The 71,910-nt window shown below is 46.6% G+C and overlaps 2 protein-coding genes across 6 annotated transcripts; one reads left to right on the forward strand and one right to left on the reverse strand.

The window, feature by feature from the left end:
* Positions 1-27,985: 27,985 nt before the first annotated feature.
* Positions 27,986-30,963, forward strand: LOC136489206 (histone-lysine N-methyltransferase ATXR4-like). 3 transcript variants are annotated; one of them, XR_010767414.1, is made up of 9 exons: positions 27,986-28,230; positions 28,304-28,399; positions 28,823-28,878; positions 28,958-29,084; positions 29,217-29,286; positions 29,420-29,599; positions 29,678-29,732; positions 30,254-30,325; positions 30,451-30,514. XR_010767414.1 is itself a non-coding variant. In XM_066485917.1 (8 exons), exons 1-8 carry the CDS (start codon positions 28,039-28,041, stop codon positions 30,567-30,569), a joined length of 906 nt encoding a protein of 301 aa, XP_066342014.1. In that variant the 5' UTR covers positions 27,986-28,038; the 3' UTR covers positions 30,570-30,963. The 3 variants fall into 3 exon arrangements, 2 of the variants coding, with proteins under 2 accessions (XP_066342014.1, XP_066342010.1); XM_066485917.1 differs by lacking the exon at positions 29,678-29,732 and having other exon boundaries at positions 27,986-28,235; positions 28,315-28,399; positions 30,451-30,963; XM_066485913.1 differs by lacking the exon at positions 29,678-29,732 and having other exon boundaries at positions 30,451-30,962.
* Positions 30,964-34,178: 3,215 nt separating this feature from the next.
* LOC136537364 (putative serine/threonine-protein phosphatase PP2A-4 catalytic subunit) lies at positions 34,179-50,619 on the reverse strand. Of its 3 annotated transcripts, none has more exons than XM_066529358.1 (11): positions 50,368-50,619; positions 49,883-49,939; positions 49,014-49,097; positions 48,834-48,905; positions 47,438-47,509; positions 47,101-47,141; positions 39,438-39,504; positions 38,718-38,909; positions 38,548-38,637; positions 38,355-38,462; positions 34,179-34,755 (listed from the first exon to the last, which is right to left on the reverse strand). In XM_066529358.1, the coding sequence occupies exons 1-11, from the start codon at positions 50,473-50,475 to the stop codon at positions 34,690-34,692; spliced, it is 957 nt and encodes a 318-aa protein (XP_066385455.1). In that variant the 5' UTR covers positions 50,476-50,619; the 3' UTR covers positions 34,179-34,689. The 3 variants fall into 3 exon arrangements, with proteins under 3 accessions (XP_066385455.1, XP_066385456.1, XP_066385463.1); XM_066529359.1 differs by having other exon boundaries at positions 34,179-35,437; XM_066529366.1 differs by having other exon boundaries at positions 34,179-36,244.
* Between the last annotated feature and the right edge of the window lie 21,291 nt (positions 50,620-71,910).

The following is a 71,910-nucleotide window of genomic DNA, read 5'->3' on the forward strand; positions in this document are numbered from 1 at the left end:
ATACTCGAACCCTCTCCCCTTTGGCGTCAAACACCAAAACCTAAGGGTCGATCGGCGGGGCTACAGCGGATGAGTCGGGCGCTGAAGTGTGTGGGGCAAGCTAGAACTGGGCACCATCATCATCTGACCCTGAGCTCTGAACTGACTGACCCTCTGTGGTAGGAAATGTCGCTGAAGCGGTCTGGGTCTGAGCTGGGGCTGGTGCTGCCTATGAAACTGCTAGTACGTCTGTTGTAGGATTAGAAGAGGCGACAGACGAGGGGAGCCTCTAAGTAGTCATTGTGACTGGAGCTACTATAGAAGGACCGGCAGTATGCATATGAGGCGGTGTAGGCATGCCGGTTAGCTCGCTGAAAGATGCTCCAAGACTCCTAGAGACTGATGTGTCAGGCACAAAAAGTGAGGGTGACTGCTCTGGCGAGAAGCCCGTGTGATATGGAGTGAACTACAGGGCAACCACCGGTGAGGACAACCACTAGGACACCTGAACTGTAGGTGAAGCAAACTAAGCTAGAGGCTGTCCCTGACTCTGAAGCCTGCTGGGCTGTATAGCTGGAGTCATCATGGTGGAGGCAGGCTGAGCAAGCTGGGGCAAAGGTTGTGGCAGTGGGGCCCCAAGTGCTGTTACTACATGCTGCATAAAGCCCATAAGCTACTGCTGCATGAGTATCTGCTGCTGATGCATCTGCTGCTGGAGAAGCTGCTGCTGCCTCTAGAACTCGTCCTAATGAGCCTGGAACTATGCGAAGTTGGCAGCGGTCTCCTATGCCTGATCCTGCTGCATCCGCTCAAGAATGGCAATCAATGCGGGGTCCGTCTGCGGTGCTGGTGGAGCTAAGCTAGAACTGCTAGCCTCTGCATCATGTCTGCATGGAGGCATCTGAGGAATCGGCAGATAGTCATCATCTGAGCTATCACTGGACTTGGTCATCCCCTGCTGTGCCTTAAGCTGCTCCTCCTCTGTGGTGGCAATGCCTCTAATGATCTCGTCCTGCTGAGCTACTGACTCTGGAATATCTGGACGACGACTGGGACGAGCTGGTGCCTATGGAGTGCTATGCCTGATCCTCTGTGCCATGTTATATGCGGAAAACTCTGTGGTGGCAGCCCTGTACTCTGCAACCAACTCAGGGGTCCTGATGTGCACACACTGTAGCATCAAGAATGTGACCCAATGTGCATAAGGAAGCTGTCAGCAACCCTTGAAGCCCTCAGCAATAGTATCCTCCATCTCTAATAGAAGGAGGTCCCAAATGTCGAACATGGTCTACTGCATTAGGGCATTAAGGAGCCAGAGCTGTAAGCGAGTCAGACCCTCCCTGTATCCCAACCTGGGAAGTAGTGTCCTCCTGATAATGGCCTCTAACACTCATGCTGTAGGAGTTAGGTCACTGGGGTTCCTGCTCGACCTCTCACCAAAGGGCTCCATGAAATGTCGCACCAGATCTGTAGGGGGCACCAACCCTCCATGTGGATGCCTGGGAGGCTCCTGCTATCCATAACATATCTCATGCAACTTGACAGGCTGATCTTGTAGCCTCAGTATCTCCCGGGCCCTGAAACTCATCACCCTGTAATCTCTGTCGTTGAATGCAAAGTGAATGAAGTTGTGATGCGGATCAACGTGGAGTGAAGCATAAAACTGCCGGACCCAAGATGGTACATATACTCCTGTCCGGCCAATCAGATCTATGAGCCCCGGCAAATATGACAAGTAGGGGTGGATGTGCTCTCCAGCTACTACCACAATAGACTCCAAACTGCAGACTCTTTGTGATCTAAACACTGCCCCACTGTTGAGATAGGCATTATAGAAATCCTCCTAGAGCGGCGTGTAGAACCCCTCTGCTGCTCTCTCATCCCTCCTCGAAGGAAACCACACATCGAACTCAACAAATCTCAACTAGCGAACCTGTCTGGCTGTGGCGGCCCTCAAGTCGAGATGTACCACTGGAGGCGGACCCTATGGTCTGGGCGGTGGGCGTGAACCCCTGCGCTGTGTAGCTGGCCTCGGTGGAACTGTGGCACTGGTATGACCAGAGCGGCGTAGCTAGGGTGCCGGCACGGTCTCCTCGGCCTGCTGACCCTCCTGAGTGTCCTGAGCTGGCTGAGGCTCTACGGGTGGGGGCTGCTGCTGTGCCTCGTGCTGGGACTCCCCATGAGGTCGAGCCTCCTCAATAGCCAGTCGACGTCCTGCCATCATGACAGTCCCAGGTGGACCACCATGATGACGCTCAGCCTCCTCAACTGCTGCCCTCTGTGCTGGTGTGAGCTATGGATCTGCTATGACAACACCACTACGAGCGCCTCCTCTCTCCACACACTCTACGGCCTCTGCAACAGCTGCTGCTCTCGCTGTCTCTGCGTCGGGGTACTTGCGCTTCTTGGATGTCACCTGCTTCATTGCCTTGCCTTTCGATCCTGCAGGCTGGCGAGGCGGGGGCCTCCAATCGTCATCTCTCAGACCACCACCAACATTCTTGGTGCGAGCCATCTGCTCTAACAAGAGGATGAACTGCCGCTGATGAAGATCAACTATCAAACTGACACTCCCGAGGCTTGGCCTCGATCCTTACTCGCGAGCTTGGCTCCGAGTTGACTACCAACTGCCACACGAACCACAATGGCACCGACTCGCTGCACGATGGAATAGATGGATATACGAATAAATACGATATATCTAATAGATGTGAAAGACCTAGGAAGCAAGCAATGTAGGTGCGAAATTGATACGATGGGCAAGCTACCTGACGATCAATGAACCGGAGAAAGAAAAGACATCACGTGGGGAACCTTGGAACCGACTAGGGTTAGGGTTTTCGAAGCTCTACGAAGAATTGGCCGTGGATCGGTGATAACGATGAAGTTAGGGTTGCTGCACAAACGATGGGTAATCGGATGAATCGGTAGAAAAAGGGCCTTACCAAACAAGGAGGTAGGGTTAGGACTTGGATCAACGGCCTTGAGAGCCCCTCGATCTTGACTCAGGCATCACAGACACGCGAGAGGCACGCAGTGGCTTGGGCACGCGGCGAGGCTCAGCAGCGGGCTCCTTAGCGGCGGCGTCGTGGCGAGCGAGGCAGGGACGAGCGTAGGCAGGGGAGGCGCGGTGGCGTGCGTGGCTACGGTTAACTGGTGGCGCGTGGAGTAGGACGGCGGCGTTGGCGTAGGAGAGCAGCGGCGGCGACCTGGCGGTGGCTCAGGCTAGGGCAAGGCGAGATGTGGGGCAAAAAAGGGTACGGCGGTGGTTAAATAGATCCCCCAAACACGACAGATAAGGAAACGGAGAAAAGAGTCCTAAAGTCACGCGAAATCCACTGATCGGACGCTCCGGTGGTAGCGACCAGACGCTACCACCCAGCGTTCGGTCGATTCTAGAGAGGTCCAATTCCTCTGGAATCAGGACTGGACGCGTCCGGTAGTCCGTGACCAGACGCAGGCAGGGTCTGGTCAGTACAGCTTGTTCCTTCTCCAAACGACCGGACGCTAGATCCCTTCCTGACCGGACGCACAAACGCAACGTCTGGTCACTCCTTCACCAGCAGTTCACCTCCTGTGAGCAGCGTCCGGTGCAGCGTCCAGTGCACTTTTTCCAGCAAGTCTTCAAAGTTTCTTCGCGCTGCCTGTTCCCAATCAAGTCCCAACTTGAATAAGATCCAAATAAACACCAATTGAGACTGATGTGAGTGACCTCTCTCAAACCCTCATATTTTTCAAAATATTTTGCCTTAGACTATAATTCTTTTTTAGAAAATAGGCAATAAGAGGGCAAATGGAACAAAACAACAAAACAACATTCATGCATATGCAATACTTGTAAGTATGGATGAAAACGGTACGGATATTTTCCGACCGTATTCGAAACCGAATCCATTTAGAGGGGTTGAAATCTGTCCGTATCCGAGTCCGAATATCCAACATTCGATACTGTATTCGTATCCGAATACTCAAATCGCATATTTATGATGTCGATATCCAATCGTATCTTATCCGACATAGTTGACACTATCCGTATTCGAATCCGAATCCGAACAGAAATATGAAAACAAATGTAATATGGGTGATATCCATCCGTATCCGATCCGTTTTCATCCCTACTTGTAAGTAAATCTAGTTGCTTGTCAAGTTTGATCCAAGGTTAAGCTTCTTCACACGCTTTTCGGCGGTTATCTTAACCATGTTAGACAAGCCCTATATGCATTGCCAAACATTAAACATGTTGTATATTACAATGAATGCAAGGGACAACACAAGCTCAATTTTTAGTGAAGTTACTAAAATCAAGTACATTGAGCTCATTCCATAATCTACAAAATATAGCCTCATCTAGCGGTTTAGTGAAGATATCCGCTAATTGATCTTCGGTTCTTACACCTTCTAGTGATATATCATTTTTAGCAACATGATCTCTTAGAAAGTGATGGCGGATATCTATGTGCTTGGTGCGAGAGTGTTGAACCGGATTATTTGCAAGTTTTACCGCACTTTCATTGTCGCACAAAAGAGGTACTTTTTCTAGAACTATACCATAGTCTAGCAAAGTTTGTTTCATGTATAAAATTTGTGCACAACAAGCACCCGCGGCAATGTATTCCGCTTCGGCGGTGGACAAAGCCACACTATTTTGTTTCTTGGAGGACCAAGACACAAGTGATCTACCAAGCAAATGGCACCCTTCGGATGTGCTTTTTCTATCAACTTTGCATCCGGTGTAATCCGAATCGGAATAGCCAATTAATTCAAATATAGCTCCTTTGGGATACCAAAGGCCAATGCTTGGTGTGTGCTTAAGATACCTAAGGATTCTTTTTACGGCAATTAAATGTGTTTCCTTAGGACTAGCTTGAAATCTAGCACACATACACACACTAAACATGATATCGGCCTAGATGCGGTCAAATATAACAAGCTACCAATCATAGAATGGCAGAGAGTTTGATCAACCGGGTTACCTCCCTCATCTAGGTCGAGATGTCCATTGGTAGGCATTGGTGTCTTGATTGGCTTATATTCATCCATCTTGAATCTCTTGAGAAGATCTTTTGTGTATTTCTCTTGAGAGATGAAGATGCCTTCTTTCATTTGCTTGACTTGAAAACCAAGAAAGAATGTAAGCTCACCAATCATGGACATCTCAAACTCCTTTGACATCAATTCACCAAATTCTTTGCATGAGTCTTCATTTGATGATCCAAAGATGATATCATCAACATATACTTGACAAATGAAGATATGCCCATCAAGCTTCTTGGTGAATAGTGTGGTGTTGACCTTCCCAATAGTGAAGCCCTTCTCAATGAGGAAGTCCCGAAGGCGCTCATACCAAGCTCTTGGGGCTTGCTTAAGCCCATATAGTGCCTTGGACAACCTATAAACTTGATTGGGATATCTAGGGTCTTCAAACCTAGGAGGTTGATCAACATAGACTAGTTCATTAATAAAGCCATTTAAGAATGCACTTTTCACATCCATTTGATATAGTTTCATTTCATGATATGATGCATATGCAAGAAGGATACGGATGGCTTCTAATCTTGCAACCGGTGCAAAGGTCTCTCCAAAATCCAAACCTTCAACTTGAGAGAACCCCTTTGCAACTAATCTTGCCTTGTTCCTCACAACGACACCTTGATCATCTTGCTTGTTGCGGAACACCCACTTCGTTCCAATGACTCTTGCACCTTTTGGTCGCTCTTCAAGAGTCCAAGCTTCATTGCGAGTGAAGTTGTTCAACTCTTCATGCATGGCATTGATCCAATCTGGATCTTTTAGAGCTTCTTCTACCTTGGTAGGCTCATAGCAAGAGATAAAAGAGTGATGAGCACTAAATGAAGTAAGTTTTTGAGATCGGGTCATTACTCCCTTTGATGGACTCCCTATGATGAGATCTTGTGGATGATCTTGTAGGAGTGGTGTATTTCTTCTATTGACCACTTGGGGAGGAGGTTGTGGAGCATCAACATCTTATGCTTGTACCACCATTTGCTCATGGGAGATATGAGTATCTTCATTTTCTACTCTTTCATCTTTTTCACCATCTTGTGTCACACTTGATGAAGAGGGTTGGTTAATAACTTGTACATCATCTTTTGGCTTGATGTCTCCCACCAGAATATTCTTCATGGCCTCCCTCAATGGTTTATCACCTACATCATCAAGATTCTCATGTGCTCCTTGGGAGCCGTTAGATTCATCAAATTCCACATCATATATTTCTTCAACCAAGCCGGTGGCATGATTAAATACTCTATATGCTTTGGACTTCGATGAGTAACCAACAAGAAAACCAATATCACAACGTCTTTGGAACTTCCCTAGGTGTTGCCGCTTCTTGTAGATGTAGCATTTGCAACCAAACATCCTAAAGAAGGAGACGTCCGACTTCTTCCCATTGAGCAACTGATAAGGTGTCTTGCCAAGGAACTTTTGAAGAAATAGGCGGTTTGATGCATAGCATGCGGTGTTGATTGCTTCTGCCCATAGAGCTTCGGGGGTGTTGTACTCATCTAGCATTGTCCTTGCAAGAGTGATCAAAGTCCGATTCTTCCTCTCAACTACACCATTTTGTTGAGGAGTATAGGTTGCGGATACTTCATGCTTGATCCCAACTTCATCACAATAGGCTTCAATATTTGTGTTGTCAAATTCTTTCCCATTGTCACTTTTAATCTTCTTGAGCTTCACTTCAAATTCATTTTGAGCTCTCTTGGCAAACTTCTTGAAGCAAGATGCAACTTTGGATTTATCATGAAGGAAGAACACCCATGTATACCTTGAATAGTTGTCCACAATCACAAGACAATAGAGATTTCCTCCCAAACTCTTGTATGTTGTTGGTCCAAATAAATCCATGTGTAGGAGTTCTAGCACTCTTGTGGTTGACATGAATGCTTTGGTTGGATGAGTGTTTGCAACTTGCTTGCCGGCTTGACATGCACTACAAAGCTTGTCCTTCTCAAACTTCACATCCTTCAACCCTCTCACCAAATCATTCTTCATAAGCTTCTTGAGTGAGCTCATCTCAACATGAGCAAGTCTTCTATGCCATAGCCACCCAAGAGTTGTTTTGGTGAATAGGCAAGTCTTCAAATTTGTATCTTCGGAGGTGAAGTCAACTAGATATAAGTTGTTGTATCTAAATCCATTGAATATCACTTGATTGTCATCTACCTTGGATACAACAACCTCCTTCTCGGTGAACAAGCATTGGAAGCCAAGATCACACAATTGTCCAACGGATAGCAAGTTGAAGCTCAATGAAGCAACATATAGCACATTGGAGATGGAATGGTCATTTGATATTGCCACTTTGCCCAATCCTTTAACCTTGCCTTTTGAGTTATCTCCAAATGTTATTTTCTCTTGTCCATCTACCTCTTCATCTAGTGAGGTGAACATACGAGGATCACCGGTTATATGTTGAGTGCAACCACTATCAATAACCCAATGACTTCCACCGGTCTTGTAGTTCACCTACACACAAGAGATTCAAGCTTTAGGAATCCAAACTTGTTGAGGGCCCTTTACCTTCTCAACAAGTGACTTAGCCATCTAAATCTTCTTAGGCCTACTCTTGTTGGGGGTCCTAAGAACATGACTTTCATCTTTCCACTAGAATCTTTTCTAAGCATGTAGTGAGCATTGAAAGCAAATGGTCTAGCATGCTTGGGCAAGGGTTGTGGCGGTGAAGTTTGACACTCATGAGCAAAGTGGCCTTCTTGTCCACACTCAAAACATCTCTTTGGCTTTGGCTTTGGTTGTTGTTGTTGAGCTTGAGCCTTCTTCTTCTCTACACTTGCTACATGCCACTTCTATCCATCTTCATGACGGTATTCATAAGTAGCTCACTTTGGAGATGCTTGCCTCTAGCAAACTTGCTCAATCCAATCTTGAGATGCTCTTTCTCCAACTTGAGCTTCTTATTTTCTTCCTTTAGAGCATCATCTTTCTTCTCTTCCTTGAGCTTCTTATTTTCTTCTTTGAGCTTCTCATTCTCAAGAATCAACTCTTTGTCATGATCAAGAGTTTCTAGCATAATGATGTTGTGGCTTTTCATCTCTTCAAGATCTTTCATGAGCTTCTCATTATCACTCTTGAGCTTGACATACTCATCATAGTCATTGCACTCAACCACTTGCTTGCCTTTGCTACTAGATCCATGCTCAATGCTCTCATCAATTAAATCATCACATGAAGTAGCTATATCAATCTTGACAACATGGTTAGTAGCATCATGTGGCTCATTTGGTAAAAATTCTTGAGCAATAACAAGAGTATCATGATTAATCTTAAGAGTAGTGTATTCATCTTTTAACTTGTTGTGGCTAGTGATGAGTTCATTGTGCACCCACTCAAGTTTATCATGTTTATCTTTAAGCTCTTTCTTGGAAGATTTGATCTCCTTGAGTTTGGATGATATAGCATCATTAGTTTCTCTAAGCTCATCATTAGCCTTTTCCAATGTATCACACTTAGCTAAGAATGAATCATTTTTAGCATCAAGTTTTTCATTGGTAGCTCTACTCTTTCTAATGATCTTTGTGTATTTTCTTAGTATTTTGACAAGATCATCATATGTAGGTGAATCACCATCATCGCTATCGCTATCATCATCACTAGCATGCTCCTCATCACTACTATCATCACTCTTAGTTACCTTGCGTTCACCCTTGGCCATAAGGCATAGGTGTGTAGAGGATGATGGCGATGGTGGCGGTGAGGATGTAAGATCAATAGCAATGGTGGCCATCTTCTCATTGTCACTATCATCATCGGATGATCCACTTGATGAATCAATGTCCGTGAGCCAATCACCGACAATGTAGGCCTTTCCACTCTTCTTCTTCTTGTGGAAGTCCCTCTTCTTGCCATCTCTCTTCTTATATGGCTTGTTCTTTTTCTTCTCATCTTCATCTTCATTGCTTGAGTCATCTTTCTTGCCCTTGTTCTTGTTCTTGAACTTGTCTTTCTTGGGCTTTGTGCATTGATGAGCTAGATGACCAAGTTCGCCACAATTGTAGCAATCCATCTTGGAGATTGGCTTTCTTCTTGAGCTAGTGAAGAACTTCTTCTTGCCGTCAAACTTGATGCCACTCTTGTTTAGCTTCTTTAGCATCTTGGCGGTCTTCTTCACCATGAGAGCAAGACTTTCTTCATCATCTTCATCACTTGAGCTCTCATACTCAAGTCTTGCTTTGCCCTTATCTTGGCTAGCTTTGAATGCTAAATCCTTCTCTTTCTTCTTTGTAGAGGATGAGCCGTCTTGTGGTGTGATGTGCATGTACATCTCATGAGCATTGATCTTTCCTAAGATTTGTGTCGGTGTAGCGGCGGAAAGATCACCTTGATGTAGCACGGTCACAATATGCCCATATTTGTCAATGGGGAGGACACTTAAGATCTTTCTCACAACATCGGATGGTGACATTTGAGTAAGTCCAAGCCCATTGACTTCCTCTATAAGAACATTTAAACGAGAATATATTTCATTAGCACTTTCTTTGGGAAGCATCTCAAAAGAATTTAGCTTTTTAATCACAAGATGATAGTGTTCCTCACGCTCATTCTTGGTTCCCTCATGGAGCGCACAAATGTCTGACCATAGTGCATGGGCGTCTTTGTGGTTCCTTACACGATTGAACACATCTTTGCAAAGGCCTCTAAAGATGGTGTTGCGAGCCTTTGCATTCCATTTTTCATAATTAACCTCATCGCCTTATAGGTTAGTAGCATTTTGAGGTTTTGGGAAGCCTTGCGAGGCGGCTCTAAGAATACCAACATCTAGAGCTTCTAAGTATGCCTCCATGCGGATTTTCCAATATGGAAAGTCATCTCCCTCAAAGATAGGAGGAGGTCCATCCCCGTGAGACATCTTGCTCTAAGCGGTTAAGCTTAAAAACGTGAGCACAAGGCTCTGATACCAATTGAAAGGATCAAGATGCCCAAGAGGGGGGTGAATTGGGCTAATTCTAAATTTTCTTGCAATAATCAAATCCTACGGATAGCCCAATTAACCCCTTGTGCCTAGAAAAGTGTTTCTATCAAACTAACGCACAAAGGACTTGTAACCTATGTTCTAAACTTACTCTAGCATGGCAATTCTATGAATGTAGAGACAAGTATTGAATTGCACAAAGTAAATACTCAAAGTAAATGCTCAAAGTAAAGAGAGAGAGGAACGCGGTGATGTTTTGCCGAGGTATCGGAGAGTCGCCACTCCCCACTAGTCCTCGTTGGAGCACCCGCGCAAGGGTGTAGCTCCCCCTTGATCCGCGCAAGGATCAAGTGCTCTCTATGGGTTGATTCTTCGACACTCCGTCGTGGCGAATCACCCAAAGCCGCTCACAACTTGAGTTGGGTCACCCACAAGCTCCGCCGGGTGATCACCAAGCTCCCAACCACCACCAAACTGTCTAGGTGATGGCGATCACCAAGAGTAACAAGCACGAACTCTCACTTGACCATGCGAAGTCTAATGAGAAGATGGATGCACCCTTGACTACTCTTGATTCACTAATGAGGCTACTCTATTGGATTCTCAAATCTCAATCACCTCACTAGGACCTTACTCTTCTTAGCACTCACAAACGTGTTTCTTAGCTATTGGAATGAGCAAAAGTAACTCCACACACGAGTGGAGCTTCTATTTATAAGGCAGCCTGAAAAACGAACCGTTATGAGCTTCTACGGGTGACCGGACGCTCCGGTCATGTTGACCGGACGCTTCGGTCAGTTCAACCCGCGAACCAGTAAAAATGAGTTGACCGGACGCTGGCAGGGTCCGGTCAGCACTGACCGGACGCGTCCGGTCGCATAAAACCCTTACTGGAACCTTACTGGACTCGACCGGACGCTGAACCCTCAGGGTCCGGTCAGTACTGACCGGACGCATCCGGTCGTAGATTCCCTTCTCTGGAACCTTACTGGAGTCGGCCGGACGCTGCCTTTCAGTGTCCGGTCACTTGACCTCTCCAGCGTCCGGTTGCACCAAACGCAGACAGCTGATCAAATGAACTGACCGGACCCTGCGGCCAGTGTTCGGTCGCACCAGGGTAAGTGTCCGATCAGCATTTGACCCTCCATTCACTTCCAACTATCGATCATATGTGAATGAAGTTTGCTCCAAAGGATCTTAGGCATTCATAGGAGCTACCTAGAGCTAGTTTTAACAAGTGTGCACCACACCTAACTCACTAGACTCAACTAGGTCAAGCTACCCGTCCATACCCCCCTTAATAGTACGGCCAAAGAAAAAACAAAGTCCTCAACTACTCTAAGTATCACTCCAACTCCAATTGACACTTAGAACTAGTCATCCTTAACCTTGTCGTCCATCCTCTGAAAACCAAAACGATTTCCATCATAGGGGTATGACAACCTTGATTGCCCAATCGATCTCCATTACCATGACCTAACTTAATTGCATCTGCAAAACACACGTTAGTCATAGTAATCTTGTATTGTCATTAATCACCGAAACCCTACTAGGGGCCTAGATGCTTTCAAGATCCACCAAACCAAATCTTCAAGTTCGGCACCACATCACATCCATCACGTGGTTCATCAAGCGTACCTAAATGAGATGCAAGATGCATGTGTATGAATATGAAGAATGGTAATACAAGAGGCACCACATAAACATTCAAGACAAACACAAGATTATGCAAGACATAGACACCAATAGCTATTTAACTAACCTCACACAACTAACTATAGAGAGCAAGCTATTCACATCAAACCAAACATCGAGATAGCAAGTACAACAAGCATGGCATATTAGTTTACTTACGTTCTATTCATATTACTTTAACTTGCCAGGTTTAGACAACCTAATATACAATTGCTATCTTCAGTTAAGGCTTGGCACCTACAACTAACAAGTTATCTTAATTAGCCTAGCATCTAAATCATCACATCAACTCATATCAAGCAAACAAGTTATTCACGGCAATCACAGAGTCAAGGCTGCAAACAACAGCAGCTAATTTTACTCATAACAGGAGTTGTACTAATCCAAAAGACATGCAACAAGACAATCTGGAAAGCTTATGAAATTTTCTACAATTCATATTTAATCCTCTTAGCATGATTCTCAAGTTAACTAAGTCAATTATACCCATTTACAGAAACTGGTCCACAATTGATAGAAAGTAGCCATTTCTAAAACCCAACTTTAAACAGGCATAACTCACAAACCACAAGGCCAAATACCACCAAATGTTAACAGAAGCTAGATACATGAATTATCTACAACTTTGTTATTCTCATATTAAGATGATTTTACAGTTAGAAGGGTCAACTAATGCAATAATTGCATCTCTGTCCAAAACATAAACAGAAACTATCATGCCACTTTAAACAGCTATAAATGGAGTTATATATGTCCAATAAATGTGGTTCTAGACTTTTTAGAAAGATTAGCAAATTCTAAACAACTTTGTTGTAAACACCTAAACCTAATTCTACTACCAAGAAGGCCCAACAATAAGAACAAAGAAACCCTCTCTGGTTTTGGGCAGAAACAGCCACAGAGATTTAAGCAAGTATAACTCAAGATCTACTTAGCCAAAAATCATGATATTTAACTTTTTGGAAAGCTTAAGAAAAGTACCACAACTTATGTATTTTCACCAAGTCATGATTCATAACTTAACTAAGCCAATTAATTCAAACATGCAGAACTATTCAGAGTAGAAGCAAAGCAATATAGGGCATTTGTTATTTTTATAACTCTTAAACTATAAATCTTAAACTCCTAAAATTTTTACCAGACAACAACAATCACCTTAGTAGCACTCCACAAAAAGTTCACATTTATTTGAGCATAAAAACTGCAGTTATGAAAAAGACAAGACATGGCAAGTAACAGGAACCTAGCTGCATAGATCTATTTTTACAGCAAAATATTTAAACTAAAACATGCCCTATTATAGATCTAGTGCATAGAGAATTTCACAAGGATTCCAAAAAGTCCTCATTTACTATTTTACGATTTTTCTACAAATTACTACGGATTTTCAAAATGGAGCATTCAAATCTGCCAAAATCAAAAGAAAAGGAATCTAAATCTTGCACTGGGGTCCCTGAAGTTTCCACAAATAAAACCCGAACAAACAGATCCTTTACTGCACTATTCATATGAGTCTATAACATTGCAGATAGGACCCTCCCTTTCTCCTAATTGTTGCGCGAAGCCCTCCACGTGAATCAAAGCAGAGGAGTAGGGCGTTCAGCAGCGCGTGGCACGAGGTAGGACGCGCATCGGCCATGGCGGGACGCGCTCCGGTGCATGGCGTCCACGAAGACAAACTATCAAGCACGTGGCGCGCGCCAGAGTTGACATGGTGGGGAGCCGATTTGGGCCGGCTCGGGTGCGAATTAGACATTGGGCCTAAAACGAAGTTTGAAGCCCGCGAACTGCTCTTCATTTTTCATTTAGAGACCAAGGTCATTAGAGCTCTTCAACAGCGGGTAATTAAGCCACAAACTGCTAGTGTCAGCGTATTGACAGCGACAAGCAAACATTCAAATTGATGGTGAAAACGAGATCAAACTGGTGCCATCTTTTTACATGCCCTTCTCCATGAACTTAGCTCCAACTTCCATTTTGGGTTCAAGTCAAGTTACTTAACGAAATTTGGAGAACGCGAGACGTCAATGCTGATGTCGATGAATTTCTAGACTTAGAATATTTCTAAGTGTTGAAATCAGCAACAGGTTCCAACTTCGAGCCTCTGTTTGACTTATTTCCAAGTTGAACTAGCTCTTGGTCCAAAAACAAAGTTTGTTCTACATGATATGGACTACAACTTTCATTTAAGGTCCAACCTCAAAACTGGTATAGAACCTGCTGTTCTACTTTGACCAAAGTAGGATCACGATGAAGCTTAAATTATCCTTTTTGATCTATTGGAGCATTTTCTTGGCATTTGTCCAACATGAACCTTTCATGACTTTTGTTGTAGAGTTCATCTAGAGTCATTTGGGCATGGTTGCAAGATTTGGTTGACGATCGAGAATTCCCTTCACTTTATAAAATAATTCAAGTAAGGACATAACTCATCATTTCATGTGACTTCTTGATTCCAAACTTCACGAAACTTTTCCATGGATCAATATAGATGGGTATTGATATGAGACACATGAAGATATTCCAATAACACCAGCCAAGCATATATCTTGAAAAGGGCCTATATGTAAAGCAAGGGTGCAATATCCAAGTTTAGGTTGGGGCTCGTTTCTATAGGTTGGACCTTGACATCTTCATCATCACTTAATATGCCATGTTCGAGCTCAAACCCATTGCTTAACTGGTGGCAAACACCTGGGGTGTTACAGTCACACAAACCTATACCACTAGTACTTTAAGCAACAAGGGAGCTCCTACACATGCTAGTAACCAAAGCACAAAGCCAACTAAGCTCACTAGCAATGCTCAATAACAAGGCAACCAATGCTAAATTAGAGAGCGCAATTACTTAGCTACACAAACTAAGCAATGTGACTAACAAGGTTACACAAACCAAATTAGCCATGCAAGGGAGCTACTTCTATGCTACACAAGCAAGAAGGTAACTAGCAAGCTACACAAGCTAACTAATTACAAAAGCAACAACACAAGTTCAATGTATATGAAAGTAATTGCAAGCTTGTGTAACGGGGATACAAGCCAACGGGAAGAACAAGGTTGACATGATGATTTTTCTCCCGAGGTTCACATGTTTGCCAATATGCTAGTCCCCGTTGTGTCGACTGCTCACTTGGTGGTTCGGCGGCTAATTGGCATCACCCACCAAGCCCGCACATCGGGCGCCGCAAGAACCTACCCCAAAGGTGAGGGTAGCTCAATGACACGCTTTACTAAAGTTGCTCTTCGCGACTCCCGCGGGGCGAGCACAATGCCCCTCACAAGCTCTTCTCTGGAGCGCCGCACAAGCTTCTTGCGGGCTTTCATAGAGACCACAACCAAGCCATCTAGGAGGTGGCAACCTCCAAGAGTAACAAGCACCACCAGCTTGCAACTCGATCACCTAGTGCCACTTGATGCAACCTCACGATGCAATCGCACTAGAATCGCTCTCTCACACAATCGGATAATCACTATCAAGTATATGTGAGATGGAGGGCTCCTAAGCACTCTCAAGCATGGACACAAAGTCCCCTAAGGTGCTTAGCCCCAGCCATGGCTGAAGGCCACTTCTATTTATAGCCCCAAGGGCTAAACTAGCCGTTACCCCTTCACTGGGCATTTTTCGGGTCGATCGGACACTGAACTAGACGCACCGATCATGAATACCAGACGTGTCCGGTCGTTATACCAGACGTGTCCGGTAGCTGCCAGACCACCACGTGTGCAACCGTTGCCTCCAACGGCTCTCTAACAAGATGACCGGACGCACAGTTCGAAACGATCAGATGCTCAGTCGCTGAGTCCGGTCGAGTCCAGTAAGCCTCCAGGGCCGATCGGACGCATCTGTTAGAAACTGATCGGACGCTGAGCCTCAGCGTTCGGTCGAGTACAGTAAGCACCCACTGACGACCGGACGCGTCTGGTGATACCGGACCAGACACAGCCAGCGTCCGATCGACTGTACTGCCGAACACCGTGTTTTCTGATTCACACAGGACGTGTCCGGTGTGGCGACCAGACGCGTCCAGTCGCTGAGTACATCGCCGAATACCGGATGTGTCCGGTCACCATACCGGACGCATCCGGTAGCTCTGTAACCAGCGTGACTAACTCGTTTTCAACTCTAACTTCTTCACCCTTACTCAAATGTGCCAACCACCAAGTGTATCACCATGTAGACATGTGTTAGCATATTTTCACAAACATTTTCAAGGGTGTTAGTGAAAGGTCCTTGTTGGTTTTGGTAATTGAGTGACAACCTAGGTGGACTAATTGTGTTTATGTGAGATACGCAGATGATTAGTCCACATGTACATGTGTGTGAGCAACATATGCCATGAAGGTGAAAATGGCTTGGAGATGTTGCAAAGCTCACACATGTGATGATGAAGGAGCTTATTGCACATGAGACATGACATTGAGTCATGTGATCAAGGTGGAGAAGATCAAGACAAGACTTGGCTTGATGGACCGGTTGCAAGCGTGAAGGGCAAGTCGAAGGCTTTGGAGTGATGGACCGTGTGGTGGTGAAGCTTGAGCAAGACTTGGCGCCGATGGACGATGGCAACGGTGAAGAGCAAGTGGAGTCAAGATCGATGAACCAATATGATCATGTGATGATATGAAGTGGATCATATCATTGTTGATCGTGTTGGTGCATGTGTTGCATCGACATTGAAGGAGATGGAATGGAATGCGCAAGGCAAAGGTATAACCTAGGGCATTTCATTTCACCGGTCATAGGTGTGTAGAGAAGTTTATGACCGGGTTTAGGATAGATGGCCGTACTATCAAGAGGGGCAAACTTGTTTGCATATCGGTCATCTAGTGCCACTCGAGTGATCTAACTTTGCATTGTCGCTAGGATCGAGTGGCGTGGCAAGTTGAGTGGCTAACATCCTTTGGGAAATGATTGTGAAAATGCTAACACACATACACATGGCGGTGTACACTTGGTGGTGTTGGCACATTTACAAAGGAGGTGGTGTTTGCAAGGGTGAGATGGGTTTGGGTCCCTCTCTCCCTCCCGCCGAGCTTGCTCGGCGGGATTCGGCGCTTTCGGGAAAATGGAATGCCCATTTTCTATTGCGCCGGATGCAAATTCTTGGTGGTTAGCTCATTGGAGCAAGGATGAAGAAGTTAGAAGTGAGAACGAGTTAGTCGCGAAGATGCTGGCGTCGGTCAACTGACCGGACGCTGGATCTGTATGCACCGGACGCTGGCAGGCTGCGTCCGGTCAGGCTGACGTACGGTGACGCAGTAGCTGGAGTGTGACCGGACGCTGGCTGCGTCCGATCAAGTGTGACTAGACGTGTCCGGTCATGCTCGGGAGCTTACTGGAAACGACCGGACGCTGAAGTCCAGCGTCTGGTCAGTTGAAGCTGCTGTGTTCGGTCAGGTCAAGTGACCGTTGGAATCAGGACACGTGGTCGTCTGCGGGCGACCGGACGCTGAGGTCCAGCGTCCGGTCATCACGACCGGTGCGTCCGGTCGGCCCGACCGTTGCCCAGTGAAGGGGTAACGGCTAGTTTAGCCCTTGGGGCTATAAATAGAAGTGGCTTTCGGCCATGGCTGGAGTTGAGCACCTCAAGGGACTTAGTGTCCATGCTTGTGAGTGCTTGGGAGCCCTCCATCACACATATACTTGATAGTGATCATTCGATTGTGTGAGTGAGCGATTCTAGTGCGATTGCATCGTGAGGTTGCATCGAGTGGCACTAGGTGATCGAGTTGCGAGCCGGTGGTGCTTGTTACTATTGGAGGTTGCCACCTCCTAGATGGCTTGGTGGTGGTCTCCGTCTCGAAGCGCGCAAGAAGCTTGTGCGGCGCTCCGGAGAAGTGCTTGTGAGGGGCACTTGTGCTCGCCCCGCGGGAGTCGCGAAGAGCAACATTAGTAAAGCGTGTCATTGGGCTACCCTCACTCAAGGGGTAGGTTCTTGCGGCGCCCGACGTGCGGGCTTAGCGGGTGATGCTAATTAGCCGCCGAACCACCAAGTGAGCGGTCGACACAATGGGGACTAGCGTGTTGGCAAACACGTGAACCTCGGGAGAAAAATCATCGTGTCAACCTTGTTCTTCCCGTTGGTTTGCATCCCCATTACACAAGCTTGCAATTACTTTTATATATATTAAGCTTGTGTAGTTGCTCTTGTAATTAGATAGCTTGTGTAGCTTGCTAATTACCTTCTAGCTTGTGTAGCATAGAAGTAGCTCCCTTGCGTGGCTAATTTGGTTTTAGTAACCTTGTTAGTCACATTGCTTAGTTTGTGTAGCTAAGTATTTGCGCTCTCTAATTAGGCATTAGTTGCCTTGTTATTGAGCATTGCTAGTGAGCTTAGTTAGCTTTGTGCTTTTGCTTACTAGCATGTGTAGGAGCTCCCTCATTGCTTAAAGTACTAGTGGCATAGGTTTGTGTGACCTTGCTCCTAGAATTGTTTAGGAGAGCTCTAGCTAGTCCGGCACCTTAGTTGCATAATTAGTATCTTTGTAAGGTGCTAGGAAACATATATAGAGGGGTGTAGTCTTGGCTAGACCGATTGTTTTTATTCCGCATTTATATCGGTTAGCCGACGCGATTAATTTTAGAAAAGACTATTCACCCCCCCTCTAGTCCGCCATCTCGACCCTTCAGTTAGGCACTCAACTTGCCACACCACTCGATCCTAGCGACGATGCAAAGTTAGATCATTCGAGTGGCACTAGATGACCGATATGCAAACAAGTTTGCCCCTCTTGATAGTACGGCCATCTATCCTAAACCCGATCATAAACTTCTCTACACACCTATGACCGCTGAAATGAAATGCCCTAGGTTATACCTTTGCCTTGCGCATTCCATTCCATCTCCTCCAATGTCAATGCAATACATGCACCAACACAATCAATAATGATATGATCCACTTCATATCATCACGTGATCATATTGGTTCATCGATCTTGACTTCACTTGCTTTTCACCGTTGCCTTCATCCATCGGCGCCAAGTCTTGCTCAAGCTTCACCGCCACGCGGTCCATCGCTCCAAAGCCTCCGACTTGCCCTTCAAGCTTGCAACCGGTCCATCAAGCCAAGTCATGTCTTGATCTTCTCCACCTTTGATCACATGACTCAATGTCATGTCTCATGTGCAATGAGCTCCTTTATCATCACATGTGTAAGCTTTGCAACATCTCCAAGTCATTTTCACCTTCATGGCATATGTTGCTCACACATATGTATCTGTGGACTAATCACCTGTGTATCTCACATAAACATAATTAGTCTACCTAGGTTATCACTCAATTACCAAAAGCACACAAGGACCTTTCACTATCCCTAACTCTGAAGCCCACTAGGCTATAATGCTAGAGTCATAGAAGTGGTGGCAGGCTGACCAAGCTAGGGTGAAGGCTGTGGCGGTGGAACCCCAATAGCTGTCACTACATGCTGCATAAATCCAAGGAGCTACTGCTGCATGAGAAGCTATTGCTGATGCATGGCCTACTGCTACTGCTGTATGGCCTGTTGCTGTCACTGAAACTCAACCTGCCAAGTCTGAAACTGTGCAAACGTAGCGGCGGTCTCCTGAGCCTGGCGAGCCTAATCCTGCCTCATCCGCTCAAGTATGGCAAGTAGAGCAGGGTCTATCTGCGGTGCAGATGGAGCTGAACTGGAGCTACCAGCCTCATGATCATGTCATCAAGGAGGCATCTAAGGGATATCGTGGTAGTCCTCATCTATGCTGTCGCTGGGGTTGCTCTCGACCATCCCCTCCTACTGAGCGTCAAGCTCCTCTTCTATAGCTGCTATGCCCCTGATAGTATCATCCTACTGGGCAGCAGTCTCTGGTACCTCTGGACGACGACACGGCTGGCTAGGTGCACTTGGTGTACTATGGCGGATCATCTGAGTCAGGTTATATGTAGGAAACTCTGTGGTAGCACCACTGTACTCAGCTAGCATCTTAGGCGGTCTCACTATAACTACCCTGTGAATAAGAAATGTGATCCAGTGAGCATAGGGAAACTAACGATGACCCCTGAACCCCTCTGTAATAGTATCCTCCATCTCTGATAGAAGGAGATCCCAAATATCAAACACTGCCTGCTGCATCAGACAGTTCAGTAACCACAACTGTATGCGAGTCAAGCCCTCATGATAACCCATCCTCGAAAGCAGTGTCCTCATCATAATGGCATCAAGCACTCTAGCAGTGGGAGTGAGATCACTGGGTGTCCTGCTAGACCCCTCGCCGAATGGCTCTATGAAGCAGTGGCGGACTAGATCTGTAGGGGGCACCATACCGCCATGAGGGCGTCTAGGGGGCATTGTCTGTCCATAGCAAACCTCATGTAGCCGGACGGGCTACTCCTGACGCCTGAGTATCTCTCTGACCCTAGTGCTCGTCAGCCTATAATCTCTGCCACTGAATGCAAAGTGTATGAATCTGTGCTGTGGGTCAATCCAGAGAGAAGCATAGAACTGACAAACCCAAGATGGAACATATAAGTCTGTTCATTCAAGTAAATCTGTCAGCCCTAGCAGATAAGATAAGTAGGGGCAAATGTGCTCACCAGTTGCTGCAACAATAGTCTCAATGTTGCACACCCTCTGAGATCTGAATACAGCCCCACTATTAAGATATGCATTATAGAAATCTTCCTGCAGAGGTGTGTAGAAACCCTCTGAAGCACGCTCATCACGCCTCGGTGGAAACCACTGCTCAAAGTCCACAAATCTGAGCTGCTAAACCTGCTTGGCCATGGCGGCCCTTAGATCCAAGTGGGTCACTAGGGGAGGACCCTGTGGTCTAGGTGATGGATGTGAACCCCTCCGCTGAGTCTCAGACCTTGGAGTGACTGGCACACGGGTACGTCTAGAGCGACGAAGCTGTGGCTGAGGTGCCTACTCTGTCTCCATGACCTGCTCTCCCTCCTGAGTCTGTGTTGCTGGTTGTGGCTCCTGCTGTGACCCCCCCTGAGGCTAACTCTCATCCAAGACAACTCGTCGTCCTGCAACCATGACAGTCCTAGCTGGACCACCATGACAGTGTTCAACCTGCTCTAGTGCAGCTCTAGTAGAAGGAGAGAGCTGATATGCGATCTGGACTTCACTCCTGGCACCTCCTGCCTCTGCACGCTCTGCTGCTGCTATAACTACAACTGCTCTAGCTGTGTCTACATCTAGATACTTCTGCTTTTTTGTTGCAAGTTTCTTCATCGCCTTGCCTTTTGGATCTATAGGCAAGCGAGGTGGGTGTCTTGGATCCTCATCATCGGGACCACCTCCAACATTCTTGACCCGAACCATCTGATGGATCTAAAAAGAACACCTGTCGTTGATGAAGATCAACTGCCACTTTTGAGGCTTGGCCTCGATCCGTACTCACAAGCTTGGCCCGGAGTTGACTGACAACAATAAATAGGACCACAGCGGCATCAACTCGCTGCACAATAGAATAGAGGGTATACAAATAATCATAATTATTCATCTAGAGATACAAAACCCTAGGAAGCAAGCAATTAGGTATGAAATTGGAAACGAGGGCTTGCTACCTGACGAACCGGCGAATCGACGAGAAGAGAAGCGACTCGGGGAACCACTGGGTCGACAACTGGAGATTAGGGTTTGCTAGTCGACGAGGATCGGCGGCAGGGACTCCGGCGCTGAAACAGAGCAGGGAGGCGGTGTTGGCGCGGGAGCAGTGCTGGGGAAATGGCGGTGCAGGCGCGGCGGCTCGGGCGCGACGCGGCATGGGCGCGTGAAGGCGTGGTGTAGTGGCGGCGGCAGGAGCGACGGTGCGGGTAGAGCAGCGGCGCAGGGAAGCGGCGGTGGCGCGGGTTAGGGCACGGGCTTGGTGCGGCGCTGCGTTATATGGGGTCCCCCACGGAACCGAAAAGGAAACGAGATAAGAGTTTGAATCCCGCACGTTTTCTACTGATCGGACGCTCCGGTGGTAGCGATCGGATGCTGCCACCAAGCGTCCGGTCGATTCCAGAGAGGTCCAAATCCCCTGGAATTGCGATCGAACGTGTCCGATGAACACCGACCGGACGCAGCCAGAGTCTGGTGCAAGCTGCCATCCTCATCTTCGATCGACCGGACATTGGATTGCCTTCTGACCGAACGCTAGGAGAACACTGTTTCAGCGTCCGATCACTCCTTCATAGCAGGTTCACCTCATATGAACTGACCGGACGCTGGACATCAGAGTCCGGTGCAGCGTCCTATCACTCTTTTTCCCAGCAAATCTTCAAAGTCCTTCGTGCTGCCTGTTCCCAATGAAGTCCCAACTTCAACAAGATTCAAATAAACACCAATTGTGACTGATGTGAGTGACCTCTCTCAAACCCTCAAATTTTCAAAATATTTTGCCTTAGGCTATAATTCTTTTTAAGAAAATAGGCAATAAGAGGGCAATTGAAGATAAATGATAAAGCAACATTCATGCATATGCAGTGCAATACTTGAAGATAAATCTAGTTGCTTGTCAAGTTTGATCCAAGGTTAAGTTTCTTCACACGCTTTACGGTGGTTATCTTAACCATGTTAGACAAGCCCTATATGCATTACCAAAAAATTAAACATGTTGTATATTACAATGCAATGCAAGGGACAACACAAGCTCATTTTTTAGTGAAGTTACTAAAATCAAGAACATTGAGCTCATTCCGCAATCGACAAAAAGTCACCTCATCTAGCGGTTTAGTGAAGATATCCGCCAATTGATCCTCGGTCCTTACACATTCTAATGATATATCATTTTTAACAACATGATCTCTAAGAAAGTGATGGCGGATATCTATGTGCTTGGTGCGAGAGTGTTGAACCGGATTATTTGCAAGTTTTATGGCACTTTCATTGTCGCACAAAAGAGGCACTTTTTCTAGAACTACACCATAGTCTAACAAAGTTTGCTTCATATAAAGTATTTATGCACAACAAGCATCCATGGCAATGTATTCCGCTTCGGCGGTGGACAAGGCCACACTATTTTATTTCTTGGAGGACCAAGACATAAGTGATCTACCAAGCAAATGGCACCCTTCGAATGTGCGTTTTCTATCAACTTTGCAACCGGCATAATCCGAATCGGAATAGCCAACCAGTTCAAATATAGCTCCTTTGGGATACTAAAGGCCAATGCTTAGTGTGTGCTTAAGATACCTATGGATTATTTTAACGGTAATTAAATGGGTTTCCTTAGGATTAACTTGAAATCTTGCACACATACACACACTAAATATGATGTCAGATCTAGATGTGGTTAAACATAACAAGCTATCAATCATAGAGCGGTAGAGAGTTTGATCAACCATGTTACCTCCCTCATCTAGGTCAAGATGTCCATTATTTGGCATTGGTGTCTTGATTGGCTCACATTCATCCATCTTGAATCTCTTGAGAAGATCATTTATATATTTCTCTTGAGAGATGAAAAACTCTCATTTGCTTGACTTGAAAACCAAGAAAGAATGTAAGCTCTCCAATTATTGACATCTCGAACTCTTTTGACATCAATTCACCAAACTCTTTGCAAGAATCTTCATTTGATGACCTAAAGATGATATCATCAACACACTTGACAAATGAAGATGTGCCCATCAAGCTTCTTAGTGAATAATGTAGTGTCGACCTTCCCGATGGTGAAGCCCTTCTCAATGAGGAAGTCCCGAATGCGCTCATACTAAGCTCTTGGGGCTTGCTTAAGCCCATATAATGCCTTGGACAACCTATAAACATGATTAGGATATCTAGGGTCTTCAAACCCAGGAGGTTGATCAACATAGACTAGTTCATTAATAAAGCTATTTAAAAATGCACTTTTCACATCCATTTGATATAGTTTCATTTCATGATGTGATGCATATGCAAGGAGGATACGAATGGCTTCTAGTCTTGCAACCGGTGGAAAGGACTCTCCAAAATCCAATCCTTCAACTTGAGAGAACCCCTTTGCAACTAGTCTTGCCTTGTTCCTCACAACTATGCCTTGATCATCTTGCTTGTTGTGGAACACCCACTTTGTTCCAATGACTCTTGCACCTTTTGGCCGCTTTTTAAGAGTCTAAACTTCATTGCGGGTGAAGTTATTCAACTCTTCATGCATGGCATTTATCCAATCTGAATTTTGAAGAGGTTCTTCTACCTTGGTAGGCTTATAGCAAGAGACAAAAGAGTGATGAGCAATAAATTAAGAAAATTTTTGTGAGCGAGTCATTACACCCTTTGATGGACTCCCTATGATGAGATCTTGTGGATGATCTTGTAGTAGAGGTGTATTTCTTCTATTGACCACTTGAGGAGGAGGTTGTGGAGCATCAACATCTTGTGCTTGTACCACCATTTGATCATGAGAGACATGGGTGCCTTTATTTTCTACTCTCCCATCTTTATCATTATCTTGTGGCACACTTGATAAAGAAGGTGGATCAATCACTTGTACATCATCTTCATCATCTTTAAGCTTGATGTCTCCAACCAGAATGTTCTTCATAGCCTCCCTCAATGGTTCATCACCTACATCATCAAGATTCTCATGTGCTCCTTGGGAGCCGTTAGATTTATCAAATTCCACATCATATGTTTATTCGACTAAGCCGATGGCATGATTAAATACTCTATATACTTTGAACTTTGATGAGTAACCAACAAGAAAACTAATATCACAACGTCTTTGAAACTTCCCTAGGTGTTGTCGCTTCTTGTAGATATAGTATTTGCAATCAAACACCCTAAAGAAAGAGACGTCCGGCTTCTTTCCATTGAGTAACTCATAAGGTGTCTTGCTAAGGAACTTTTAAAAGAATAGACGGTTGGATACATAGCATACGGTGTTAATAGCTTCCGCCCATAGAGCTTCGGGGGTGTTGTATTCATCTAGCATTATTCTTGCAAGAATGATCAATGTCCGGTTCTTTCTCTCAACTACACCATTTTGTTGAGGAGTATATATTGCGGAGACCTCATGCTTGATCCCAACTTCATCGCAACAGGCTTCTATATTTGTGTTGTCAAATTTCTTCTCATTGTCACTTCTAATCTTCTTGAGTTTTACTTCAAATTTATTTTGTGCTCTCTTGACAAACTTCTTGAAACAAGATGCAACTTCGGATTTGTCATGAAGGAAGAATACCCATATATATCTTGAATTGTCATCAACAATCACAAGACAATAAAGATTTCCTCCCAAACTCTTGTATGTTGTTGGTCCAAATAAATCCATGTGAAGGAGTTCTAGCACTATTGTGGTTGACATGAAAGCTTTGGTTGGATGAGTATTTGCAACTTGCTTGCCGGTTTGACATGCATAATAAAGTTTGTCCTTCTCAAACTTCACATCCTTCAACCCTCTCACCAAATCATTCTTCATTAGCTTTTTGAGTGAGCTCATCCCAATATGAGTAAGTCTTCTATGCCATAGCCACCCAAGTGTTGTTTTGGTGAATAGGCAAGTCTTAAAATTTGTATTTTCGGAGGTGAAATCCACTAGATATAGGTTGTTGTATCTAAATTCTTTGAATATCACTTGATCATCATCCTTCTTAGATACAACAACTTCCTTTTCGGTGAACAAGCATTAAAAGTTAAGATCACATAATTGTTTAACAGATAGCAAGTTGAAGCTCAATGAAGCAACATATAACACATTTGAGATAGAATGATCATTTGATATTGCCACTTTGCCCAATCCTTTAACCTTGCCCTTTGAATTATCTTCAAATGTGATTCTTTTTTGTCCATCTAGTTTTTCATCTAGTGAGGGAACATACGAGGATCACCGGTCATATGTTGTGTGCAACCACTATCAATAACCCAATGACTTTCACCGGTCTTGTAGTTCACCTACACACAAGAGATCAAGCTTTAGGAACCCAAACTTGTTGAGGGCCCTTCACCTTCTCAACAAGTGACTTTGTAACCCAAATTTTCTTAGACCTATTTTTTTGAGAGGTTCTAAGAATATGATTTTCATCTTTCTACTAGAATCCTTTCTAACCATGTAGTGAGCATTGAAGACAAAAGGTCTAGCATGCTTGGGTAAGGGTTGTGGTGGTGGAGTTTGGCACTTATGGGCAAAGTGACCTTCTTGTCCACACTCAAAACATCTCTTTGGCTTTAGCTTTGACTTGTGTTGTTGTTGAGCTTGAGCCTTCTTTTCTTGGTTTGCCAAATACCCAATGTCACTTCTATTCATCTTTATGATGGTGTTCATAAGTAGCTCACTTTGTAGATACTTGCCTCTTGTGACCTTGCTCAATCCAATCTTGAGATTCTCTTTCTCCAATTTAAGCTTCTTATTTTCTTCCTTGAGAGCATCATTGTTTTTTTTCTTCCTTGAGCTTCTTGTTCTCTTCTTTGAGCTTTTCATTCTCAAGGATCAAACTATCATCATGAATAAGAGTTTCTAGCACTATAGACTTGGTGGTTTTAAGTTCTTCAAAATCTTTCTTGAGCTTTTTATTATCATTTTTGAGCTTGACAAACTCATCAAAATCATTGGCCTCCACCACTTGCTTGCCCTTGCTACTAGAACTTTGCTCAATGCTTTCAATGATCAAATCATCACATGATGTAGCTATATCAATCTTAACAACATCGTTAGTAGCATCATGTGGCTCATTGGATAAGAATTTTTGAGCAATAACAAGATTATCATGATTGATCTTTAAAGTTGTATATTCTTCTTTTAGCTTGTTATGGCTAGTGATGAGCTCATTGTGTATCCTCTCAAGTTTATCATGTTTATCTCTAAGCTCTTTCTTAGAAGATTTGAGCTCTTTGAGTTTGGATGATGTAGCATCATTTGCTTCTCTAAGCTCAATACTAGCCTTTTCGGGCATATTATATTTTGCTAAAAGTGAATCATTCTTAGCTTCTAGCTTTTTATTCTTAGCTCTAGTCTTTATAATAATCTTAGTGTATTGTTTTAGCAATCTAGCAAGATCATCATAAGAAGGTGATTCATATTCATCATCATCACTATCACTATCATCATTACTAGCATGTTCATCACCACTGCTATCATCATCATTTCATACCTTGTGTTCACCCTTGGCCATGAGGCATAGGTGTGTAGAGGATGATGGCGGTGGTGGCGGTAAAGATGATGAAGAATCAATAACAATTGAGGCCACCTTCTCGTTGTCACTATCATCATCGAATGAGCCACTAGAAGAATCAATGTTCGTGAGTCAATCACCGACGATGTATGTCTTTCCACTCTTCTTCTTCTTATGAAAGTCTTTCTTTTTGCCATCTCTCTTCTTGTATGGCTTGTTTTTCTTCTTCTTCATTACTTGAGTCATCTTTCTTGCCCTTGTATTTGTTCTTGAACTTATCTTTTTTGGGCTTGGTGTATTGGTGTGCTAGATGACCAAGTTCTCCATAATTGTAGCAATCCATTTTGGAGATTGGCTTTCTTCTAGAGCCAGTGAAGAATTTCTTCTTGCCATCGAACTTGTTGTCACTCTTGTTGAGCTTCTTTAGCATCTTGGCGGTTTTTCTCACCATGAGAGCAAGACTTGCATCCTCAACTTTATCATCACTTGAGCTCTCATACTCAAGTCTTGCTTTACCCTTCTCTTGGCTAGCCTTAAATGCTAAGTCATTTTCTTTCTTCTTTATAGAGGATGAGCCATCTTGAGGTGTGATGTGCATGTAAATCTCATGAGCATTTATCTTTCCTAAAATTTATGTCGGTGTAGCGGTGAAAAGATCACCTTGATGAAGCACGGTCACAATATGCTCATATTTGTCAATGGGAAGGACACTCAAGATCTTTCTTACAACATCGGATGGTTGCATTTGAGTGAGTTCAAGCCCATTGACTTTCTCTACAAGAACATTTAAGCGTGAATACATTTCATTAGCACATTCTTTAAGAAGCATCTCAAAAGAGTGAAGCTTTTTCATGACAAGATGATAGCGTTCCTCACGCTCACTCTGTTCTCTCATGGAGCGCACAAACGTCCGACCATAGTGCATGAGCGTCTTTGTGGTTCCTCACCCGGTTAAACACATCTTTGCAAAAGCCTCTAAAGATGATGTTTCGAGCCTTTGCATTCTATTTCTCGTAATTCACCTCATCACCTTATAGGTTAGTAGCATCCTAAGGTTTTGGAAAGCCTTGTGAAGCGGCTCTAAGCATTCCAACAACTAGGGCTTCTAAGTACGCCTCATCGTCACTTGTAGGTTAGTAGATTGGTTGTTTTTTTTATTTTCTCTTTTTTTCCACGTCGGCTAAATTCCAGCTCAGCTAGCTCGGAGTTATGCCGTTGACTTGTGGTTTGACCTGGAGTTGAGAGCCCCACATTCATAGTGAAAGAACCGGTGACAGGCTCACAAGTGACGAGACCCCATCTAAACCAACGGCCTTGATCTCTTCACTACCACTCTTCTCGCACAGCCAACACCTGACAGGCATAGCTCATGTTCCTCCGCCGCCGCCTCCTCTCCACCGCGGGCGCGGCGGCCGCCGCCCGCGGCCCACCGCCGATCCGCGTGTCCGTAACGGAGTCCGCGGGCCGCGGCGTTTTCGCCACCCGCCCAGTCTCCTCTGGCGAGCTCCTCCACTCGGCGCAGCCCCTCGTCTCCCACCCATCCCACTCACTGCTCCACGAGGTGAGGTGACCGCTCCTCCCCGCTCCTTGCCCCTGCCAGTGGAACCAAACCAACTGGACTGTTCTGGGCTCAGGTTTGCTACAGTTGCCTCAGAAGGAAGCCCGGGAAAGGGCGCGTTTCAAGCGGAGGTTACTACTTCTGCAGCGACGCTTGCAGGGACCACGCCAAGGTGGTACCTCTCTGCCCATTTCCTTAGCGATTTTTGCATACCTTCGTGTGTTTCACCTTGGTGCATATTCTTGTGATGCTTAGTCTGCCCTCTTCGACTCACTAACTGTTAGTGGCGAGTGGAATCTGTTCTGTCTACAAGTGTTCATGTCTCAACATTCAGTAGGTTTTAGTATAATAGTGTGTTCGAAGTTCGAACACTATGTGATAGTCGTGTTTCCAGTAATTATTGCGTTTGTGGAAATGCAATGTGGATTCTACCTCGTGGATCTTTGAATGAGACATGTTAATTTTCCTTTACATGTCAGAAACATTGGATAATGCTGCTTATTTGCCTGCCATAGAATAAAATAAAAGAAAGCAAAAATGTTCAGCATTTGAGGCTGGATTTTGCTAACAATACGTGTGATTTCTGCCAATCTAGGGGTTCCATGACATTGACAAGAACGTAGATTGGTCTTTATTCGATTACCACTGCAGGTATGATAGTACTCGCCTTTCATCTTTCTGCAGATGTGCGCCTCTTGACTTCTTCATTTTGTGTTTTTCTGTTCTAAAGTTCACGTGGTCTAAAGTACCCATACATGGCCAAGCGCCTTGCCTGCATGGTTATATCAGGAGCTGCTAATGCAGATTGTCTTAACATACTTCAGCCAGCTCGGTTGCACCAGGGGACGTTGATTGAGGTAGTGATTTCTCTCCTTCCAGGTCACCCTGAGCTCAGTTCTTGTATTATTGTTGTTATTGTCACACCATAATAACACAGTAATCACAAAGTTATTTGGTTCAATGCTTATTGTAGCGATGTTATATTACAGATGGAGGAGGAATTTGAGTTGTTGGAGTCCACTTTTAGAAAAGCTGGGTTTCAGGAAGAAGTCACAAACTGTATCCTTCAAATTTAGTTTCCTCTCATTGCGACTATTCTTAGTTTCTTACAACTGAATGTTGACAAAATTGGGTCTTTCATAGAGTTCTTGTCTCAGTCCTCTTCAAATTTGGTTGTCTTTGACAAAATTAGTTTTGACCATAGACTGGTACATCAATGTATTGGCAAGAATACGCATAAATGCATTTCGTATTGAATTGGTTGCAATCTCATATGAGGATCTCTTATCCTCAGCGTCAGCCTCCGTATCATGTGATTCATCAGTTGGCAATGCGGTTTATATGCTCCCCTCTTTCTACAACCATGACTGCGGTACGCTCTTCATCTATACATTTGGAATGAAATGCATTTTTTATCATCTTTGCTATTTAAATTTCGTTTTGCTAGCAGTGATTCAGTTGATAGGTTGACCAATCAATTTCCAGGATTTGTCACCAACCTTGTGGTATGGTGCTTGTTCACTACTCCCTCTGTCCCTTTTTATCTGTCGTTCTCACTTCCCGTGAAGTCAAACATATTTAAATTTGACTGATTATATAAAATAAAATATTAATATTTATAGTACATAATTAGTATCATTAGATAGATCGTTGAATCTATTTTCATAGTAAATTTATTTAGAGATATAAATGTTGATAATATTTTCTACAAACTTAGTCAAACTTGAGAAAATTTGACTGGCATGAATCGCACGGCGACACTTAAATAGGGACGGAGGGAGTATGCTACTTGTCGTATCAATATTAGACTATTAGTCTTCTATTGCATTTGATAGTGGATGTCTCTGCTAAACTACTCTCAATATAAGAACATATTTAGTTAAGCTTTTGTATGTATGGTAATGTAATAGTGACAGGAGTATACTATTTGATACAATAGCAGAAAATTTTAGGCTGCTTAATATAACCCTTTTTTCATTATGCATTAATGATTCAAATATGCACTATTGTTTGTGTTGACTATCAGATCCAAATGCTCACATAGTTTGGCTGGATAATGCGGATGCGAAATTGAAGGCCCTCCGTGACATTGAAGAAGGTATGGAGAAATGCAGTGATACCTTTATGGCTATACAGGAGTTCTGTTACACTGGCAACCTTGTGCACAGTTAAAAACGAAAACTCTAACAAAATTGTTGTCTTGAGTTGTTGCATCTGTTATAGGTGAGGAGCTGCGCATCTGCTACATCGATACTAGCCTAGATGCCGACGCTAGACAGAAGATTCTTGCTGATGGATTTGGCTTCAAGTGCCATTGCCTTCGGTGCTTGTCTGGAGACTAGAAATCATGTTTACTTTCTTCCTGAGCATGAGGAGATTGTCTTTGATTGAAGCAGCTTGAGGTTGGTGCTGAGTACCATCTTGCAGAATCTTACAGAGTTGCAATCTTCTGTACACTAGTTACAGCCACACCAATTGAATTCTTGTGGTTAAGCATTACTTTGGCTTTTGCACTTCCGTACTACGACATGCTAGAAAGCCAGAAATGCTGATTTATTTACTTGAAAGTGCTGAAAGTTGTGTTGTAAGTGTTGTAGCCGTTTTTGTCTTGCTTCTTTATCAGTCTTTAGTGTCAGAAATAAAATTTTGATAATACTCAGATCATTTGAATATCAAAAGATTTTGTAGCTATAGTTGGGGTAGCATTACATATTCATATACATACACTAAAGCGAGGTAGTGTCATATGGAGCTGGGGTGCCTGGCCTGCATGTACACAAAAGAATTAGGAGCACTGGTGTGCATCAGAATTACTCGTTATAATATTACTAATAAAGCTAGGCGATTGAAGCTTTTGCTCTGCTGTATTTTTGTTGCAAACGGATTACGCATTGTGGATACAGAAGAGGCATGTGTATTGTTTTCTTTAAGATCCGATCTGGAATAGGTGATTGTATTTTCCAGCCAAGAACAAAATTGTTGTGGATCGTTTTGAATTGTTTAAACTTTTCTCTAGAGTATATCGATGCTCGTCAAAAAAAAAAAATCAGTGTGGAAGGCTACCCGAAACAATGAACCTTTTTTGGTTAATCTGTAGCTGGAAAGTGCTTGCTGAGGAAAAAAAATATAGTAGTAGTGATCTAAACTCTCGTGTACAGATTTATCTCATTATACCTGCCATGTCTTTGGATGAAGAATGATTTAAGCCTAACTAGCAGTAATGATCTAACCCTTGTACTCACATTTATCTCATGAGTTGCCATGTCAATAGATGAAGATTTTAGCCAAGATAAGTTAATAACATATCACGTCTTTTTTTGTTCTTGAATGGACAAATGTCGATAAACTGCGCAGCTGGAGGAGAAGGGCCAAAAATATTGATGAATCGAAGGATCCGACAGCATCTTGTTTTGCTGCAATAATGAGTTCGTTGCAAACATACACGGATCTGGATTTCACGTATGCTTCAAAAACACACTCCCGCGCGTCGTTTTAACCATCCTTTTTTTAGAATAGAAGTGTTGTGACTTCACCTAATCTCTCGGGATAAAAGTAAAAGTGATATTTAACTTTTGCACTCGAGTCTTCGTTTTACTTGCATTGCACTGATTCAGTCAGTACATTGCCAGACAATCTCTAGAATTTGTCAGCGCCCTTTCTGTTTTGGTATAGTAGTTGTTACCAAATATAATATGCGTGATATCTCAGTAGTCCATCTGTCCCCCTGAATAAATAGATTCCTATATTTAGAAGTCAAACTTTTTATACTTTGATCGGATTTTTAGAATAACCCATCAAGATTTATAACATCAAATTAGAACCATTAGATATACTATAGAATATATTTTTATAATGTCCTCATTTTATTTCTATAAAGTTAGCCAAAAACTTAAGATAGTTTGACTTACACAGATTCTATGAATTGATTTATTTGATGACGGAAGGAGTAACATTTTTGTTGTTTGGCCCCATGTATCGACACAAGAAAAATGTATCTTGCAACCATTCTGCATACGCACCAGGCAGACGCAAGGAAATGCTACTCTATCTATCCGAGTTGAAAGCCCTGGATGATGATGAGCAGCAGCGAGACTATGAGATCACTTGTGTAATTTATTTTTGATTAAGTCCACTTTTGACCCATCAACTATTGGGTTCGTCTAATTTTGATCCTCAACTATAAAATCGTCTAATGCTGGTACCTCAATTGTCAAAACCATTCACTTTTAGTACCTGAACGTGGCTAGGGATGTTTTGTCCAACGTGGAGTGGGTTTGACCACACCACGCTGGCGTTGACCGCCACGTAGGACGTTGGCCTCCATCTAGTGACATGTAGGGCACAGCATCAACCACCCATCCCCTCCCTCTCCATCCTCATGTTAACTGCTGCAGCTGTCAGAGCTGTCCCTTGTCGAAGAAATCTCGACACCGACCCTTGCCTGCTATAGTTGCCGGAGCTACACCCTATGTGGCCTCCGCGCCCGCAGTCGTAGGAGGAGGCCGGCCGGCAAGCAGCCCTAGCCCACGCAGTCCCGAGGCCGGCTACAGCTCGGTGGGAGGCGGGTCATGGCCTGCTGGCCACGTGCGTCGGCAGCCCGGCGACCACAACCGCGGCAGCGGAGAGGAGTTGAGGAGAGGTGCGTACGGGACGAAGAGGGCTCGGCCATGGCATCCCGCCGGCGCGGCCACCGTGTCTCGCCCGCGCGGCCACAGCGCAGCGCCTCCTCCACCTTCCTGGAGGCGACGAGCTCAGGCTTGGCCTAGAGATGGCGCGGGCCGAGCAGACCCAGACGTCATCGAGGAGTCGAGAGGCCCGCGGCAAAGGCGAAGGTGGAACTCGATGACGTCAAGGAACGCCGCGCGACCGCGCTCGCGGACCTGCCGACGGCGCAAACGGAGGCCGAGTCGCTGGAGAAGGCGCGCGCGCTCCGCGGCAGAGTCGGGCGCGGCGTTGGCGCAAGCGAGGGACTCGCTGGAGAAGGAGCTGACCGACGCCAGAGCGCCGCCGGCGTCGAGCGGCTTGGCATGGTCGTTGAGCAGCAACTCGGCGGCGGCAGCCCCTATCCTCGCTAGAGCTCCAAGCTACCATTGTCGAGCCGCTCACGCGAGCTGGGGGAGAAGAGAGATGCGCTGACGTGCGGCTGAGGGAGAAGAGAAAGGCGCGGCGGCCGCGGTGCGGGAGCTGACCAACGATAGAGCGCCGCCGGCGCCGAGCGGCTGGGCGTGGTCGTCGAGCAGCAACCCAGCGGCGGCAACCCCTGTCCTCGCCGGAGCTCCAAGCCGCCATGGCCGAGCCGCTCGCCGTCACCACCTCGATCTCCCTCCTCTGTCGCTCACCGCTCAGCGCCGGCCATGGCAATGGCCATGGTGAGCTTGGTCTGGCGCAGGGAGGCGACTGTCGCCGTAGCCTGCTCGTGCGCCACCGCAGCAGCCAGAGTAGCCTGCTTGTGCGCTGCCACCGTAGCGTACTGACGTGCCATCGCCATAGCCAGCTCACCACCGTTGTCTCCTTCACGCATGCAGGAACGGGAGGAAAGAGAGGGCCAGCGTGGCATGATCATCAGCAGCGTGGCACGATCAAATCCGCTTCATGTTGGGCAAAACAGCCCTGCCCACGCCCAGGTGCTAAAAGTAAACGGTTTTGATAGTTGGGATATCATTATTAGACGGTTTTATAGTTAAGAATCAAAATTAGACGAACCCAATAATTAAGAGGCAAAAGTAGACTTAATCCTTTATTTTTTTGAACGTGAGATCACTTATGTAATGAACTAAAATTCCGAAGCGAAGGCGACCCACATTTTTCTCGAATTTAGGCCATACATCTGTACCACTTTACGCCCTCGGTTTGCTGTCAGCAGTTTTCGTTTAGTTCATAGAAGATCGTCCAAGAAAGATGGGAAGCAAACATTGTTCATTTAATTACCATGAGCATTAGCATGACAAAAATGAGACGGAACAACTTGAAGATAAACGTGTTGCTGCTACATGAGAAGAGTGGCTAACACTCGTATAAAGAAACAATGGAAGAGCTAGCAGAATTCATTGTTTCCAGTTCTTGCAACAAGATCAGCTTGTCTGTTGTCATTTAATCACAGAAGTTACAACTAACAATCACACAACCACAAAAACTAGCTGACACAGAAGACAGAACTGAGGCAACTTACGCTGAAAATGTAAGCTCCGACGTCCCAACGACCTTCGAAACAGTGAAGGTCTATGGGGCCAAAGCCCAAGGGAGGTGCCAATTCACCACTGGGTAGACAAGCGGATCTTTTGACAGTTTGGGATGTAGGTTGATCTGATAGCACCTCTTGCAATGACAAATGCGGATATGCAGCTTCTGCATTTTCTTACTGTTGCTGGTCGGTTAAGTTACCATATAGATCCAACAAAAATGTTACTGACCAGCATCACTATTGCAATATTGGACAAAATCCAAAATAGTATGGAGAATAACTTAAAGGAAATAATCAGGTGTCCTCCGTGTCACATCTGGTTCACCTCTCCTAGGAGAGGGCTCAAACTGCAGGAAAGAATCCAATGTAACTTCAAACACAACAGTAATGCAACCAAAAAAAGAAAGAAAAGAAGAGGCATTTCCTTGTTATTCTGATTTTCAAGCATGTGAAATTACCAATCTACCATTACCCTTATTCCTATACTACATTTTCTGCCTTCTCAAATGGCCACGTCGATGTGTTGTACGGTCCGTCCGATCTGCGAGCGAAACCATCTGCAGGCCTGTCGTCTGTTCACGCCTCCACCGACAGAACAATCCCGAAGCCTCACGAGTCACGCACCTCCAGCCCCACCAAACGCTCACGCGCGGCACATCCGCTCCGAGGCAGCAGCGTCCGGGAGCGCAGCTTTGGCCCGGCCTTCCAGGGCCCGTACGCCACATGCTACGCTGCCATGAGTGCCGTGCGGCGGCCCCCGCCGCGGCTGGCTGCTTAGGGCGCTCCCTCCTCTGCTCCCCGCACCGCTCCGCCCCCTCACGGCGCCTGGCCCCCGCCACCGCTGCGGCCGCCATCCTCCCGCTTTCGCCGATTCGCCGCTCCGTCCGATTCGCCGCTCGATGTGTTCATCCTCCTCCACAGCTCACCTATGCTTTGCCGCTCCTCCCACCCACCTCATGTTGCTGCCATACCTCCTCACTTTTCTGCCCATTCTGAACCCGCTGTTCAAGGATTAGGAGAGGTCGCCATCTACCTTGTAACACAGGCAAGAACCTGTCATTAGTTCCCTTTCCTCATGGCTCCAGGTATTAATTTTTATTCTCTTTCAATTTCCTTCAGTTTCTTATTTGTAAAAGCTACGTATCCCACGTTCCAGTTTGGCTGCTGTTTTGCCCCCTCCTACTACAGAGCTTCCGATCTTCTGGAACATCCACGAGACCATGACTGGTGGCTTCCTCAAACTTACAAACTATGTTAGTGTGAACTACTGCAGGTAAGCCATGTTTATTTCTCAGACAGACATTGTACCTTCCAACAACAACAACAACAACAACAAAGCCTTTAAGTCCCAAACAAGTTGGGGTAGGCTAGAGTTGAAACCCAACAGAAGCACAGACATTGTACCTTGACTTTTTTTTTCATTCTATAGGATTATTTCCAGAGGCCTATTACATGCCCTTTCAATTGCTCCTTAGTATTTGTTAGTCAAGCATTGTACCTCCAACATTTTGTTTGCTTTCATTTCATGGGATTATTTCCACAGCTTGCCCCTGCGGACGACAGTTTGCTGGGTGTAGAGCTACTGGGCTTTGGTGATGGCTTTCCCACAGCCTTCGATTTCGTTCTAGACATTCCGGACGCCGAAGTCAACCATTGAAACTTGACTGTTTTTTCAGGCACATACTTGCTCGACCCCTGCACTTTCATATTTTTTGCCCTGTCAAATATTTGTCCATGCTGTGTCATGAAACTCTTCTAGACTCCTACGATCCAACTAATGTCTTCTCTTTTTTTTTTTTTTGGGTACAGTTCCAGCACCTGAACCATTTAGTATTTCTACAGAAGTTGGCAAGTGTAGGGAAGACATGATTCTTAGTAATGATGGTCAGGTAACTTACTGTCAGTTTGCTGCTACATCTAATCATTTGGTTTCGTATCACACATTGATAAAATAAATTTCTAATATATATACTTTGTTGTGTTTGAGTTGCAGGGATAATTGCTTAAAGATCTCTGCAAATGGGTGCATCGGCACACCAGTTACGATCCTTTCCTCATGAATATCTTTATATGTTTTTTGCAGGGCCAAAAAAAAATGGTTCGTGTGTTTCTGTTGGGTATTTGGGTAGGACAAAATGTTGTCCTTAACTAATCCGAGGTATCCTAAACTGACTTATCTTAGCTATCAGAATTTAGCATTAATCATATTGGTGAGTTTTTTCTTATTTGCACGCCATCATGATTCGACCTTATGTACTTTATGGGTATATGCATGTGTCTAAAAGAAAAAGGTCTTATCAACTACAAAACGTATACATTCTTCTACATGACCATTGTGTGATTATATTATCAAGGTTTTCTGGTTGCTCCCTGCAAAATCATATCTTTGATATAATTAGTCTGCCATCCTGAATTACTACAAATAATATAGTCATAGTTACCCTCTGTTAGATTGCTGAAAGTCTCCTTTTCAATGAGTCTACCTTCTATTATAAATCGACTTGCTAAGATAAGTTGGCTGCCAATCTTTGTTTCACTGATTGATTGCTGATGGTGCTTCCTTTGGGTTGCTAAGATGGTTGCACCACGTCAGTTTGATAAGTGCTTATAGCAGCAATTCTTATGTTACCGCCTGCATGTTCTCCTAGATTGCTAAAAAATGGTTCCATATCTTAGTCCTATGTGTGCTGATTTTTACACCCCCGAAATACAAACGTAACTTATGATTCCCCTTTCTGGCTGCTACTCAGCACCTCTGTTATGGTTCCCCTAGATTGTTATGGTTCCATTTCCATCGTATTTGCTTCGCATATAGTGCAGCCACCTCTGTTCAAGATGCTTCGGATGCTATCTTGCCTTATTATTAATAAAACTGAACTTATCCGTGTTATTCTTCCTCAGACATTACTGTTGATCCGTGATATTTAATCTACCATCTAAAATAATAGTTTTCAAAAATAGTTTTCTTACTTCGGCTCTATTAAGGCTGTTGTATAGTTGTTGGTTGCTTGGATCTAGATTTCACCACGCCCCATTCTGCTTATCTGTCTAAGAAAAAAAATGCAGTACCTCTCAAATCTGGATAGCGTCATCAAATTTCTGGTCTTCACACTCTGTAAAAGATTAACAAGGTGTATATAACATACAGTACCGATGTTGCTTCATGCCGCACCCTCTTAGACTTCTTTTCAACTGACTAGTTTTTTTTTTCTAATTCTTGCTTCGAAGAATAGTGTACATGACATGCCATTTCGAGCCAACCATTTATATGATATCTACTTTGCATTGCAGTTGAGGTCTCTTCTGCCATGGTATAACTGAGATATGTTACTACAATATGCCAGTCCCCTCCCGCTCTTCAATTGCATTGAAACTTGAAAACTACTGCATATGACATGCTGTTTCAACCAAACAATTCATATGATATTGGCTTCACCTTGCAGTTCGTCATATGTCATTTTGCATCAAAGGTTGTCACATATTCCCTCTATAGTGCAAATATTTATAATGAATCCCTGACGCTTATGTGGAACCTCATCATAAAGGAATAATTTGCTCGAATCCCCATATGGAATTGTCCAAATTTGCCACTTCATAATAGTTTCAGCCTTACTCTAAGATTAACAGTGTCATACTGCGATCAATTATTTTTAGCACCTATTTGAGGTGTAGCCTTTCTTTTTCAGGTACTTATAATAGGTAGTTAACCAAGTCTTCATATATGTTTTTATAGTGTCACAAACAGCAAATATGTAGAACAAAATAATGTACTGAACCAATCATTATCTTTGATTGACCTGCGGCAACGCGTGGGGTATTGGCTAGTTTTCTATAATGTTACATGTACAGACTACAGAAAGCAGCTACACCTAACCCTACCAACTACCAAGGAAACAAAACGAACAATAAGAAAGAATGTAACCTGAAACAATGAAGAACCAGTTACCTGAATAAATGTGTGATTCCTGCAATCATCAACCTCGAGGATGGATGCCATGTTGCCACACCGGTAACAGTAATTAGGTGCGCTGAATATGGTCACCACCTTTTGTTCCTGTGAATTTGGATTAAGAAATCATAGGATCATATCAAGTAAACAAATGGTATATGCTAATCCATGCTGAAAAGTGAAAACTTACATGTGCCCAGTTGTATCCCTCCATAACCAACTGGTGAGCCCGAGCTACAAGTTTAAGATTGTTGGTGTGATTAAACTGTTCCGATATGTCCTGAAAATGAAAGCCAACAGTTGAGGACAAAACTGAAGAAAGAGTATGGCAATAATTAGAAGATATGGTATATCAAGTACTTGGCCAAAAGTGTATCCAGCACCCCGAGGAGATATGCCCCAGCCACATCGATCGTCTGGATCAGACCATAGAAGGTCACACATAGGTCCCTCATGAGGGACCTCTTGGACACGATCTAAACTACGAACACTATCAAGATTCTCAATGGATGGAGATAAACCGCCATGGAGGCAGAAAATTTCTGATTCCACCTTCAAGCAGAGAAGAAATGCAACGTCAAAATGATTTCTGAACGAATAAAACAAACGGCCATTAAATTAAGCCATGGAGCTGAGAGAGTAGAAATCGTAGCATAAAGATTTAAACATCAAACAGAATGTGTAGTAAGTCCATCAGACCATTTCTAGTATTTCAAATGTCATATTCACATACATATTTATCTGGACTGCAAAGAGAATGGAAAACAAATATGACGATGGGTGCTTCGGCACATCACCTCCTTAGCAGCCTTTCTTCTATCTTTTTGAGAGTAGTTAAGCCTTAAGTTAATAAATAGCACATGTGAATGACAAAATAAGCTTAACCTTGCAGCACTTAATGTCTAACGAAAGACAGTTGCAGAATTAAGTTGGCAAAGTAGCACGTGTGGAAAGTAGCTTAAACTCGCAGTATTTTAACAGGTATGATGGATCAATTTCATAAAAGAAATACAATTGCATGAGTCGAGGGACTAAGGGTTTACAAAGAAAGGAAAAGGGCTTAAAGCTGAGCGCACGTACCAATGCTGTCAACGGAAAATAATCATAAATATCAGTGAAGATCTTCCAGACATTTGCACTGCCATATCTGTTTTGAAGAATCAAAGACAGTACAACAGAGTCAAACAAAAAGAATCAAGCTAAACACATTGTAGTCAACAACGATAAACAGAAGAACTAACAAGTTTTTGAGTTTATCCAGAATGAGTAGAAGAACAACATGATGAATCAGAGTGTTAGTCACTGAATTCTCACTCTTGGTAGTAGGAGAATTCTTACTCTCATCGAGAGAGGATGACACTAGGAGTTGGGGCAATTTTCTTGTCTATTTCTCACACAAGCTCACACAAATGCCATACCAACCTGAGGGGTTGGGGTTACATATTTATAGGCTGCTAGCCAGCCAAGCATATGCCAAGATGCTAGTCTAAGATGCTAGTCTAAGATGCTAATATGCTGTCCTAGCTAAGATGCTGTCCTCTAAGATGCTGTCCTCTAGTCTAAGATGCTGTCCTAAAAACAGAAAAACAGCCACAAGGACCATGTGAGCAGCACAGCCCCACAAAGACCAACCACACATGAGACTTATCCATCATTCTCCCCCTAAGTCTTGTGCGTCGTCTTGTGGGATAGTTGAACCATCCCGGTCCTGGAGCAGAGCTCAAGGAACTTGATCCTCCCAAGGGGCTTGGTGAGCAGGTCCGCAAGCTGGTCCTTGGTGTTGATGTAGTTCGCCTTGATGCTCCCTTCCTCCAAACAGCCTCGGATGAAGTGGTACCTCACCCGGATGTGCTTGCTGCGTTCGTGGAACACGGGGTTCTTTGCCAGGGCCAGAGCGGACTTGCTGTCCACCCTGAGCTCCACCGCTCTAGTGTCTCTGCCGAGGAGATCACCAAGCAGTCGAGCGAGCCAGAGCGCCTGAGTCGAAGCGGTGGAGGCCGCTATGTACTCGGCCTCGCAGCTGGACAGGGCCACCACCTGCTGCTTGACCGACTGTCAGCTAACGAGGCACTTGCCGAGGAAGAAGAGGATCCCGCTCGTGCTCTTGCTGGTGTCGATGTCGCCGGCGTGGTCGCTGTCGCTGTACCCGACGAAGTGTGCCGCCCCAGGACACCTCGGGTAGTAGAGGTCGTGGTCGAGAGTCCCCGCAACGTAGCGGATGATCCTCTTCACAGCCTGCTGGTGCTCCGTCGTCGGTCGCTGCATGAACCGACTAACGTAGCCGACGGAGAATGCCAAGTCCGGCCGTGTGTGGGCGAGGTAGCGAAGGCTCCCCACAAGGCGCCGGTACTGTGTAGCGTCCACCTCCTCCGTCGTGCTGTCGCGGCTCAGCTTCAGCCTCTCCTCCATCGGAGTGAGAGCTGGGTTGCAATCGGTGAGCCCAGCTAGCTCAACGACGCGCTTGGCGTAGACGGTCTGTCGAAGCGTGATCCCGGAGTCATCCTGGTGCACCTCGATTCCCAGGTAGAAGGAGAGAGGCCCCAGGTCACTCATCTGGAAGGTGGCCTTCATCTCTTCCTTGAATGCCGCCACCTCCGCATCCTTGGTGCCGGTGATCACCAAGTCGTCGACGTAGACACCCACCAGCAGGGCATTTCCTCCATTGCCCCGTCGGTAGATGGCCGCCTCGTGCGGGCTTTGCTCGAAGCCCATCCCCTTTAGCGTGGAATCCAACTTGGCATTCCACGCCCTCGGTGCCTGCCGCAAGCCATAGAGGGCCTTGCGCAGGCGGAGCACCTTGCCCTCCTTGCCGGGGATCGCAAATCCCGGCGGCTGGTGCACGTAGACCTCCTCCTTCAAGTCGCCGTTAAGGAACGCCGACTTGACGTCCATGTGGTGAACACGCCAGCCCTCCTGGGCAGCTAGCGCAAGGAGTCGCACGGACTCCATCCGGGCCACGGGAGCAAAAGCGTCGTCGAAGTCGACCCCCTCCTGCTGCACGAAACCTCGTGCCACCAAGCGAGCCTCTTGACGATGGCGCCGGCTTCATCCCTCTTCAACTTGTACACCCACTTAAGGGTGATCGCGCGGTGACCACGAGGAAGGTCAGCAAGCTCCCAGGTGCGGTTCTTCTCAACCGCATCCATCTCCAACTGCATCGCGGCGCGCCATGCCGCGTGTCTCTCGGCCTCTGCAAACGACCGAGGCTCGCCGTCGTCACACGCAAGGTGCAACTGCGCCTCTAGGTCGTGAGGCACCGGTCCCGGCACCGGCTGGTCGCCGAGAAGGTTCTCCACCGTACGGTACCGCAACGGCTCACCGTCGTGGTACGCGTCGATGCGCTCCTCGTCGTGAGAGAGCGGAGTAGCGAGCTCAACCGGACCGTGCTCGACACGAGCTGGTGGTGGAGTAGACGTGCCCGGAGTGGTGCTTGTCGGTGCTGGAGTGCGTGGCGTTGCCGGCTGTGGTGGAGCCGGCGAAGAGCTCATCGCAGCCGAGGTCCTGGCTGGAGAGCGTGGTGCTGTCGGAGTAGCAGGTGCCGGGGTCGTTGGAGGCTCGGAGACTGGGGTAGACACGCTCGTCGAAGAAGAACTGCCTACTCCCCCAGCTCCCTCGAAGTGGACGTACTCGATAGTGAAGTCGTCGTACATCGGAGCCGAGCCGTCGTCCACTGCCTTGTCCCACGCCCATCCTCGCCCTTCGTCGAACACAACGTCGCGCGCCGTGCGCACACGCTGTGTCTTCGGGTCGAGGATGCGGTAGGCCTTCGAGCCCTCCGCGTAGCCGATGAACACTCCCGGAGTGCTCCTGTCGTCGAGCTTGCTGATGTGGCCAAGCTCCTTGGCGAATGCGAGGCAGCCGAAGACCCGCAAGTGGGAGACCGTCGGCTTGCGCCCATGCCAAGCCTCGTACGGCGTCCTGCCGTCGAGCGCCTTGGTAGGCGAGCGGTTGAGGATGTAGACGGCCGTCACCACCGCCTCTCCCCAGAAGATAGCCGGCATCCCCCTCTGCTTGAGGAGGGCCCGAGCCATCCCCACAACCGTCTGGTTGCGCCGCTCGACGACGCCGTTCTGCTGCGGGCTGTACGGCGCGGAGTAGTGGCGCTGAATGCCCTCGTCAGCGCAGTACGACGCGAATTCAGCCGCCGTGAATTCGCCGCCGTTGTCGGTGCGCAGCACGCGCAGCTTGCGGCCGCACTCCGCCTCCGTAGCAGCCTGCGCGCGCCTGATGGCGTCCGCAGCCTCTCTCTTGCTGCCGAGGACCATCACCCACATGTAGCGGGAGAGGTCGTCGACGAGCAGCAGGAAGTAGCGTCGTCCTCCCGGTGTGGCCGGTGTCACCGGGCCACACAAGTCCCCGTGCACAAGCTCGAGCCTCTCCTTGGCTCGAAAGCTCGCCCGCTGGGGAAAGGGGAGTCGCCTCTGCTTCGTCAACACGCAGACGTCGCAGAGCTGCTCCACATGGTCGAGGCACGGCAGGCCTCGCACCATCTCCGTGGCACTGAGCCGCTTCAGGGCCTCAAAGTGAAGGTGCCCGAAACGCTCGTGCCACTGCCACGCCTCGTCGTCCCGACGAGCAGCGAGACAGAGGGGTTGTGCCACCTGCACGTTAAGAACGTAGAGTCGATTTGCGCTTCTGGATACCTTGGCAAGAAGGCGACGACGACGATCTCAAATCCTCATGACTCCGTCCTCAACCACCACGCGCGAACCGTTCTCATCCAGCTGTCCCAAGCTGATGATGGAGTTCCTCAACGCGGGGATGTAGTAGACTCCGGTGAGCAGCCTGTGCTCACCAGACACGGTGGTGAAGATGACGGAGCCGACGCCCTTGATCTCCACGCCGGAGGCATCCCCAAACTTGACGGAGCCTCGAACGCTAGAGTCAAGCTCGGTGAAGAACTCCCGTCGACCGGTCATGTGATGGGTGGCGCCGGTGTCGAGGCACCACCCGTCAGTCTTGTCGTTGCCGGAGCTGTCGCCGAGGAGGGCGTGTGCTTTTGGCTCGTCGAGGTGGAGGAGAGCCGCTGCGGCCGGTGCCGCTGGAGGTAGCTCGATGCTGGCATGTGCCATGAACAGAGCCGGCTCCTCCGCCTGTGCGACGTGGGCTTGGCCGCGTCGTGGCTGTCGACAGTACTTGGCCCAATGGCCAAGCTGGCCGCAGTTGCGGCAGGTGTCGTCTCGTGCCGGCTTGTGCCTGCCGGCGGCGCCGCCCTGGGCGCCTCCGCGGGCATCACCCTCGGCATGTCCTCGCGCCCCGGCCTGGGCGTCTCTGCGCGCCTTGCGCGGCTTGCCACGCTTGCGGCCGCCTGTCGCGGAAGAAGGCTCCCCCTTCCTCCGGTCACCCTGGCTGGCAAGCCACTGCTCCCGAGTGAGAAGGAGCTTCCCGCCAGTGGTGATGGGCCCCGAGAGGGACTGTGGCTCATCACTGTCGACGACCTTGAGGCGACCTATCGCCTCCTCGATCGACATCGTGGAGAGATCCAGCAGCGACTCGATCGAGCGAGCCATCTGCTTGTACTTCTCGGGGACGCAGCGGAAGAGCTTTTCGACAGCTCTCTCCTCGCCGTAGGTGTCGTCGCCGAACTGCACCATCTTCTGCAACAGGGTGTTGAGACGGAGAGCAAAGTCATCAACGTCCTCACCTGGCTTGAAGGCCAGGTTCTCCCACTCCTTGCGAAGTGCCTGCAGCGTGGACTTGCGGGCGCGGTCGCTGCCGATGCGTGCCGCAGCGATGGCGTCCCAAGCCTCCTTGGCAGTCCGCTTGCTGGTAAGCGAGAACTGCATCTCGGGCGGGACTGCAGCGATGAGAGCATCCAGCGCCCGTCAATCTAGGTCGTAGTCGACGTCGCCATACCGGACTGCCTCCCACATGTGCCGCACCTGGAGCTTTACCCTCATCACCGCAGCCCACTCGACGTAGTTGGTCTTGGTGAGGGTAGGCCACCCACCGCCGGGACCGACGTCCCTGACAACAGCCTGGAGCCCGTGGTAACCACGGTACCGATCCGGGGAGAGAGAGCCACGCTGCCTGTGAAGACCGCGCTCTCCATCGACCCGTCGGTACCGATCCGGGGAGAGAGAGCCACGCTGCCTGTGAAGGCCGCGCTCTCCATCGACCCGTCCGCCACCGTTGCCGTGCGCGCCTCCTCCAGGAGCGCCGCCGCCGTGCGCGCCTCCTCCAGGAGCGCCACCGGCGCGTCCGCGCCTGTCTGGGCTGCCGCCGCGCTCGTGGGCGTGCGCGGCTGCCCCAGGAGCGCCACCGCCGTGCGCGCCTCCTCCAGGAGCGCCGCCAGCGCGTCCGCGCCTGTCTGGGCTGCCGCCACGCTCATGGACGTGCGCGGCTGCCCACTGCGCCGCCCGCGCTCGCGGTGCCTCCCTCTCTAGCAGCTCGAGGTCTGCGTCGGCGGTGTCGTCAGCGGAAATGGAGCTGCCGATGCTGCCGCGCCGAGCCTCGACCTCCGCCGCCGCCGCACGCGATGCATTCGCCGCCGCCGCCGCTTCCGCCTCCGCTCTGGCTGCTGCCAGCTCCGCCGCTGCCAACCTCGACGCCCTTGCCGCCGCCGCAGCGGTCTCTGCCGCCGCTCGCTCGCGTTCCTCTGCTGCGGCAAGTTCGGCCTCCTGCCGACGCCGCGTGCTCGAGGCGACCGAGCGCTGAGACTGCCCTGCGGACATGACGCGCTACCGGGGGGCTGCTGCGTGGGGAGAGGGCTGCTTCAGACGAGCTGGGAGAGGAGTGAACAGGAGCGGCCGGAGCTGCTGCTACTCTCAGCTGGGGCTGTTGCGAGGCTGGGCAAGGGGATGAGCAGGAGATGCTCAGGCTACAGGATACTACGGCTCTGATACCAGTTGTTAGTCGTTGAATTCTCACTCTTGAGAGTAGGAGAATTCTTACTCTCATCGAGAGAGGATGACACTAGGAGTTGGGGCAATTTTCTTGTCTATTTCTCACACAAGCTCACACAAATGCCATACCAACCTGAGGGGTTGGGGTTACATATTTATAGGCTGCTAGCCAGCCAAGCATATGCCAAGATGCTAGTCTAAGATGCTAATATGCTGTCCTAGCTAAGATGTTGTCCTCTAGTCTAAAATGCTGTCCTCTAAGATGCTGTCCTATAGTCTAAGATGCCGTCCTAAAAACAGAAAAACAGCCACAAGGACCATGTGAGCAGCACAGCCCCACAAAGACCAACCACACATGAGACTTATCCATCACAGAGCACTACAATAATAATGTTATGGCAAGTGGAGCCGGCCCAGGGGCCCACGTGGTACTGTACCGCGTGAACAGTAACAGATGAGATTAGATTGATTAGGATTAGTTAGGAAAGAGATAAGTTAGGAAAGGGATAAGATAGATTGACTCGGTTAGGAAAGGGATAAGATAGATTGACTCCGTTAGGATATTACTTATGGGTCAGTTAGAGTCAAGCAAGAAGAAATCCTAAGATAGTCCCTGAGGAAGGGCGGCTATCCGGGGTCTCTCTGCTAATCCACCTATCCGTAGCCATTTCATAACAAATAATCAGACAGATTTGAACTTCCTTTGCTAATGTTATGGGGCATGATTAATAGGACATTTCAAATATACTAGACAACAAAAAGATACTCTCCATGGCAAATGCACTCTATAGAGAAAAGGAAGCATATACATTGTAACTATTACACAGTGAACTGAAATAACACTAGGTTGGCAGTCTCTTATCATGGAGGCAGCACACGTGAGCTCAAAACCAGGCACTCCCAAATGTGGGTGCCTCCCTGAGATTTCTGGCTAGCTTGTTCCAAGCAGGCAAAGGGTTAGGTACAACACAAACACCCCTCTGAGCAATGCCAGGGGGCCATCTCTCCCCCATGATTGGTTTTTTATACATAATACAAGAAGGATGCCCTGAGCTTTGCTGCGGGGATTGTGGATGATTTGGAATGAAAATTAGATGGCTAATTTTGCTGATGTGGACAACTAAATGCATGTTGGTGGATGATGTGGTTTGATGAAATGGATAGCTTGCACAAAGAGATGCGGATAGCTTGCATGCAGAGATAGATATGCATCCTTAGAGCACCTCCAATAGTCTTTCTTAAATCACTCTCTAAATCATCATTTGGAGAGCCATTTGAATAAAAATCGCTCTATATCTTTCCACGCTCCAACTTCTCTATACCTTGTGCGCACTCTAGAGAGCCAACCCCGCTCTCCATCTTTGACTAACGAGAAATCCGAAATAGATGATGACAATATTTGGAGATCTAATTAAAGAAGCTGTTGGAGGACATTTTTCACCAAAATCTCTATTCCTATCAATAAAGAAGGGTATAAAGAGGCTCTTGGAGTTGCTTACAGTATTCAGCTATGGTATAAGATCTCTAAGTTGTCAGTCTTATGATCACCGTGGGGCAATTAAGTAGCCTAAGGTTAGGTGCTCTAAATTTCTGCCAGACTTTCCTAATCCCAAGTGAAGGGCGGGCCTGGTGCAAGCGGTAGAGTCTTACCGCCTATGACCGGAAGGTCCCAGGTTCGAGTCGCGGTCTCCGCCCATTGCACAGGCGAGGGTAAGGCTTGCCACTAACACCCTTCCCCAGACCCCGCACAGAGCGGGAGCTCTCTGCACTGGGTACGCCCTTTTCCTAATCCTAAGTCATTGGCAGTCTTCTAGTATGAATGTGATGCTGCAGTACACAGGCTACACAAGGAATAAGAGTAGATAAGTAGGTGATTTTCAAGCACCTAAATAACTCACTTTCGTAGGCATTCATCATAGAAGCCATACACCTGTGTGATCTGCAAAAATTGAAGATTCCTCAAATGAAATACAGAATTCAAGTGAGATTTACAACAAAGAGCAGGCGTTATTCTATATGCATTCATATCAGAATATAGCTAAAGAGAGGTAACACTAATAAACAAAATGAGAAAGTTTGTATTTTAGCTAATGAAGGAGCAAATAATTTTGAGTGAGATATACGTAAGAGTAGGCACGATTCTATATGCATACAAATCAGACAGTAGCTAAAGAAAAGGTAACACTAACTAATGAAAGAGTAAATAATTTCATAGACGTTGTGGAGTTACCGTACCTGCCTACTCTCATGGTTTCCACGAAGAATTGTGATGCGTTGTGGGTACCGCACCTTAAGTGCAACCAAAAGCTGCGCGATGGCCACTATATCATGTCAACAAATAATGACTAACAGAAAATTCATTAACACAATAGAATCAATTTATCAATAGATATGCTTACTTTCATAAATAATCCTATTTTTGGTAATGGTTGCTAAAATTGGACACACATTTGGTTTAGTTCAAAATATTCTACAAGGATTTCATTCCGTTTGTATTGGCAGGGTGCACTGGGGCGCCGATCAAACATATCCATAGCAGTATAGTACCCTTGCAACAAACTGCTAATGCCAAACTTCAGGGGAAATTTGCGGAGTAAAAACTGGCACTAGCCAAATCATCTGCAACTTATGTTCTGCTCTTGTTCTTGTTTCTAGATAACAAAAACAATAGAACAAAAAGAAACAATTTACAGCCATTTACTAAACAAAGGAAATAGAGAAAATCACACTAACAGAAAAGTGGCAAAGAGATAAGAAAAAGAACATTCTATGAACAGTGGAAAGGAAATTAGGGTGACAACAGCGGTGATTTGTGAGTGTCCACACGACAACATTGAATTATCAATTATGCATGCTAGACTTAGACTATAGATCTCCCTGCTATTCAAGAAAAACACTGCACATATAACTTATGAATTTGACAGTTAAATGCGTTAGATACAACAACAACAACAACAACAAAGCCTTTAAGTCCCAAACAAGTTGGGGTAGGCTAGAGTTGAAACCCAGCAGAAGCAATCAAGGTTCAAGCACGTGAATAGCTGTCTTCCAAGCACTCATATCTAAGGCTAAGTCTTTGGGTATATTCCATCCTTTCAAGTCTCCTTTTATTGCCTCTACCCAAGTCAACTTCGGTCTTCCTCAGCCTCTCTTCACGTTACTATCCTGGCTTAGGATTCCACTACGCACCGGTGCCTCTGGAAGTCTCCGTTGGACATGTCCAAACCATCTCAACCGATGTTGGACAAACTTTTCTTCAATTGGTGCTACCCCTAATCTATCACGTATATCATCGTTCCGAACTCGATCCCTTCTTGTACGACCGCAAATCCAACGCAACATACGCATTTCCGCGACACTTATCTGTTGAACATGTCGTCTTTTCGTAGGCCAACATTATGCACCATACAACATAGCAGGTCTAATCGCCGTCCTATAAAACTTGTCTTTTAGCTTCTGTGGTACCCTTTTGTCGAAGTTAAATGCGTTAGATAGAAAAATAAAAATAGATAGAAAATTAAAAATAGGGGTGGAATGAAACCAACACAGCAGCCAATGAAAATTAAACATGGGAACATTGGTCTTCTATTACCATAAAAAAAACAAATGCAACTATCAGGCTAGATCTTACCGTTACTGTCTCAACAGAGTAATAGCCACGGTCCACATAATCACCCATAAACAAATAATTTGTATCTGGACACTGGTAAACAACAAAGAATGATCTGTCAGCTCTCGGAGAATGAAATGAACAGCATCAAAAGTGCAAAGAGTGATATAATGCACAAAGATTGCACAGTGTACTGAGTACCTTCCCACCAATCCGGAAAAGTTCTACAAGATCATGGAATTGGCCATGAATATCACCACAAATTGTCACAGGGCTTTTAACTGGCTGTACATATATAGCATAAAAAGACCAAGTTAAAACAGCTTCTGCTGGAACATAAAACAGCATAGTTGCATGCATGTCAAATGTACGTAAAGCATGCATTCTTTGGCTGTGGTCACAGATAAAATTCTACTTGGCGCATCAAACTTCACACCAGAAACTAACAGTTAATCAAATGGAATAAAGTGTAAACACATCAGATCATCCTTTTGGTTGTAGCTATACACACAGCACTCATAAGGGGTCAAAACTTACCAAAAGAAACTTGAAACATTAAACAAATATGCAAATAATAAATACAGCATTATTAGCTTGAAAGTACATGCACAAACTTGGGATTACCTAGCCAATAGTGAGGCACCCATACTTTCCCTCTCGTTTGTCATTAAATCACTTTTGCATGCCAACCAGCACATAGAGTGTTGACTGTATATTCCACAGGTGGAAGGTACCAGTACCCTTAAGGTATTAAACTCCAAAAAGGTCAACTTCTTTCATGGGACGCCCAAGAAAAAGGGCACAAAATTTTCAATTCTTCCTGCATATGATGTCGGTTCCCTCTATACATACACATAAATACTAATATAATAACATTCAATTACAAATTACAAATAGATTATCACTGAGGATGATGTTACCCAAACTAAGTAGAGCATGCATTCACTATATTCCCCAACCAACCTTAGGCCCCAAAACCATTAATGTTATGATAGGCAATGAAGAGACAAACATTGTAGCACCAAAAACAAAAGGTCAAGCTGAATAATTGTGTGAGAGATCTGCCGTACCTGAACATTGCTTTCCTCCATTAATATCTCCTTGGCCTTCTCACACAGTGTTTTAACCTGCCAATGCTCCAGGCAGTTAAAAAAGCATTCCAATCCTATCACCGGAACCAAACAGCAGTGCAGGCCATAAAGTAGCAAGAATGTCGATACAATGACAAATACAGCCACCATAAATTCAGGTTTAGTGGTACCAAAACACAGAGCAGGGCTAGATTCGGCATCTATGGCATAAGCTGCTATAGCATATTCTGATCCAGAAGCCGTAGGAGCACAAAAAGCTGCAGGATTTATTCCACTCAATGACGTAAAGACATGAGAGATCTACCGCAGCCGGCGAAACCCGCACCACAGAAAAGGCGTCATCTTTCCCGAAAACGATCTAACCCTAAAGAAACTCCCCCGCCGAAACCGGCCGTCATAAGCCTCCCAGATCTCGCCGCGAATCAAACAAGCCAGATGGAAGGGGATTGGGTGGCACGCCTCACCTCCGTCTCTGGGAGCGGGCGGCACTCCATGAGCTGCTCGATCTGCGCGTCAAGACCACCGCACCCCCCGCCGCCACGCGAACCCGCGAGGTCCTCCATCCCTTCCATGCGTGCCGGCACAGCACCCTGATCTACCAAACTCTGGCTGGAGCCTGTCGCCGGCGGGAGCGCGAGAGGAAGGGAGCTCGCGGAGGGGCGCGGGAGGAGAAAAGCGCGGCGGCACGGAGGAGAGAGGGTTGGAGAGGAAGCGGGCCGGAGAACGTGGGGCCTACTAGTCAGTGGCTCCTGGTATCAATGGGACCATGTGACAGTGAGAAACGAAGGGTGCGGGGCCCAGCTTCAGTGGGACTAGGTGGAGGAAGAACGGGAACTAGAACGGAACGGACGGCATCACGGCAAAACCAGTCGCGCCACCCGAATTTTTTATATTTTAACCTTTTTTTTTAGTTTCTCACAAATAAACCCCTGGCAAAAATAATTCAGAAAATAGACGCCGAGCTAACACGTCTCAGCGCCAGCGTCTCTGGCGTCGAGCTCCTAGGCACGATAGATGACATGGCAGTGAGCTCGGCGCCAGTCACTCTGGCGCCGAGGCACGGTAGATGACATGGCAGTGAGCTCGACGCCAGTCACTCTGGCGCGGCGCCGAGGCACGGTAGATGACATGGCAGTGAGCTCGACGCCAGTCACTCTGGCGCCGAGCGCCGAGCCTTTAATACCTATGGGCCCCGAGCCTCTCTTCCTCTCCCTCTCTCGCCCTAGCAGAGCCGAGCTCCGCCGTCACCGCCGCCGCTGCCCGCGCCCTTGCCTCCACCGGCTTCCCTCGCCCGCGTCGCGCCCGCGCCCTGAGCCCCGCGGCCGCCCCGCGCCGCGCCCTAGCGGATGGCCCGCGCCCCGCGGCCGCGGCCAGCGGCCCTCCACCGCTGTCCTCACCTTAGCCTCGCTTTGGCTCGGCCGCGGCCCGCCTTGCCGCCCTCCATCGTCGACCTCGCCCCGCCTTGCCGCCCTCCACTGCCACCCTCGGCCGCAGCCGCTGTGCCTCCCGCGTCCGTCGAGCCGGACTCGCCGCGCGCCACCGCTGTCGACGGCCGCGCCATCGCCAACCCTGCCACCTACAGCGGGCGGCCGTGCCACCGCCGGTCCGGATCGTCGGCCTGACCCATGCCCATCGTTCGCTGTGACTCCGTCAATGTCCGCGGATCAGTCGTTGGAAAGGTAAAAATTATGAATATGCAATGTACCTACTTAGTTGGCATTTGTTATTTACTAGTTAATGTGATGACTCAGGTAGTTGATATATATGTCGATCTAGTGAGATATATATGTCGATAGATAGAAACATAGATGCATATGTACATAGATATAGTTAGATAGCTACTTAGATATATAGTTACATATTTAGTTAACTACATATGATCTAGCTATTTAGTGAGTACACTGTATATACATATATAAGTAGTTATTATCTTATTTACTTAGTTTGTAGTTAGAAAATACTTGTTAGGTACTATCTATCGTCTAATTTGGACTAAATGACATATGTTTCGTTACGTGTTTGAACTAGATGAACAACCTAGTCACCATATATCATGAAGACATCGTTAAAAGCGATCGCTATGGATATGTTGAGTTTGTTGACATGCAAAGCATGCCTGTGCTATTCAATGATAGGCCTTCATTTAGTGAGATGGTTGTAAGGGCTCGGGAGGAACTACATTGCCTTAGAGATGATGGTATTGCAGTTGATGGTGTACTGCACCTAGGTTCTCCTCCCAACATATTCAGGCGAATGATCTCAATTGGTTATGTGGATCAGTGGGAGAACTATGTGAGATCGGCTATGAAGAGCCAGCTGTAATGTTTGGATATGGTTCTGCGTCAGGTGTTAGTTGATCCCATCCCTCATGGGTTTACCCCAGCATTGGATCATTAGGCACACATCGACCCTCCCGTTCCGAAACCTTATTTGCATGTGCAGATTCCACCTATGGTTCCCGATGCTCAATCTACCCCTAATGCGGTAGTTGGAGATGGTTGTCAGACTCATGTTTCCATGGCAGATCCTCCTTATGAGATCCCTTTGACACAGAATCATCTGAGTAAGTGTCTTAACCGCATGGTTTTTGGGAGCTTACCCCGTTCCTTATATCTATTTCTTTTATTCTTTTCTTATTTCTCTACTGATGTTGCAGGAGACATTCCTGAGAATGTGGATGTGCCCCCTGTTGCTGCGCAAGTGCACTTTGGAGATGGATTTCGTGGCTCTAATAGTATTGAAATTATGCATGATTCGGAGCCATATAAGATGGCTAGGGCTCTTAATTCTGATGATGATCGCCCTGTTGGAGAGCTGACGGAGAGTGATATTGAGATGATGAGGCGTATCTTTCCCGGGCGTCGTGATCCTAGAGTTCACGAGTTCAGTGATCTTGCTCATTCTGATCAGGCGTTTGCAGAAGGACGTGATGATGAGCTCCTAGAAGCTCCTAAGGCCGGTCCTAACATGGTAATTGAGAATAGGAGGGTGTTCAATGACCTCCCTGCTTTGAAGAGGTGGTTGCAGGCTTTTGCAGTGATACGAAAGAGGCCTTACAGGGTATTGCATTCATATGCAGAGCGCCGTTACACAGTTGTGTGTGACAAGGAATACTACTCATGGAGGGTTTATTCAAGGAAGCAACAGGTAACCAAAAAATGGAAGATCACAAAAGTTGTTGGGCCACACAGTTATGCTAACCATGAGCTGACACTGAGGCATCGGCAGTTAACATCTACCCTCATTGCCAAGCGGTTGATGGGAATTTTGCAGGGAGAACCCAACATAAAGGTGCAGACAATTATCAGGACCGTTGAGGCGTTGTATGGAGGATATGTGATAACTTATGGTAAAGCATGAAGGGCTAAGCAGCGAGCGTGGAAGATGATATATGGGGACTGGGAGGATGGGTATGAGCAACTATAAGTTCTTTTCAATGCAATCAAAGCGGTGAATCCAGGCATGCATTATGAGTACATCCCAAAACCTAATGCATGGAAGGATGGGAGGCAGATATTCTTCCGTGCCTTCTGGTGCTTCCCTCAGTGTGTCAGGGCCTTTAGGCATTGTCGTCCTATCTTCTCCATTGATGGTACGTTCTTGATTGGCAAATACTAGGGCACACTTCTTATAGCCATATCATGTGACTCAAATAACAAGTTGGTTCCTTTAGCATTTGCTTTGGTTGAGAAGGAGAACAATGACAGTTGGGGATAGTTCTTGAGGCTAGTTCGGATACACGTGGTTGGGCCTGGTAGGGTGGTTGGCGTTATATCTGATAGGCACCAGGGCATACTTAATGCCATGCGAGAGCAGATAGAGGGGTATGTACCTTTGCACCATCGTTGGTGTACTCGGTACCTTGCTGAGAATCTACTCCGAAAGGATAGTGTGAAGGGTAACTTTAATTTGTTCTGGGAGGCTGCTCGACAGCTTGAGGACAAGTACTTTTAGGAAAAATTGGAGCAGGTCAGAACCGCATCAAATACAGAAGGTAGACAATGGATCACAGGTTTGATAAGGGATTTGGAGAAATGGATGAGAGCTCACGACGTCGGTGGATGGAGGTACGAGTTTTAGTGCAGCAACATAGCGAAGTCATTCAATAAGTTGCTATTGAGGATATGTGGTATGCTCGTGAATGCAATCGTTCAATTCACCTTCTATAAGCTTGTTGCCTGGTTCAACGATAGACACGCTCATGCATTATAGTTGCGGAGTGATGGAGAGATATGAGCTCTGAAACCAAAGGCACACCTAGAGAAGACAAGAGAAAGGGCTGGCACACATGAGGTTACATGCTTTGACCACGCCACAGAGACTTATCAGGTCGAGCATAGGGGTGGTACAACGTCCGACGGTGAGGTCCGAGAGTCGAGTATACATGTGGTTGTCCTCCAAGATTTCAAGTGCACTTATGGTAAACCAAGGCAGTACCACTTTCTATGTTTTCATTTGGTGGCAGCAGCTAGGCATCGCAACTATAATATCAAGAGGAGGATACCTCACGGGTTTAGTGTTGACACGCTTGTGCACACATGGAGCCCTCGCTTCGTGTCTTTCCGGGACCCTGGAGAGTGGCCTCCATATGATGGGCCAAAGTACATTGTAGATCCAACTTACCGTTGGAACAAGTGTGGATCAAGGCAGAGGACGAGACACAGGATGGTTATGTATCAGATACCCGGAAGAACGAGGTGTGGGAGAGGAACTCCATTTGTTACTGACCCCGAGCAATACGAGTGCGGCAAGTGCAGTAGACTTGGCCACAATTCACGAAGTTGCCATTAACAGATTGGTGAGGTGGGACTATTGGTTGATTTTATTATTTTATATTTATTGTATTCATTTAATTAATTATGCATGTCTCAATTTATGCTTGTATTTGTGTCAATTACTTATACATTTCTAAGTTCATGCTTCATTGTATATTGAAATTCTAATTCATTCACTTTTTTCTAGGATGGAACAATTCCACCTGCTCGACCCAACGTACGAGGCAACCCACCGAGCACGTCTCATAGCGTTGGGGTAGGTAATAATCTATAAGTTTTGTTCAAAATTTGGTGAGCGTACATGTGTTCGTGAAGTAACAGGAGACTATGTTTTATTTAATGCAGGACCTTCCACTCCTTCATCCTAGAACCCACAATGGGTTCTTGGACATGCGGTACGACGACAGGTACACTCCTTTCCTATAAAGAGCTGGCCTAGATGTTATCTCTTTTTAGGTCCATCGTAGGTTGCCCAAGTTCAACTCAGCGGCCATAACTGCGTTGGTTGACAGGTATTAAATTGAATCATTGCCTCCATTCATGGCCATTTGTTCATGCGATTGACTTTTTGACAAGTAATCTTGCTTTGTCTTTAATATAGGTGGTGGCCGGAGACTCACAGCTTCCACCTACCTTTTGGGGAGATGACAGTCACGCTTTAGGACTATCAGAAGATGCTAGGCTTAAGGATTCATGGCAACCCAGTCACCAGGCAGTGCAGGTCAGAGGGCTGGAGAGCATGAGTGGAGGCCTTCCTTGGGCATGAGCTTGGCGAGCAAGGGGCTCGCACTTCTGGAGTTCCCATCTCCTAGCTACGGGAAGAGTTCACACAGTGCCCTAAGAAGGTAAATAAGGAGACAGTTGGGTACTACTGTAGGGCATGGATCCTACACCTGTTTGCCTGCGTTCTCTTCCCCGATGCCATGGGTGACAGTGCGTCCTTGATGTAGATCCACTGCCTCAGTGACTAGGACCAGGCGGGTCACTACAACTAGGGCTCTATAGTCTTGTGTTTTCTATACCAATAGTTGTGCGAGGGGTGTCGTCGGTCTTCGTCCAACCCGTCACTTGGTGGATGCGTGTACCTGTTACAGCTGTGGATGTGGGCTTGTCTTCCAGTTGGTCGTCCAAAGGTTCTGGCTCATCGTGAGTGGTTCCAAGGTTAGCCTCCAAGTCGGCAGCTGATGTGGGCATACCTTTGGGACCAGGTTAGGGTTCCATATGCGAGGTTAGACCGGGCGTACATTGAGTTCACGAACGAGCTAGACACGCTGACGACGTCTAGTGTAAGTAAATTTTATTTTCCATGCTGCTTTGAAAAGGATTATATACCATCTAACATCTTGTTTGGACATGTTGCAGATGGAGTGGGAGCCATACGGTGGAGAGGGCGCACTTCCTTTTCAGTTGAGCAATGTTTGTGGGTTTGACGATGACTTCTATAGGATGAGGTGCCCTCTAATCTACTTCTATGCTGTCGAGTTTCACCTACCAGATAGGATTGCACGTCAATTTGGAGTGAGACAGCTTTGGCATACAGCTCTGTTCTCGACTGACGTTGACTTACATAAGTAAGTGTTTTGATATTTTAAATGTCTCATGATGGTCTATTTCTATTAATATGGTGACATGTACATAAATTCAAGTAATGATGACATACGTGCAGGTTGGATCGTCAGAAGAATAAGAAGATTTTTGACTGGGAGAGGCACCACCAGTCCTTCATTGAGTAATGGGAGGAGATGCACGTCAACGTGGACGGCAACAATGAGCCACACACGAACCATGAGTTCAGGCGGTACCAAGCTTGGTACCAGCGTGTGACACGTTGCAGGCTGAGAGTATAGTGGACAGAAGATGACTACGCCGACATCGAGTCCTCCGACGATGAAGACACGACGTACGACCAATCAACTCGTGCAGGAAGGCAGGTGGAGGCAGGACCGATCTTGGACACAGTGGTAAGCCAATTGTCTTATTTTTCTATATTATGTTGCACAACAGTACATTAGGCGTTCTTGGACCGATATTAGGAGTTATCTATTTTAGTTAGTGCCACCTTCAAGCCGTATCACCCTTGTAATACGTTAGATTCTTGTACAAAAGAAAACCAAACCTATTGTTATCTGTTCAAAAGTATTATTACTGAGAACTTTGTTATAGGGCAATATACTCAAATGCTCAGTTGAAGAGATTGAGCGCATTCAGCCGAGAGTCAGTGACGACTACATACTTGGCTTCCTGGACGTAAGATTAAAAATATTCTTTCAAACATATGATTAATACGTTAGATTCTTTCAGTTAACATAGTTTTGTACAATAGAGGCTGTCACGTCGTCTACGCTGTGCGGCTGGTCGTTGTGGTTGCAGGACAGACACGACGCAAGATGGGTACGTTCCTTCCGCAGGCAAAGGAGGCTTGGGTTCCTCTAGCCAAGCAGCTACAAGGGATGGGGACAAGGACGAGGAAGACGACGACGATGACGTGGACAAGAGGCATGAGGAGCTTGGCCCCTCTCAGCTCCATGACGCTCCCTCGACTCATCCTACACCACCTCTAGACACTAGGCGACGCCGTCTGTATGACCCTTACACTCTAGGTACAAGCGCTCTAGGTCACAAGGGTAAGGGAAAGAGTAGGAGGCAGTGAGGGATTTGGTAGCTGTTAGTATGCACTATTATGGATTTTGTATTTACTTTTCTGTAACTATCTGGGACTGTATGGACATTGTGGACTATGCAGGACATTATGTTGGTTGTGATGTTCGTTGTGGTTGCATTTTGCTCCTTGGATGATTAAATGTTTGGAATATATAATGATGTCCCTGTTTGTAATTGTGGATGCTCCTAAAACAAGGAAAACTCTTGCGAATTTTTTCCGTGAAACATTAATCATACTACACTGCTACAAAGGCACAAATGTAGTACATAGATTAACTATAAATTTATTAGAATGTGTATAATCCAAACTTATCGTACATACGCTTTGTAGATAAATCTAGGGTTACCAAGCAACAGTGAACGGATCTATGCTTTTCAGACAATAAAAATAGACTTTTCAGATACAAGGACAGCATCGATTTATCACATTACTGACATAGTACTGGCATGCAAGGAAGCACAACTTCACTCTATCTCCACCATCCATCTTATGACTATTTGATCCAAGGGCCGAGGTGAAGAGGCACACGGATCGCTGACATGGCACATTGAGAGGCCTCCATTCCTCGTCTCAACCTATAAATAACCACTCACTCCCTCTCTAATATGAACCCGCTAGGGTGAATCCTGATCTTTCGATGAGAGAAGGTGGATAACTCGATTTGGGGATGGAGATGACGTTCACGGCCCGACTACAACGATCCAAGGATGCAGCGCCTTAGCAACCGATACACCACCTCCAACGGCCGTCGCGATCTTGTGGAACACGATCAACCAAACCACTAGGGTAATTCCTGCAAGCAATCGAGGAACAAGCAAGAACAAGTAGAACAAGCAACTCAATTGCAAATATGGAGATGAAAACCAATCTGAAATCACAAAGTTGGGGCTCTGAATCGAGTAGAACGGATGGTCTAGTCGACACACGCGTCTACAAGGAAGTAGCAATGGCTAAACTTTCAACAAAACAAAAACCCAATCTGTTTGTGGCAGCTCTAATCCTTATTAATACCTAGGGAACGACCAGGGGGGTGTTGGGGTCGTTCTCCAACCCTAGGACGCGTCCCTAATGGACCCAACTTGATACATGGGCCGCCGCCCCAAAATAGGGTGACGCAGCACCAAAGGCAGAAAAGGTCCTGGCGTTGAAACGACGACTATGGAAGCATCGGATAAGATATAGCCATGAGTCCAGATCCGTTGGAAAATAGACTTGATAAGCTTTCCAAAAAGTGCTACAACGTCCCAATCGGAGTCCGTATGAAGTCGTGGTGACCGTCGCAATTTGGGACTATTTTGCAGTCCGAATTCAACTTCCAAAACGTGTTGGACTTGGACTCTTTCTTTCCTTGGGACCAAAGTGACGTGGTGGCCTAGTGGAGGACGTTAGGAATACATGGATTTGGTCCCCAATCAACTTCATTAACCTTCCATGTTTTCCATATGCAATCAAACCTTCCCTTGATCCATGTAAGTAATTCTGAAAATGAGAATGAACACACATCATGGTGCAGCATCAATTCATCAAATGCATCATTGATAAGCCTCATATAGAATGGTTGCACCTTTGGTATAGAAGTGGTTGGCATGGTCATATTTGAGCCAATGATGTCCTCATCATTCTCCCCTTCTTGACAGCAAACCGTCCTCGGTTTGACCTTTGTTGGAGGATGTGTTGTAGGTAAAAGTGAACCATGCTCCCCTTCTTGATATTTATCCTGTTGCATATGGAAAAAACTAGGAAAACTTTGCAAGACATCATTAGTGTTAGTGCAGCAATCAATTTGATCATGGTATTGTGGCCCAAAAGGATATTTCAGATTAGAGCAAATATAAACTTTATGCACCAAATATTCTCCTTTGTTGTCATATTTGCCAATTGCATGAAGCGAACAATGATTAAAACTTGGCAAACCAGAATCAAATTTAAGTTTATCTTTTAGACAATTTAGATTACACAGAATATCAAATTCAATATAACCCAAAGTATTTAAAGAGGACAGCAAATTCAGTTCATCTTGTGCACATGTAATAGGATGAAAAAGCTTATCTTCAGCACATTTGTATGGTTCCAAACCAAAAGTATCACACTTATTCGCTACTTGTGGCATAGGAGTAAAAGAATCATCAGCACACAACTCCTCTTTATCACAAGAAACAGCGAGTAATTCATTTTGTGACAAAGGAAAATCAGTAGTGGGTTCCACTATTTGTTGCTCTTCATTAGCATGCAGAGTGGACAAATTTTGGACATTATGGGTCACATCATTCTTATTCACAGATAATAGTATCTCTTTTTCAGCATTGAGAGCAAGACAAAACAATTGACCAATATGGCAATATGATTTGCTAATTAACAAGGTTCGAATTTCAGAATTGAGCCCTCTCATGAACCTACTCATAACATCTTTCATGCATTCATCCAATCCACTAAACATGATACAAATCTTAAAATCATGGTAGTATTGTTTCACAGTCTTACTACCCTGCTTCAAGTTGTCTAATTTTGCAAGCAAATAATCAGCATAATATGCTGGAATGAATGCATCTCTAAAAATAAATTTGAAGTCTTCCCAAGATTCTAGAACTTTCTTGTGCCTACAAACGTGTTTCCATTCTAGCAAAGCAAATTCAGTCAAAACATTGGAGACAATATAAATCTTTTGTTTCTCAGGCAGTGCTCATCAAATTCATTATCTACTTTTAGCTCCCAATCAATGTAAGCTTGAGGATCAAACTTACCATCATATAACGGCAAGTGTTGAATGACATCCTGAATATGAGGGTCTAGTTTCAACAGCTCAAAAATCTCCATATCACCTGCCATGATTAGTAGAAAACAAGAAACACAAAAATAATATGTATCCTCCTATCAACTACTAGGATGTGTCAGTTGTAATTCTCTCAAACTCAACTTATTAAAACAAGCCCTTACAAGTTCTTACCAAGCCAAACAGGAGGTGACGGCAACCAACAAGTCTGCAACCATGGAATGAAGTGTATCGGTGCCGCAACAACAACACCTGTCAAGCTGTAGTCGAAATATGTGGAGCTATAGGTGGGCTAAAGCAAGGAAGTACTAGAACCACTTTAGTTGTAAGCAAATTGAACAAACGCTCAACGACGTTATTATGCTGGTCCTAGGCTAGTACGTTCTAGAGACGCGAGCCTGGACACAAACGAAGTCACTGAGCTGCAGCAAAGAAGGATCACAAGGACAGGAATAACAACAAAAGAAAAACCCTTCTCTTCTTCTTTCTCTTTCTTTTCTTTCTTTCTTTCTGCCTTTCTTTTCTTTCTTTCTTTTCTTTCTTTCTTCTATCTTTTTTTCTGTTTTTTTTCAACTAGCACAAAACTGAAATTTTTGCAACAAGAATTAACAAGCTACTTACAACAATTAAATGTTTCCTTGGGAAGGGTGATTCAGTAGCAAAGTCAAACAAGTGGCTGTTTTGCAAAACCAGCAGACGCGCAAATCTCCAGGGCAATTGCGAAGCGCTCAGAATGAATTTCGGAGCAAGCTCTGATCCGTTGGAAAGAGGACAAGTTAAGGTTTCCAGATTGTATCTAAACTCCCTATTCAGACTCCTGACAAAGGAAATATGGTGCTTTTCTTTTCAGGATAAAACAGGACTCCGAATCAAATTCTATCTTGATCTTGTTGGATTTCCTTTTTGTAGATGGAAATATGGACGTGGATGAAACCTCCAAGGACGTGGCTAGGATAATGGTGGTAAACAAAACAAAAGAATTTGGAAATCCACTCGGATTCGTTGAGAGAAACAAATAAACTCAAATCTGCTATGGTGACAGAAACATGACTAGAACTCGAAACTCTAAACGACTAACGCTAAGACCAGCAACTTAACATGACGATGCACCCGTTAATTCAATAAGCCCTAACTAAGCAGTAATAGTATTAAGCACAAAGGGTTTTTGGGATTATGGAGAACTAATCTACTAATTTTGTTTTGGCTTTTTCTGGACTATAGGAGATTAAAAACAACAAAGAACTAGAAGTCTCTCACCGATCAACCTTGCTCTGATACCAACTGATATGAACCCGCTAGGGTGAATCCTGATCTTTCGATGAGAGAAGGTGGATAACTCGATTTGGGGATGGAGATGACGTTCACGGCCCGACTACAACGATCCAAGGATGCAGCGCCTTAGCAACCGATACACCACCTCCAACGGCCGTCGCGATCTTGTGGAACACGATCAACCAAACCACTAGGGTAATTCCTGCAAGCAATCGAGGAACAAGCAAGAACAAGTAGAACAAGCAACTCAATTGCAAATATGGAGATGAAAACCAATCTGAAATCACAAAGTTGGGGCTCTGAATCGAGTAGAACGGATGGTCTAGTCGACACACGCGTCTACAAGGAAGTAGCAATGGCTAAACTTTCAACAAAACAAAAACCCAATCTGTTTGTGGCAGCTCTAATCCTTATTAATACCTAGGGAACGACCAGGGGGGTGTTGGGGTCGTTCTCCAACCCTAGGACGCGTCCCTAATGGACCCAACTTGATACATGGGCCGCCGCCCCAAAATAGGGTGACGCAGCACCAAAGGCAGAAAAGGTCCTGGCGTTGAAACGACGACTACGGAAGCATCGGATAAGATATAGCCATGAGTCCAGATCCGTTGGAAAATAGACTTGATAAGCTTTCCAAAAAGTGCTACAACGTCCCAATCGGAGTCCGTATGAAGTCGTGGTGACCGTCGCAATTTGGGACTATTTTGCAGTCCGAATTCAACTTCCAAAACGTGTTGGACTTGGACTCTTTCTTTCCTTGGGACCAAAGTGACGTGGTGGCCTAGTGGAGGACATTAGGAATACATGGATTTGGTCCCCAATCAACTTCATTAACCTTCCATGTTTTCCATATGCAATCAAACCTTCCCTTGATCCATGTAAGTAATTCTGAAAATGAGAATGAACACACATCATGGTGCAGCATCAATTCATCAAATGCATCATTGATAAGCCTCATATAGAATGGTTGCACCTTTGGTATAGAAGTGGTTGGCATGGTCATATTTGAGCCAATGATGTCCTCATCACTCTCATTCACACACACAACAAGGAAGAAGAACACTCCTCAACATTTTCTTTTGTTGCAGTACTAATGTTTGGAGGGTCGTCCAAAGAAAGAGGAAAGGGGAAGGGAACTACCATTAGGTGGGAGGGTCCTCTTGGTCCCGATTTCTTTGAGAAAGCTCTTTATAAGAGGTTCCCAGTTGAGAGCAAAAGTGATTTCACCAAAGAGGCACCACTGAGAGGATATGATGAAAGGAAAGAAGCGTGTCCAAAATGCACGCATGGTGAGGACTGCCTAGTACAGATGTTCACCGAGGGAATAGATGGAGGTCGCTGTTTCTTCAAATGCCCGCGAGCATGGGTAATTGCTATTACTATTTGTTTCTTCAATATGTTCCTCTTGTATATAACTTACACGACATACTTATTGTAGTCTTCCTTGGCCGAAGACAACTATAGGTTTAGTAGGTGGGTCGATCCTCGACCTATTTATCTACATGCAGAGTACATCTACTACCTGTAGGACTATATCTTCTATCTAGAAAGGGAAGTTAGCAGCGGTTACAAGGACGACGGACAGGACGATAACAACAATGGTGCCGATTCACAGGAGGCACTCTGCAATGATTCATATTGCACCTGCCCTAACTACAAGAACAAGGGGCCTCCCCTGTCATCCCTGCCACCACCACCAACAACAACGGGAGGCTACTATAGAGAAGGTGCACCACAATTTGCTATATGGCCACACTACTAGGACGACTTTATGTTATTCACATGCCACATCTATGTGTTTGTTTTTTGGTTTAATAACCTAAGGCATGTTAGGTTTAGTCAAAGGAAACTTTGTACCCAGGTTCGGTACATGTTCTCACATGCCATTTCATTTGTTTCGTGTGTTGAATTATATAATGCCGTACATCGTTATGTTTTATTTGCAGCACGTGTTCACATTTCAATACGTCCGTATCATTAAGCGGAATATTAAGACTATAAATAATAAAAACAACCACATAATGAAAACAACCACGAATAGGTTGACGTAGTCAGGTGCATATCCCCTCTTCCGTGCAATTACTTGCCTCTTCTTTAGTTCATCCAAGAACTTAGCTTGACCATCATAACATTCCCACCTATATTTCCTAGTGCTCTGTTCAAACGGCAAATTCTATCATATATGTCTTAGCAAAAGAAACAAAATACGATTTCATGTTTACCACAAAAATAACCAACCTCATCATACTCAACCATATGGCCGCAATAATGGCCTATTCCAAGCTCCGAAGGGACTAGGCCATAGTTGGATTTAACACCACATTCGCACATGACAGGAGGTGCTTTGTAAATTACCCTTTCTTTCTTCTTTTCCTTAACCTTTCGCGGTTCTTCCGGCTATTGGTTCTTAGGACCATACAACCACTCCTTGAAACGACACTTCGCCATTGAAAACACCTAAATAAGTAGACATTAGTACATGAACACATATAGCTCAACATTTCAGCACATACACTTTGCACTTACTTCATGCTTGTTTGGACACACAAACTCCAATGTATTCTCAGGGTTTATCACAGCTCGATCTCCACAATCGCACAGAGGAGGTTCCTCGAGTCGTCTAACTACGGCTATGTGCTTCTCCTTAGCCGTCATTGGCAGAGGGTTAGGGGGGTAGAACCCACCGCTTGAAGTGCTCATGTGGATGTCTCCCTCTAAACCAATCGTTGAAAAGGAGGTACCTAGGATCAAACTTGTCTGCACCGTCGATCCATTGAAAGAAAAAACACCTCTCATGGTCTTACACAACGAGATTCCAACAAAATATTAGTAGCATACGTACACAAATAAAGAAAAAGGATAGTGAAAATAATTTCTTACATTAAAACGACTGCATGTGTAGAAGCAACACGCCGCTGTGTCCGGATGTTTCGATTGAAAAACATGGGCCGGGAAACCACAGTCACAGTTAGGGATAGGGAGGTCAGGAGGGACATGAGCATCTTTGCTAGATGCGTCGGGGTATAATTCTCGAGGACGACCCCGTTTTCGCCAAAACTCCTCCCGAAACATTTCTTGCATCTAACAAAATAGATGTAATTTAACAAACATAAATCAAAACATCACAAATAAATATCAATGAGAACCATAACTATAATATAACCAATTTCATTCTAAGAACCCAAAGTAGTTAACATTAAATCATAAACCTAGGGTTTCCCATTTGATGCACAACAATGAACCCATAACATAACTACATGCGCCTAGATTTGCTAGCTTTTCCACGCCTTGGCATCATCCTACGGTTGTATAATACATATATTGATGGATACAATAAAACCCTAAGTGATGACGATTATTACGTTCAAAAATCCGACTAATACATACCAAATTGATGCGAAAAAACTAGGAGGGGAGCGAGGATACCTTGCTCTCAAAGATCTACTGATCAAATCAAAGTTTCCAAGGTCCAATATGCCGATTCGTGAGGTAGGGTGAAGTGGGGAGAGAAAAAACCCAAGAGGGAGGAGAAAGAAGAGGAAGAATGCTCGAGCAGGAAGGTTGGCTGGGGTTAAATGGCAGTGAGCTTGGCGCCAGTCACTCTGGCGCCGAGCTCGACGCCAAGATCTACGGCGCTGAGCTCGGCGCCAGAGTGACTGGCGCCGAGCTCACTGCCATGTCATCTACCGTGCCTAGAAGCTCGGCGTTAGAGACGCTGGCGCCGAGACATGTTAGCTCGGCGCTAGCACCAATGGCGCTGAGCTAAGGGTCTATTTTCTGAATTCTTTCCGCCAATGGTCTATTTGTGAGAAACTTTCAAAAAAGAGCTAAAATGTAAAAAAATCAGTCACGCCACTCGCGAGAGGAGGGGAAGAGGGGGGACTAGCAACTAGCAAGTGGCAAGGGGATGGGCACGTACAGCCGGTCAAACACGTGTGTGTGTGGGCATCAACAACACTCCTAAATAGGGTTGGACATTCGGTATTGTTAATCATTTGCTCCCAAATCAGTTCATTCCAAAAATCGGTACCGAGAAAATTCGGTTTCAGATTTTTCAGTTCGATTTTGTTTTTTACCAAAAAAAATATGAATACATTACCAATCGTCACCAAAGGAGTGAGGACAGGCGTTGAGTGAACCTGCAATCGCTCCTCGTTGCTGCTCGATGTTTGGTTGCTTGGAGCCTCGGTGTAGGGTAGAGATGGCGACTAGAGGGGAGGTGAATAGTTGTTTCTAAAACTTAATCGCGTCGGCGAACCGAAGTAAGTTCTTATGTTCTTTACAAGCATTATTTAGAAATGAGTTTTCATTTTTCCAATTTTAATGTTTTAGCTTTCTCATTTTCTAAAGACATGGTTATGCTAGCAAGTCTATTAACAAGCTCATCATATGAATCAACATGATCAACTACATTAGCATTAGATACCTTAGTGTCACCTTGTGACATGAAGCAATGTGATGTAGTTAGAGAGCTTGTAGTAGCATCATCATCATGGCTTGAGCATGAACCAACATCATCAAGATCACCACCAAGTGTGCTTGAGGTAGAATCTTCATGTGCAACACTTGTGGCATCATTATCAACCTTATCAAGTGAACTTATAGTGGATCTATCATCATCAACATCACTTGACCATGAGATGGAGCAATCTTCCACAATCACCAAAATGTGGTTATGCTCAACACACTCATGTGCCTCCACCTTGTGATCATCCTTCTTCTTGAATTTGCCATCATCACTTGTGGAGGAGTCACCGTAGAAGGCTTGGAGTGCCATCCACATATCATGAGCACTCTCCAAGTCCCACACACGTCTAAAAATATCGTCATGTAAAGCACAAGTTAGATAATAAAGAGCACGATGATCAAATTATAAGCAATCCTCTTGTGCTTGGGTGAGGTTGTCCTTATCCAAAGCATCACGAGAAAAAACAACAACAATGATCCACCATGCCTTGGGACCCAAATCACAAAAATGATCAAGCATATGACGTTTCCACCGTGCATAGTGTGTGCCATAAAAAATGTGTGTGTCAAACAATTTCTAGCCCAAAGTTCACCATCCTCTTGGGTCGGTAAAGACCACAAATGATAGACCTAGCTTTGTGTCGGGGACCTAATACCGGGGTACCCCAGAAGGTGAAACCAATAACCACCGAACGTGAAAAACTTCTGGACGCATAAGGGCGCCGTTTCATCCCTTGTTCGAGTGAAAGGAGTTTGGTTCCGCCTCGCCCGACGCCTTTGGGAGATAACTCTGCCTCACCTGAGGGCTCAAGGTTAATCTCCGCCTCGCCCGACGCCATTGGGACAGGCTCGGTCTCGCCCGAGGGCCAAGGGATAAACTCTATCTCGCCCGACGCCTTGAGGGCGGGCTCGGTCTTGCCCAAGGGCTAAGGGATAGATTCCGCCTCGCCCGACCCTGGAGGGGCGAGGTCGGTCTCACCCGAGAGATAGGAATTGGTCTCCGTTTCGCCCGATGGCAAGGAACGAGTCTCACCCTGCTCCATATCTAAAGATTGGATTCATCCTCCCTGACAACTTCTCCTCATTCCCTCAAGATAATAAGTACAGGGCAAGACAAGACATTCGGGTCAACCATGGCTCTAAGGACCATACCCTACGCCCTGGCAGGAAAAGTACTACTAGGGGATGACAGGACAGGTGCTTTAGACCCTTCCGGGTGCCGCAGAGCCTGAAAGGTTGTACAGGTGCGTGCTCCTCGCCCTGTAGAGTTGTAGGTGCCGCCTTTAGCCCTGGGACACGCAACCCGATGAAGATATACGACAACCGCTATGCTCCAGAAAAGGACTTAATTTCTCCACGCACGACGAACATTCCATCACCACGCTATGGACCCAAGGGAGCGGCACCCGCTTCCTGACCCCTCAGGTCCGCCAAGTCAGAAGGCCTTGACCACGTCGTCGCTCCGGACCCCGACCCCTCATCCCTCCGACGAAGACTCACAGGAACCAGAAGGCATGCAGAGCAAGGCTGGGAGAGGCCAATAAGTCAAAACCAATGTACTATAGCCCAATCCCTGCGCAAGGCAACATTCTATAATCAACCTGACATTCTATAGAGACATCAACAGTATTGTAGGCGCCTATCTTCCTTCGTACTCATCAAAATGAAGAACGAAGCCAGGTAGGCGTGAGCCACAAGACTAAGTAGAGTATACATCCTAAACCCTCGCCCTTGTAAAAGCCACCCCCTTCCTCTATAAAAGGGGATGCGCTTCCTCCATTAGAAGGAGGGACTCTGGAGACCGATCAATACGACACACAGATACACACAGTCAAGTTGTTTCGAACCTCTTGACATCCCTTCAACCCTTCCATCAGAGACTTGGGACCAGTCCCTCTCTCGATCATTTGTACCCCTTACTACAAACCGTTCACGGTGCTAATAACACGAGCAGCAACAAACTGGACGTAGGGACTTTCGGCCCGAACCAGTATAAATCTTGTGTCCTTTAGCGCACCATCCGAGCCTAACACGCATTACTATAAATTTACTTGCCGGTGCTTGTACGAAACACCGATAGCTGGCGCGCCAGGTAGGGGGCCTTGCGCGTTCCAAATCAGGCCTCGGATAGCCACCCACGCAATCACCTGGGCCCCGAGCGCACACGTGCGTTTCGGCGACCTAGTTTTCATCGTCACACTAGGAGGAGAGCTGGCGCTGACTCACTCAGCCGCCCCATCTCTCCCTTCCATCAACCTTAGCCGTCTTAGGCTTGAGGGCCCACCGGGCAACTCCCTGGGAGTCCAGACACCAAGGGAGGCCTCTCACAATGCCATCCTGTGTCCGAAAGGGTCCGTACGGAGCATCCCGACGGTGTTTCCGTTCGGTCTCCGCAACGCTGCGGCGACCGCTGGCCACCTTTGGGCGCTACATATGGTTCAATCACCCACGGACATCGAGTTCATGGGGGCGATTGAGCATGATACGGAGACCCTCTATGAGCTCCTCAACGAGGAGCCAGGATCGTTCTCTAGCTCGGATTCCAGTAAGGGGAGCCACCACCCTTCCCGGGAATGCTTCATGACGCAGACCCCCGAAGGTCACGTCGAAAGCGCCTCTAGGGAAGAGGTCACCCCTACAAACAACCCTGACAGCAGATCCGGGGAAGAGATGATAGCCCCATCTCGCCTAAGGATGGAGCAGCTGAGGGCCCATCAGCAAGAGATCGATGAGGCCGGGCAAGGGCTTGTTCGGGAATACGCGGACATTAATCGCGAGATTGAACACCACAAAGACAGGGGGCGCGCGCACGCCACGGCCCGCACCGTACATCAAAGGATCCTCACCGACGATGGGGCCCTTCCTCACTTTGCCCGAGCCAGCCAGAACATCGCCGCAGCAACCGCCTTGCTGCATGGCCTTCCAGAGGCCACGACGTCCGAGGATCGCCGCGCTCGCCGAGAAATTCGCACGTTGCTCGAGCGTGCAGCGGCGCAGCAGGCGGAAAGTTCGTTGTCTCGACGACGCGAACCTGACACTAGCTAGCGCATGCTCTCAGTGCGCCCCACCAAGGACACGTCCGTTCACCAAACACCGCCAGTCGGTGGGCAGCCCTCCGTCGTCCCAGTACATCAACGCCTCGGCCATGGCCGCGACGTATGCAGCATCATCGACGCTCGGAGACGTGCCCATGGCGACGATGGAGAAGCAGCACGCCACAGCTATCATCCCCGATGTGGTGGATGCTACGACAGCAACAAGGACCGAAGCCCGAGCCCCGGCCTACCAGGCCCTCAGGCCTTCGGCCGACACATCCTCAACGCTGCGTTCCCCCTAAGGTATCGACCGCCTACCAACATCCCTAAATATTCTGGCGAAACAAATCTCGGGCTTTGGCTCGAAGACTATCGGCTTGCATGTTAGGCCGGTGGTGCGAGTGATGACAATTTCATTATTCGCAATCTCCTGCTGTTCTTGGCCGATTTGGCCCGAGCATGGCTGGAGCACCTACTGTCCAATGCTATTCAGAGTTGGGCGGATCTGACGGAGATCTTCGTGGGCAACTTCCAGGGCACGTACAAACGCCCTAGAAACCCATGGGACCTCAAAAACTGCCGCCAGAAGGCCGATGAAACCCTTCGCGGGTACATTCGGTGCTTCTCTCGACAGTGCAATGAGCTCCCTAACGTCGCCAACGCCGACGTGATAGGAGCCTTTCTGTCCGGAACAACCTACGAATCCCTGGTCCATAAGTTAGGACGTAGGGGCCCGCAAACTACCAAGGAACTCCTGGACATCACCACCAGTCACGCCTCTAGAGAGGAGGCAGTCGGAGCTATCTTTGATCGCTCCGACGGAAAGATGAGGCAGGACGAGGACACCGGCGAAGGCGCCTCCAACCGTCCCACCAAAAAGAAAAATAAGAAGCAGCGGCACGACAACTCGCTCGTGGCCGCTGCCGACCGCAAAGGTGGTCGGAAGCCCACGGAAGGCACTCTAAACCACTTCGAGAAAATGCTCGAGGGGCCATGCCCAAACCACGCCTTCCTAGCCAAGCATCTATACAAGGATTGCGGCCTCATGCGCAAATACTTGGCCGGGGGCCTCAACAAAGGAGAGCAGGGGAAGGAACCTGTTCCCATCACAAACGACGCAGAGGAGAAGGACGACGCCTTCCCAACACCGACCGGCGTCCTCATGATCTTCGGAGGATCAATGGCCTATGACTCTAGACGCCGCCAGAAGGTCACATGTCGCGAGGTCTATACCGCCGGACCAGCCACGCCAGCCTTCCTCCGGTGGTCGGAATCCGCCATAACCTTTGATCGGACCGACCATCCGGATGCCATCCCACACCCGGGAAGGTACCCGCTTGTCGTCGATCTGATCGTCGGTCCAAAGCGGCTCACCAAAGTACTGAAGGATGGGGGCAGCGGCCTCAACATCATGTACGCCAAAACGCTCGACGAGATGGGCGTCGACCGAACGAACCTCCGTCCCATCCGAGCACCTTTCCATGGCGTCGTGCCTGGTAGGCAAGCCGTACCACTGGGGCAGATTGACCTGCCCGTCACTTTTGGGGATCGGTCCAATTACCGGACTGAGACCCTCACCTTTGATGTAGTGGGGTTCCCGGGGACTTTCCACGCCATCCTGGGGCGACCATGCTACGCGAACTTCATGGCCGTTCCCAATTATACATACCTGAAGCTGAAGATGCCGGGTCCCTGCGGGGTCATCACCATCGGCACCTCCTTCCAGCGCGCTTACGAGTGCGAGGTCAAATGCTACGGACACGCATCCGCAGTCATCGCCTCCAAAGAGCTCGCCACCCTCAGGGAGAAGGTCGTCGAAGAGGCACCCGACGCAAAGAAATCAACCAGGTCGTTCGAATCGGCAGAAGGCTCCAGGGAGGTCCTCTTGGATCCCAGCAGCTCCGAGGGCAAAAAAGACCGTATCGGGACCACGCTCTCCTCCGAATAGGAAAGCGCGCTCGTTGACTTCCTCCGCGCCAACAAAGACATCTTTGCGTGGAAACCCTCGGATATGTTGGGCATCCCGAGGGAGGTCATTGAGCATACTCTCCAGATCCTCCCGGGCTCCAAGCCGGTGAAACAACGCCTGCGTCGCTTCGACGAGGAGAAACACAGGGCCATCGGCGAGGAGATAGCCAAACTACTAGCCGCAGGATTCATTAAGGAAGTATACCACCCAGAGTGGTTAGCAAATCATGTTCTTGTCCGAAAAAAGAGCGGGAAATGGAGAATGTGTGTTGATTATACTGGCCTCAACAAAGCGTGTCCAAAGGATCCGTTTCCTTTGCCACGAATAGACCAAATAGTCGATTCCACCTCGGGGTGCGAAACCCTCTGCTTCCTTGATGCATACTCTGGCTACCATCAAATCACGATAAAAGAGTCCGACCAGCTCGTGACATCTTTTATCACCCCCTTTAGATCGTTTTGCTACGTTTCAATGCCATTCGGTCTGAAGAATGCTGGGGCAACGTACCAGCGCTGTATGCTTAATTGCTTCGGAGACCTCATCGGGCGAACCGTTGAGGCCTATGTCGATGACATCGTAGTCAAAACCAAATGAGCTAACCACCTGGTCGCCGACCTTGAGCAAACCTTTGCGAAACACCGGGCAAACGGCATCAAACTCAATCCCAAAAAATGTGTTTTCGGGGTCCCGAGAGGCATGCTACTCGGCTTCATCATCTCCGAGCGTGGCATCGAAGCCAACCCGGAGAAGATATCAGCCATCACAAGGATGGGCCTGATCCAAAACATAAAGGGGGTTTAGCGGATCACAGGGTGCCTCACCGCCCTTAGCCGATTCATTTCGCGCCTCGGCGAATGAGGACTCCCCCTTTATCAACTTCTAAAGAAAGCTGGCTGCTTCGAGTGGACGGCCGAGGCTCAGGAGGCGCTTCACATGGTTAAGCGATTTCTAACTAAACCACCGGTTTTAGTTCCTCCATGCAATGGAGAATCCCTCTTACTCTATATATTGGCCACCACCCAAGTGGTTAGCTCCACCTTAGTAGTAGAGCAAGAGG

Source organism: Miscanthus floridulus, chromosome 1 (assembly GCF_019320115.1).
Source record: "Miscanthus floridulus cultivar M001 chromosome 1, ASM1932011v1, whole genome shotgun sequence".
NCBI lineage: Eukaryota > Viridiplantae > Streptophyta > Magnoliopsida > Poales > Poaceae > Miscanthus > Miscanthus floridulus.

Bases quoted from the DNA above. Each gene is read 5' to 3' on its own strand.
- LOC136489206 (XM_066485913.1), top strand. From the start codon at position 28,039: ATGTTCCTCCGCCGCCGCCTCCTCTCCACCGCGGGCGCGGCGGCCGCC. The intron at 28,400-28,822 runs GTGGTACCTCTC...CTGCCAATCTAG, and splicing joins CTTGCAGGGACCACGCCAAG to GGGTTCCATGACATTGACAA. The intron at 29,287-29,419 runs GTATCCTTCAAA...TGACAAAATTAG, and splicing joins TCAGGAAGAAGTCACAAACT to TTTTGACCATAGACTGGTAC.
- LOC136537364 (XM_066529358.1), bottom strand. From the start codon at position 50,475: ATGGAAGGGATGGAGGACCTCGCGGGTTCGCGTGGCGGCGGGGGGTGC. The intron at 49,940-50,367 runs GTGAGGCGTGCC...GAGCATTGGCAG, and splicing joins GCCCGCTCCCAGAGACGGAG to GTTAAAACACTGTGTGAGAA. The intron at 38,910-39,437 runs GTACGTGCGCTC...CTCTGCTTGAAG, and splicing joins ATTTTCCGTTGACAGCATTG to GTGGAATCAGAAATTTTCTG.